At 41.7% G+C, this 51094-nt stretch overlaps 4 protein-coding genes across 8 annotated transcripts; 2 read left to right on the top strand and 2 right to left on the bottom strand.

Annotated features, from left to right (window-relative positions):
- Nucleotides 1-3370: 3370 nt before the first annotated feature.
- On the bottom strand, nucleotides 3371-5916 carry gcnt4a (glucosaminyl (N-acetyl) transferase 4a). The gene is made up of 2 exons (XM_083978666.1): nucleotides 5554-5916; nucleotides 3371-4955 (listed from the first exon to the last, which is right to left on the bottom strand). Exon 2 carries the CDS (start codon nucleotides 4952-4954, stop codon nucleotides 3665-3667), a length of 1290 nt encoding a protein of 429 aa, XP_083834792.1. The 5' UTR covers nucleotide 4955; nucleotides 5554-5916; the 3' UTR covers nucleotides 3371-3664.
- Nucleotides 5917-11448: 5532 nt separating this feature from the next.
- On the bottom strand, nucleotides 11449-21906 carry LOC310991109 (uncharacterized protein). Of its 5 annotated transcripts, none has more exons than XM_083978689.1 (7): nucleotides 21642-21906; nucleotides 21379-21540; nucleotides 21120-21262; nucleotides 19020-19194; nucleotides 14026-14189; nucleotides 13212-13308; nucleotides 11449-12959 (listed from the first exon to the last, which is right to left on the bottom strand). In XM_083978689.1, the coding sequence occupies exons 1-6, from the start codon at nucleotides 21895-21897 to the stop codon at nucleotides 13288-13290; spliced, it is 921 nt and encodes a 306-aa protein (XP_083834815.1). In that variant the 5' UTR covers nucleotides 21898-21906; the 3' UTR covers nucleotides 11449-12959; nucleotides 13212-13287. The 5 variants fall into 5 exon arrangements, with proteins under 5 accessions (XP_083834815.1, XP_083834814.1, XP_083834813.1 ...); XM_083978688.1 differs by lacking the exon at nucleotides 13212-13308 and having other exon boundaries at nucleotides 11449-11789; nucleotides 12410-12959; XM_083978686.1 differs by having other exon boundaries at nucleotides 12940-12959; nucleotides 13717-14189.
- A 3202-nt stretch (nucleotides 21907-25108) lies between these two features.
- LOC310990906 (3-hydroxy-3-methylglutaryl-coenzyme A reductase-like) lies at nucleotides 25109-36853 on the top strand. The gene is made up of 20 exons (XM_083978454.1): nucleotides 25109-25242; nucleotides 26111-26287; nucleotides 27276-27387; nucleotides 27490-27577; nucleotides 27660-27744; nucleotides 27842-27947; nucleotides 28149-28255; nucleotides 28339-28455; nucleotides 28539-28699; nucleotides 29815-30065; nucleotides 30164-30330; nucleotides 30829-31023; nucleotides 31690-31848; nucleotides 32200-32357; nucleotides 32452-32557; nucleotides 32643-32813; nucleotides 33018-33158; nucleotides 33249-33407; nucleotides 33939-34093; nucleotides 35178-36853. Exons 2-20 carry the CDS (start codon nucleotides 26123-26125, stop codon nucleotides 35230-35232), a joined length of 2658 nt encoding a protein of 885 aa, XP_083834580.1. The 5' UTR covers nucleotides 25109-25242; nucleotides 26111-26122; the 3' UTR covers nucleotides 35233-36853.
- A 1512-nt stretch (nucleotides 36854-38365) lies between these two features.
- On the top strand, nucleotides 38366-47439 carry fxn (frataxin; the record flags this gene model as incomplete). Its single annotated transcript, XM_083978621.1, has 7 exons — nucleotides 38366-38379; nucleotides 40435-40648; nucleotides 41557-41646; nucleotides 42719-42810; nucleotides 44053-44173; nucleotides 45256-45353; nucleotides 46685-47439. The coding sequence occupies 7 exons, from the start codon at nucleotides 38366-38368 to the stop codon at nucleotides 46821-46823; spliced, it is 768 nt and encodes a 255-aa protein (XP_083834747.1). The 3' UTR covers nucleotides 46824-47439.
- Between the last annotated feature and the right edge of the window lie 3655 nt (nucleotides 47440-51094).

Genomic DNA, 51094 nt, shown 5'->3' with positions numbered 1-51094 from the left:
ACTGTGCTATGTGCACAGTGACACAGTTCATCACAGAGAAGAAGTAGGAACATTAGAAAATGTGTCTATCACCAAAGAGGTGACAAACACTCATCATGAGGTCTATTCTCAACTGCACAGGAGCCTCGGTTCAGATGAAGAGCTCTTTTTTAAATGAAGAGATAAAGTCAGTTAAATAGTATTGATAATGATTTTTAAGGTGATTCCTAGATAAAAACAAAGAACATAAAATATAAAAATAAAACAACCCAGCAATAAAACAATAAAACAGTCCTATGATTAAAATAAAAAAATCAAGCAGAAATGAACACTTTGTGAAAAAGAAAGTTTTAATGTTAGATTTAAAAACAGTCTCAGAATCAGCAGAGCTACAGTAATCTAAACTGTTGTGTACCTGGGATGGATTGCAAGGGAACAAGCAGAGGACCACTGCCTGCTGATCTGAGGGGGCGGCCCGGCATGTAAAGCATTAAAAGGTCTCTAATGCAGCCTGGGGCTGGATCATGTAGTGCTTTAGAAGTTAGGAACAACATTTTTAAATCAACACACAGTAAAAGCAGCCTGTGTAGGGAGGCTAATGATTTGAACTGGTCCATCCAGAAATGATTGCAGTTTTTAAAGGGGCTCCTATGAGATGCCTGCATGAAGAACACTGCAATGTAGCCGAGAAAGAATAAGTGCAAGAATAGCTGAATCTGAGTTTACAAAAACAGCTAAAGTTCAAGTCCTGTTGGCCAGGTAGACCCTTTTAGTTTAACCCAGGTTTCAATGTGCTTAAGTGGATGGAGGGGTGGACTATATATGACACAGCAGTGAGGTCCAGTGGGACAAAAGTGGAGCTCCCACATCTCTGCAGCAAGCAATAGCTTATTAGTAACTAAGGCTGTCTCAGCACATCTGCATCGAGGGGAGGTTGGGAGGGAGACTGGCTGAAATTGTGTAAGTATGTGTTGTCTGTAGGTATGACACATGAGTCAGCCACAATTAGAACAAGAAGAGCCCTAATGTTCTCCACCAATGCCCAGAAAGGCCTCTGCTAATTCAGGGTTAGGATCAGTGTTAGGAGGGGTGGAGCCCCTCACCAGAGTCCATCACCGTCCTTAAATAAGGCTTTGGAGTTATTATGGAGAATCATCTGAACTAGATTTAAGGACTCTCACAGGAAATTACAACAGCAGCAAACATGGATGTTAAAATCACCAAGGATGAAACTCTGAGGTAGTGGAATAAGAAGGGACAGGATCTCTGTGTGAATATACAGCAGAGGCCCATTCAATAAAAACACAAAACTTCAAGTGTTAAAAGAGCCAAAAGACAAGGAACAAGAGTTTGAGAAGATACATGAAATCTTCAGACTGGTTATGTGGTTTGTACCGACATGACAATCTTACCTGGTCCACCACCTCTGATCGAATCCTCATTTCTGAGACTGAGAACAACTAAATAGTCTCTAGTTATAAATGCTGAAGCTTTTGTGTACAAATTTCCATCATAATAGAATCAGCTGAGAAGCTGGACATTTAAGACCTCTCCCATATTGTCCTTTACAAGATTCCCGTGAAAGGTAACAGCTGATTAAGTATTTACAGCCAGTCAAGCAGACAGAAACATGAGCTGATTCTATAGAGCCACCTGCTGTAGCTGCACCTCCTCCTCCTCCTGCTGCTGCTTTGTGTTGTAAAATGACCTGATCTTATTTCAGCCTGTCCAAGCGCTGGCTTGTAGATCAAGATTTACATATAGTAATATGACTATGGGGAAATATTGATTAGGTCTCTAAAACCAGTGCAGTCTACTCCAACAGGTAATCATTTCATCAGTGGCATAATGTTGGTGTTAATGTGTGTTTATGATCTAGAGAAAAGCTGAGTCAGCTGAAGGATGAGGTTTCACTGTAGGTGACTGTTGTTTTGTCAACCCTCATTGATATCAGTCCGTGTTGTGCTACCAGACAGGAGTCTGTCATTTTAACACATCATTATATCAATAAAAAAAATACTGCCAATACTGAAATAGCCTCACTCATTAAAGATCTTGGCATGACTCAAACAAAGTGCTTGTCATCTGATGGTGTGAGAACAGAGACTGTTGTTGTTTTCATAAGGTGAAGGATTCTCTCCAAAAACAGAACAGGTTAGGAGAAAGAAAAAGAATAATTTATGACCAGGAGAAAGACGGGAGAAGAAAAAGTTGAGTCTGATCCCTTCTGTGTGGGAAATTCCCATGATGCACTGAGGGCACTCTCTCTCTCCATCTGTATCGTCAGTTTCATATCACTAACTTTGTATGTTTCTGTCCTTCTCTCTGTCCTCTGTCTGCAGGTACCTGTTTTGGTGCAGGATACAGATCTAACCCTAGCCCACCAACCATTATCACTATAATAATATTATTATTATTAGTTGTGGTGGTAGCAGCTGTAATAGTAGTGGTAGTAGTAGTGTCTCTACTCTTTCATTCATGCATCTACTAGTGGGCTATTGGGGTTATAACAATAAATTACTTAACTGCACATATAACGTCACCATTACATATGGTACAGTTGTTATTTTTCACTGATACAATTAACAATCATCAGTATATTGGTGTTCATGGTCTCTCTCTCCTCCCACTCACCCTCTAATCCAGGCAGACACAGGGAAACTGGAAGAGTCACAGAAAAGCAGAAAAGTGAACGCCCTTTGGTCACATGACAACTTGACACATTGGCATTTTTTGTTGTGGTGTGTGACTGTTGTCAGCTTTTGTTTCAATACATTGTTTGAAATGAAGAAGTTACCATTACATACTTCTCCTTAAATGCCCTACTTTCATGATAAAATATCACTGTACCATCAACTTTTTACATTTTCCACAATTTTCCACAAAAGTCAAATATCCCTGACTATCCTATCCCACACAGCGGGAAGACCTTCCTCTTTCTCTTCCTGTATCCTGTAACCCCTCCCCCTCGACTAAACACTTACAACATGTCACTAACTTGTTTCACTAATGAGCTAATTTGTCCATTCCAACCAAAAGGGAGCGCTCAACAGTGAATCAACCCACCTACACTCTCATGGTAAAATGTCCAACTTTAGAAACATGTTCACAGCCTGATAGTAACAGTTTGGCCTCTACTGCTAACTTCTTCCTTGATGACATAATTCAATACCACTGATGCCAAATACTGCTATAAATAAATGAGTGTTCAGACATGTGACTTACTCAGAGCATTACTTCAGGACATGCAACCTCTAACAAGTGTACTTTTTTATTTGTTTTATTTAGAAATAAATAAATCATCATAGATGAGAAACATTTCACTCTGAACTCTTTTCAAACCAACTGCTTTCTTCAATCAACAAGAAAAACAGATTTTTTTTGTCAGACACACAGCAGTAACATGGCTTTTTGGTTTTTCTACTCTTACTGGAAGAACAGTGCTGTCAGTATGGACACTGATCACATGAGATGTGTATGAAGTTGCATTTCTTGGCTAGAAAGCACTTCCTTCATGTAAAAGGCACTTTTCACCTGTGTGTGCTGCTGGAGTGGTCACTGGAAGCAACAGCCTGAGAATGTTCTGGAATGGATGAAGACAAGTGATTGTCACTGAGTTGATGACCTTTTTTCATTTAGTCATCTCTCACTTTGTCCAATAACATGAAATACTGAAACCACTCTCTCATGTTTGCACAACATGACGTTTTTCCATTAGCTTCTCCTCCAAACACTTGATCAGGACAGGATCCACTTTGGGGTCAAATTTGTTAGCGAACCAGTGTCCATAATTAAGGAGCCAGCGAAGTTCTGCAGCTCCATAGATGCAAACACTCCGCATGTGTGTACCTGTGCATGCTGGATAAAGGTGTCCTTCTAAGTAGTTCCACTTCACCAGTCGTGTCTTGCTCCTCAGATCTGTAATATCAGCCTCAGACCTGGGAATGTGTCCTGGAACCCCGGGAACCCTGACGAGTGTGGCCCAGAAGTGTTCATCTGGAGAGTATGTGTCAGCAGACCATGTCAGGAAGTGCTTTGCCATCTCGCTGCTGCTGACGTAATTCACAAAATCCCTTGACAGAACGAAATATGCACTTCCAATGAACATCTCAATACCGTGAGGAGGAACATCTTTGGCCACCATGGTTTTGACCGGAATGCGACGGTATTCATAAGGAACATTCTTCAGCTCGTGCTGAAAGCCGAATCGCTGCTTCTTCAGTTCACTCGGCCGACTGGACTCCAGCATGTTACTGCCATTCAGCTGCTTAAGCTCCATCACCAGTTCATAGTTTGACTTGAGGGGAAAGTCCTGGCCACACAGGTTGATGGCATACTTCCACTTGACCTCTGACCTTAGCAAGTCAGAGAGGCAGTTGAGGTCGGCATTAAGCCTGCTGATGTGGGCGTATTCTACAGACTCCAGTTTTGAGGCAATAAACACATTAGGAGTACAGCGAGCCAGGTTCTTCATGGCCTTTATGAAGACTGGAGAGGCCTTCTGATCGTAGTGGATGCAGTAGATGTTATGTGGCGAGTAGATGGCGTGAAGAATGCGCTCCACCATGGGTGCATTCTTATGCACCACCAGAGAGTAAGCCAACGGGAAGTTCTGCTCTGCTTCTGACACTGGAACCTCATTGTAGGCCCTTGTCTTGATAAATGTTTGACAGTCTGAGGTCAGACTCACAGTGCTATCGTCATCCGCATCTAGAATAACCTTCTGTTTTATCTCCAGAGCTTTGCCGATCTCCACGGGGTCCAGCTCGTAAATGGCAGTGCAGTTGACATCATACCTGTGGTTGTGGATACTGGATATGCTGACGGTGATACCATAGGGCTCAATGTAGATGCCTTCCCTCACTGTCACTTTAATGTAGACCAGTTTGAGCAGGCAGACGACCAGCAGAGACAGTGAAAACAGGAAGCACCTGTGTCTCAATCTATGGAAGTGGTGAACACATCTTATTCTCATTCTGGGAACAAAGGGGATAAATACATGGAGATGAACATTTATAATACACACACATACAGACATATATACAGTGCTGGGAAAAAGTATTTCTTTCTTTCTGTCTTTTTTTTTTTGCACATTTGTCACACTAATGTTTAAATGATTTTTTCACTGATTAAGGGGGGAAAAAAAGCTATCCAAACCTACCTGGCCCTGGGCCCTATGTGAAAAACTAATTCAGCAGTGGTGGACGACTCCTCTCTCTTCACCACAGAGAGATACAGAAGATCCTTTGTACCTACAGCCATCAGGCTTTTTAATTCTTCTGCAAATGGTAGATGAGCTGACAGACAAACGGATTTCTCTTTGTGCATTAATAAAGTTATTCTTCTTATTTAAATGTGACAAATATGCAAAAACTTCAGTTGTGTTTACAGTTTTAAGGTGAACGGAACTTTTCAAGTAAATAATCATTTAAAAAAATATATCATTTTTTCCTTAAATAATCCCCCTCATAAACTCAATAGAAAACCAGCTGTTTTTCTGTTTAGAAAGCAAGCAAATTAAAATGCTGAGTCATAGAAAAGGTGGATAATAGAAGCTGTTTCTACTCTTATTACCTTGCTCGTTGAAGTTGTATCTGAGTGGCTCCATGTAAATCTCCCAGTTTCACAAGAACCTCAAAGTAATGGGCACTTTGTTCACTCAGTGTGGCATAAAAAAAAACTTGAAAAAAAAAAAACTAAAGAAAATAAATAAGTTATGAACACAGACACCGACCTGACTGAACAGATCGAGACAACCTTCTGTCTGTGTGAGTCACACTTTCTCAAGTCCCACTCCTCAGGTCTGACTCTCCATTAATCCCACAGCGACCCGAAAAGCTTCTTCTCCAACAGGAATCACATGCTGAGGCCGAATCCTGGACCACTCGCATCACACTTCACAGCTCTGGCTTTGTCTCCGGGGGAAACCGACACGACTAAAGACAGCGCACCTCCACAGAGCCGAGGTCAAAGTCCCGTGTGCTGAGTCCGGAGCTTCATCGCCGGAGAGGCTGAGAGGAGTGGCCGCTGGGAGCAGCGATCCGCCCAACGGCCACTCATCCACCAGCCACTCACTAACCCGCTCTAACAGCTCTGGATGAGCTGAATATATGGAAATAACTACATGTCGGTCTGAGTGTGCACATGTATTGTCCGAGTAAACACACGTATTTAACATTATACACATAAAAATAGCTACAATCTATGTACAGGATCTAGATTTCACGATGCAGCAATGAAGTTAAACTTGAAGCATGAAGTTAAACTTAACAGTTTATAAACTCCTTTATTGGTTTAATGCTGACAGCAGCTGGAATATCACATTTTTCGATGTTACAGGTAGAGTCTGCACATGGAAAACTGTTTAGAAATATAGTGGAGTATCCTTACAATGAAGAACTACAGTCTTCAGAACCATCGTTGGTTTGATCTCATATAAACAGTGGCAACATGACACTTAACATGGGCAGACACAATAAGAACGGTCAACTCTTTTAAAACATTTTTTCAAACCATAGTCTGTTCCCCAGAGCAGTGATCAGAAGCTGAGTAAAAGTCAAGATATCAAGGAGAAAATCCAGTTGTATTGTCAGCACAAACACAGTTATGAACAAAATGTTACAGTATTTCACTGTTCCAGTCTTCAGACTCTGAGCAATCGCTCTTCAGTAGCTTCTCCCAGTAGCAGTCCATCACAGCTGTGGGCAGGAACTCCTCATCGTTCACCAGATGGATGATTCGGATCTTCATCAGTCTGTCCAGGGCCGTTTCTGCACAAGATCAAAAGGAATTCATGCATTCATGACTTTGTTTTACATATCAAGTCCATCTTTAAACACCAGTTTGTGCTGCCCTCTTCCTCAACCTTTCAAAAATATTCATTACTGTTGATGATAAACACCTCATCCACAAACTGCATTATGTTGGTCTAGATCAGTTTCCTGTTAGGCTGCACAGATTTCCCACCACACAAAATGAGAGCACAAGAGGCCAGATTTCTAGTGTAAAAGGGCTGTCCAGAAATTACAACAATCTAATAAATGGCCTGCTCTGTTATTGGTACCATTAACTAAGAATGGTTAAATGAGGCAGGTCAAAAGTCACCACAGAAAGCTATCAATTTCCATTCATTTCTTTGTGATTAATCAATCTAAATGAATGTGTCATTTTGACGGTCTTAGGACTGATATATCATTCAGAGGAACATTCTGTCTACATTTCTTTTTTAAAGATATCTTTTGGGCTTTTTATTTTGCCTTTATTTGACAGGACAGTGTATAGAGACAGGGAAGCAGAGAGAGAGCCTGGGGAATGACATTTCTCAGTAATAGAGAAAAAAACCCAAATTACATGTGCATGCAGTCACTTTGTAAATAAGGTAATAAGATCATCCACCCATTAGACATACTGTTCATCTGTGCGGGGCTGGGGGGCTCGGAGCCCAACCATGATGAGATACGGCAGGGTGGGTTTCAGGTCGCCACCCTTTGCAGAGACGTCACAATTATCATGTGACATAGGAGGCGGCGCCATGGTGGACGGCAGAGAGTCGTAAGTGATACAGATTACAGATATAGAGATTCTACAGCGTACAACAAAAAACAAACACAATATTGTGACAGATAATTAGATATTCTATTTTATGACACAGCTCTATTGAATGCTGCTCTCTGATTGATCCATCCCTGTGTTCTACGGTCCGTTATTTCTCTATAATGACCGTATTAATTATTTTACTCGTAAACCCCAACAGGGTGTATGGAACCCCTCCTGTCATTATCCCTTACTTAAATTAACGTCCACTGTTCTTCTGCCGTCCGTCATGGCGTTCATATTTCGCCCGAGTGAAACGTGACGTCACGTGTAAAGGGTCAATACATCAGGGCTGATGTATAGTATGATAGTGAACTTTTGAAACTATACGATACTATTCGACATTCCCTACCCATAGAAAGAGGATCCATATAACCACCAGCAAGGGTCCCTATCACTACTGTGAAGGTTTAAACGCTAGCATTTTATCAACTATGACCCTTTGGGGATTTTAAAGCTTTATTATTTGATCAATTGTATGTTATTTTTTTGTTTCCTAGTTTTATTGTATTATTCTGTTGCTCTCAGGTCTCTCTTGGAAAAGAGATTTTAATCTCAACAAGACTGTCCGATTAAATAAAGATTAGATTGAAAACATGAACTAAATGAATTCACTTTATATGGTGTTTACAACAGTGCTCAGAGTCTAGTGGGTGATTCACTGTTGGCCGGACGTTTCAGTGGCTGTATGCCTGCTCTCTCTCTGTTTGAGGTGCTCAGGCGATGTGGATGTGTATGGTTAGACAAGTCAGGAACAACAGACCTGTGGTCAGTGCCTTCTGTGGAGCTGCAGCCCTGCAGTGCTGAACATTGTCCTCAGGATGTGTCTGTGTTGAGCTTCCTATAGCCCCCATGTTTAATAAATAATGAAACAGGGGTCGGCCTCCAAACATCACCTGGACAAATAGTGAAAGAGTTACTTACAAAAAGGACACCATCACCCCTGTATCCTGGGAAAACCATTTCTATCCCTGAATGACTTCTGAATATTTCCTGCTAGTTGCTTATTTTTGGCCTTGAATATTATTTGTCATGTTTGAAATTCCACAAGATCGATAGAACCAAAACCCGGCCGTCGCCAACAACGGGAGTCTCGAGAATTATGCTGCAATGAGTAGGAGGGCTGTGGTGAGCTGGGAAGCCGGTGCTAGCGGCGGATAGCGGTGTCAGATAAAGGTACTTTATTTGTCACATATACAGCTAGTACAGTGAAATTCTTTCTCTGCATTTAACCCATCCCTGAGGAGCAGTGGGCAGCCACGCTGCGGCGCCCGGGGACCAACTCCAGATTATGAGCCAGTGCCTTTGGTCAGGGGCACTGACTGGAGGATCAGGCTAGCTGGCATGTTTTTAGTGGTGGGGGAAACCGGAGCACCCGGAGGAAACCCACGCAGACGTTGATGAAAATGTATTTTCAGACACAAGCTAAAGACGTATGTATTTTCATCAACCCCTTCACTTCAGACTGTGATACCGTTTCTCTTCTGCCTTCAGGCAAAAGGTACTACAGCCTGAAGTGCAAAACTAAAAGTTACTAAAATAGCTTTTACCCGACCGCCATCTGAATGTTAAATACATACCGCTCTAACCTCTGTTTAAATTTGTACAATATAGTTTTTATATGGTGCAATATGTTTTTTATATGTGCAGTGTGTTTTATACAGTATGCCCTGTTTTTATTGTGTTTTTTGGCTGTGACTGTGCTTGTAATTTGTTCTGCAGTTCATCTATGGTGTACTGACTGAATGACAATAATAATTCTGATTCAATTTCAACTCCATCTATTTATATCTGCACATGTGTATTCATTTTACAGCTTCCAAATAGCATTATTTGAATAATTGTCTTAATAACATCATTTAAATACATATCTTGATAGCATTATTTAAATAAATATCTTAACATTATTTAAATAAATGCCTTCAACATCATGGAGAGGTAATTTCATATACATACTCATCAATGGGAAGATGGGACATGTGAAACCAGTGGGTGGGACACCTAGATGGCTAGGCTACTCTTCATCTTCTTGATGAGATGGCAGGTGGGTGAGGGGTCGGGGGAACACTCAATAATTTACAGCCGTAACAGAAGAGATACGGGGCTTGTTCCACAGCAACACCATGATGGAAGGAAGTGGCCATCAGCTGATTACTTCATCCTCCTAGAGTTATGAGCGACTGAAATTCTACCAACCACCTGCCTCTTCCTTAGATTACCATAACACTGTCACTGGCACTAGGAGTGTATTTTATTCTGCTGCCTGGTTTGTTAAAGCAGAAGTAAGTGGAATGTTTGTGTTAATATAAGTCTTAAATAGTTATATCTTCCGACGGCAATCACTTATATAGAGTGTTTGGTCTTAAACACGGGTCTGTCAGTCACTCTGCTCTGCTGTAAGCCGAGGAGAAAACTTTCCTTGTATCCTACAACCTTAATCCAATGAGGAGAGAGAACGGTATAAAGGGGCGGCCCTCTCTGTGTGTGCAGCCAAGGGATGCCGTGAATGTGGTGACGTACAAGGGCGGGGACTGCTAACTCCATCGGCTGACAAGAAGTTAGCCAAAACGACTGGATCGCTTACTTCTGCTTTAAGTGTGAGGACCATTTATTATATGTCACTCCTGTCCCCTCTCCTCCACACGTCTTGTCAAACTTTCCAAGTTCAATATATATTAATATTAAAGGCTAATAGTTAGAGGGTAAGAGTGGTGTTATAGTCTATTTCTCTTGTTGTATATGATGCTCAGACCACCTGCAGTGCGTTTTGACGTCTCTAGCCCTCAGCTCCAGATCCTCTGGTGGACAAGATCTGTACCAACTCACAATTTTGATCTCATGTTTAAAACCTGAGTCTCTTAACATACAGCACTTAACTCTAGCACTACTTTTTGAACCGCTTAACTACCATATTCCTACACACAAGTGCACCTATTTTGTTGTTGTCCTGCTTGTTGTTTCTATCAGACCAAAAACAAATTTCCACACCGTGGACAATAAATGAAACTAACTAACTAACTATGGAGCATACTGAAATAAACCATGTGAATCAGAAATTGGAGTAACAAAGTGAGCTTCTTCATAAGAATATGGTCTTTCCTATCCTCCCTGTTTTTCCCTCACTTCTCTACTGGCTACCAGGGAGTAATGCATATATGGAAGTCAAACATCTGACTGTGGGTACGCTGCTTCAGTCCAGCGGAAACAACTTATTTAACCCTAACTGATGTAGTCTCATTTCTTAAAGCAACATTGCGGAGTTTATCGGCCTTAAAATAATGTTTCTAGACTCATTGCAATGGTAGAAAAATGGTTAATAGGATGAATGGTGCTGCCGCTGCAGCCTGAGCCGGGTCGCGGCGGCTGAAGCTGCACTATGTAACTTCTCTGTGCGGGTCGGATCACCCCCCCCCCCCAAGATGATAGTGCTTCTCAACCAGATGGTGGAAGCACTGAGCTGAAACTCCGCAATGTTGCTTTAAACAACCATGTCAGAAGCAAATCCAGTGGTCGTGGAGAAGATGTTCATCTGTTTCAGAAGGGTCAAATTATTGGCATCAAGCAAATAAAACATCTAAGGAGTTAACTGAGACTACTATAATTGGGTTAAGAACTGTCCAACACATTATTACAAACTGGAAGAAGGAGAGTGGGGAACCATCATCTTCAAGGAAGAAATGTGGTCCAATGTGACCACAGTGTCCAGACCTGAACCCCACTGAGAATCTTTGAAAAATAAATGCAACTCTGGACGGAAATAAATGTTGTGAGTAAATGTTGCTTATTAAAACTATGCCACAACAAATGCATGTGGTAATCAGAGCTAAATGCAGTCCAAAAAATATTGGAGTGTGACTTTTTTTTTGGACGGGCAGTGTATTATGAGTCAGGACTAACAGGAACAAGTTTGGAAATGTCATATTTTTCTGCCTACCAGGATACACCTTTTTATTGAATATCCTGGACCACAGCAGAGGTCTGACAGGACAGCTGTGTTGCTGTCTGCCAACACAACAAAAAGACAATAGAATCGGTATTTCCTGTTTGTGCGGTGGTATGTAAGGGTGCTGTCTAACCTTGTCCCAGGCATACACTGAGCTCACTGGGATGTTGTTTCCAAGAATCGACCCCAGCCAGCGCTCTGGGGCCACATGCAGCTTCCCTTTTCTGTCTAATATCAAGCCATCTCTCAGCACATGAGCATGGTGCCAGTGACCCTGTAGAGGCAAGACAATAGGAATGATTTCCGTCACTGAACCCTGTGTTGCCAGTACCACAGTATAGAAGCACGAGAACTTGTGCTTTAGCAGTGTGTAGGGTGGCAAGTTTGCTGTTGTCACCAATCTAATGTCCTTTTAGCAAAGGTTTATCAGTGTACAGGGTGTGTCCTCTCACTATAGCATCAGACATACGTCATGGAGTTTGAGGAAAAGAGGTGTAGACTGTGCAATGTGTTGAAGAGAACAATTTGAAAACACAACATTTACCAACAACCTAGAAATAACTAAACCAAATATCTGATGAGAGAGCTCACTGTGTTTTTTTTCCTGATAGCCAATGATCATAAACCATTAACTAAAATGTACTATCTAAGTGTCTGCGTCCTATTAAGTTAAATTTCAGTGGGCTACAACCAACACTTTTGTTTTCATAAGGGTTTATCTCTCCTCTGTTTATCTCTTGTAAAGAAAACTTTTTTCCTTTTCTGTTCAGCAAACCAATGATAGCTAATGTTAACAAAATGTAAACTTATAGCTGCATTTGGTCCTTAAAATAATATATATATCACACACACACAGACAATAAAAAGAAAAAGAAAAAAAAAGAATGGCCTGACCTTCAGCAGCAGCTGAAGAGCACTTCCAGGGGGCAGGATTCCCCTCAGTACGAGCTGACGGAGGTCCCTGCCGTCGTCTTTAGCTTGTGTCTGTATCAGTGCATTCTTTGTTTGCATCTGGAAGCTGATACGTTGTTCAATATTTCTTGGTTGTGAGGTGCTGCTTTGACATTGGCTGGAGCTTTTCTCCAGAGAGGGAGTCTTCTTCCCCTGGGTGATGGGCACCACATGGGCCTTGGCCTTGTTCGGGGGTGGCAATCTTACCAGTGTCATAGCTTTGCAGCTTTTCCTTTCTTGCCTGTCTTGGTTACGGCTGTGTGCTTCTCCAGGTTCGAAGGAGGATGGTATGGCGAGCTGATGTGGCTGCTGTCTCTTTGCTACACTGCTTCCATGGTTCAGAGGCTGACGGGACAGCCTGGCCTTCACAGACACATACAATTCCACCAAATGTATTTGTTTCTGGAGAATTTCCACCAAAGTCTTCTGACAGGCAGCAAGAGAGATGAGCTGACTATTCAAGATATGCTGCTGAAGAGAGCCAGACACAGTCCTGTAGCAAGAATCAAAGAGAGACCACAGTTAACCAGAATGCACCACAACTAACCACACAGGGGTGTTTGTTTTATAAATAAATAATTCATATTATCAGGTGTAAAAATCATATCTGGAGCAAGTTCAAGTCTAAAGTCGTTGATACTGGTGACACTGTGTGGTTCTGATAACAAGTGTGTGAGCAGCAGTATCTGCTGCTGCTGGCTCACTAAGCTTGACATGGGTGAAGGAGAGATGCTTCTGAACTGACCGGTACATTCGGGAAATATGTTCCTTCTGGTGATGCTGTATGTTGAGCAGCTCAAACAGCACACTCTGGATCTGTGTTAGACCTGCACGATATCTGTCTGAAAACACACACCCACGTTAAATTATAAGCATTCCTTACAGTCTGAAATCAAGCTGTGTTATGATTACTGTGCGAAGTCTTGATTTATAGCTAAAATGTGTTTTGTGAGCACCAAATCGATTGAGCTCATCCTTGTGAGCAAGTGAATGTTCAAATTTCATCAAGGTGTTACAGAGATATTTTATTTTTAAGGCCTAAACCACATTTTGTGGGGTCACCATGACTTTGACCTTTAACCTCTTAAATGTAATCAGTTGATCCATGAGTCCAAGTGGAAATTTGTGCCAAATCTGAAGAAGTTCCATTGAGATGTTACTGAGATGCCACAACCTGAAATCAAAGTCCCTCCAGCATAATGAGTTTTACTGCTGCTGCCAGTGAAGCAGACTGTGTGCATCTGTTCTACCTGCATCCTGCAGATGTGCCAGAGGCCAGTTGAACATGTCTGCCTGGTACCTCGCCACATTCTCTAAAGCCACTCTTACAGCCTCTGAATGTCTGAGCTATGAAGAAATAAGCAGTGAAAAAGTATCTTTATCACATCAAGGTTGTAAAAGCAGTGTTGCTGCAGGTCTCCTGGGAGAAAAGCATTAGATGAGTGGACCTGTGCCATAAACAGATAAAAAGACCTTTCTTGTGTGTACATTTAATCCAGCCTCATCTGGCTCTAATGCAGACTAGAGTCTGAAGGTGTTTTAGTGTAAGGAGCTCTCACATTATCACTGGTGGTGTGTTCCCTCCTCAGCTGAATGTCACCAGGCTCTCTGGCTCCATCTCTGTTACCCGACTCTCTGGATTGTACATCGTCAGTGCAGCTGAGATGGAAGCTGCTCTGAGAGGAGAGCTGCTTGTGGCCCCGAGCCTCTGAAGATGTGGTGTCTGAAAGAGTTTAAACTCATTAAGAATCAATCATGCTGAGCACATCCAATGCCATATTTTGGTACTTACTGAACTAACTCACAACGTCTAACATTTAATATGCTGCTAAAACTCCTTAATGTAGGCTTCAACTGCTTTCACCAAATAGTTCAACTAAAGTTCTGTAAAACTATTTTCTACTATTGAGAACTGTTAACAGCAAAATCATGTTGCAGGTTCAGCAAGGTACCAGTCTCATTCATTCATTCATGACAGTAAAAAGTCACCAAACTCAGTTAGCCTACTAGTATAATTGCATAGGTTCTCAACAAAACAAGCAAAAACTTACTGAATACATATCATAATTACTATTGACAAATATCTTTACATCTCTGGTTATTTCAGCTTTGGGGTAATGTCGGTGCCAAATGGCACAACTGACTGCAGGTGGAGAGACCACAACTGACAACACAAGAGGTGTGTGCCCCTCCTTCTCATGGGACATTGTCTCAAACTCATGTCCAAGCTGCTGTCATACCCTGACGACGTCAAGACGGATCAAATGGATGTTATGACAGGTGTGTAATATGAAAATAGAAAAAGTATCAAAAAATGTAGTATCAAGATAATATGTCCAAAATGATCATGGTTATCAGTGTTATCCCAGCAGGTGTTATACGCACTGTTGCAAAATGCAAATGTTCAAGAAGTAATATAGCATACCAAATCATTTCAGGTGAATATCTGTATTTATACATTTAATAACCCTAACCCTGTAGGCAAGGAAATAGCAAGATTTCTATTCTCCATCTAACGCATATCAGACACAAACAGGAAAAACGGCAGCTTTACTCCACTCAGGGACGAAACAGTAGTTAATGAGTAGCCCTTATAATAACACACCAACTGAACCATTGCACATGTGACATCGCTCCCACTCATCTGACAGTCAACAAGGACTCAGTTGCCTTTTCAGTGGGTTTACTGGCTTTTAAAACCTGCTTATTATACCCATTCACTTTGGTGTATAAAAGAGTATTGGAGGACTGAGAAATCACTGTGGCAGTGCTGTCACTGCTTCTACAAATACATAGACAGTCACAGACATATTTGACATTTGTAGCACCACATCCCAAAGGTGCTCAATTGAATTGAGATCTGGTAACTGTGGAAGCCATGTGAGAGGAGTGAACTAATTTTCATGTTTAAGAAACCAGTTTGAAATTATTGGATATTTGTGACATGGTGAAGAAGAAGATGGGTACACAATGGGATGGACATTGTCTGCAACTTTACTCAGGTAGGCTGTGGCATTTAAAGGGTGCTCAAATAGTACCAAGAGCCCCAAAGTGTGCTAAGAAGATTTTCCCTATACACCATTAGACCACCACCATGTCACTGGCCTATTAGGTAGTAGTCAAACAACTGTACCCTATACTGTAAAATGGCCAGTGAATGTCAATGTACACACACACACACACACACACACACACACACACACACACACACACACACACACACACACACACACACACCACAACATCATAATTAACATATTCACTTAATGTGATGTGTTTGTGTGGCCACTAGATGGCAGCATACATCATACATTTAGTGAACGACCCCCATGAAGAACCAAAGTGCCACAGTAGCCAGACCTGTTCCCTTACTACCTGGAATCGATCCTTTACTGACTGATCCCTGGAACATGTGCACAGCATAAGGCATAGTCTTATATAAGGGTAGTGCAGTGGTCAGCAGTATGGGTGCAGGGTTTCAGGGCTTGTGTGGACTTTGCATGGGCTTCATCCCACAGTCCAAAGACATGTGCAGTATGTTGATTGAACTAAATCGCTTGTAGGTGTGAATGTGGTGACCTGACCAGGGTGTACCCTGCCCTCACCCTGTCAGCCAGGATTGGTCCCGATCGACATTTTAGACCTATCCACATCCCAAAGGTCTAGGTCAGGGGTCTGCAACCTTTAACACTAGAAGAGCCATTTGGGCCCATTCCCACCAAATTAAAACCCACTCGGAGCCACAAAACCTATTTCACCACTAAATTGACGATATTACATAGTTTCTTTAAACTTATGCTTTATGAGAGTGTTTATGAAATAAATAAAGAAAATGACGGTCTTTTATTTTTATTTCATTTTCCATTTTTAACAACACCAAACATCAAATTCTTTTGAATTCTTAAAGAAAAAAAGACACTGGCAATTATTTTTAATTAATAATTAATTAATTAATGACCTTTTAACTAAAATATCCAATGCAGGTCTGTTTGAGTCTGTTTTTAACTTAAAGAAATCTGCTTGCACCAACATTGTAAAATCTGAACATTTCAGGGCAAACAAAAGTTTTAGTTTTAGTCATGTGCCATCATTCTTTCCTCAGGTGATGTGCAGCAACCAACAGGGTCTGATAATATATATTTTCAAAATAGCTCACTCAATTATTTTTTCTCACCTGGTTAGTGAGACTGGACAGCATATCAATATCTGGGCCGTAAGATGTCACTTTTAGCTTCATGCAGGATTTCAGGCTCTCTTCCGTGAGCCGTGAACGATGTTTGCTTTTTATAAAGTTCATTATGGAAAAAACCTGCTCGCACAGGTATGTGGATCCAAAGATCGACAGGACTCCAAACGCATACTTTTTCATGTTCCCGCAAACGTTGGGTATGGCATTCCATGTGTCGAACACAAGTTTGTCCGGTTTGGGGAGGCTTTCAATGTCGCTCCATTTGTGCATCTGAGCAAGACCGGCCTTCTGACGACCAACATCTTCAAGGTCAGCTCTCAAGCTTTTGAACTTAGACACCCACATGTCTTTGTCAGCTATGTCGGCCAGTTCAAGCTCAAGATTGGGCTGACTTACAGCTGTAAATGCAGTCATATTTAACAGCGGTGGATCGACATTCAGAGGAGTGATGGGGAAGGATAATGTGTTTTTTTCCTCCCTGACCTCGGAGAATCTTCCCTGAAATGCTGTTTGCATGTTGGTGATGGCCCGCTGAAAGTACTGTACTCATTATTTATCTGATTGTGTTCTTCTTTGAACTTTCTCAAAGTGGGGAAGTGAAGCAGCGTACCTCTCTGTACATCTCTGGCAAACACGGTCATCTTGCGCTCAAACGCCAAAACCTCCTCCAGCATCTGCAGTGCTGTGCTTCCTTCCCCCTGCAGACCTTTGTTCAGCATGTTAAGATGCGCTGTCATATCCACCATGAAGTGCAGCTTCTCCAACCACTCTGGCTGATCCAGCTCAGGAAAGGTGAACCCTTTGCTTTCCAGACAAGTTTTTATGTGTGGCAGACACGCTGCAAACCGTTTCAGCACCTCCCCTCTGGACAGCCACCGGACTTTGTTGTGCAGCCGGAGATCGGAATATGTGCTCTCAACTTCATCTAATAATGAACGGAACTGTCGGTGGTTTAATCCTTGTGCCATTATTTTGTTCACGATGTGAATGACAAGATCCATAACTTTTGTGCACTCCGGAGGAAAAGTTTGAGCACATAATACCTCTTGATGTAGGATGCAGTGAAATGTCAGCAGCTTTCTATCCAGTGACTTCTGAAGCAAACTCACAAACCCGCGCTGTGCTCCTGTCATACTTGGTGCCCCATCAGTAGCCACTGACACCAGCTGGGTTGTGTTTATTTCTTTGGTTTTTAAACAATCCAACACAGCCTCACAGACGTCCTCCCCCCGTGTCTGGCCTTTAAGCGGTATCATCTCTATGATTTCTTCCTGTGGCCCAGCAGAGTTCACATATCTGCACAACAGCGCTATTTGCTCAATATCGCTGATATCTTTTGACTCATCACAGGCGATTGAGTATGCTGGAGCCGAATTAATGTCCGTAATTTGTTGACTGGTGATGTTTGCTGCCATTTTAATTGTCCTGTCCTTGACGGTTTTTGCAGAGAGAGGCATATCCTTAATTTTCTGAATAATTTCACTTTTGTTTTTGAAGTCTGAGAAGAGATGTTCTGATATTTAAATTAAAGATTCTTTTATATACTCTCCATCTGTGAACGGCTTCCCGTGCCGGGTTATCTCTTGAGCTGCCACAAAACTAGCAGAGGTATCTGAGTTAGTAGAGTTCATCCACTTCTTGAAAACAGTTTTGCTCTGATCAGCTTTACGCAGCAGTTCCGAAACTGCTTTTTTCCGCTCATCTCCAGCTGGGTATTTTGCAGCAAAGGCAGTGTGTTTGTTCTGGAAATGTCTTTCAAGATTCGTTTTTTTGTTGTTAGCTGATTTCTCACCAAATATCAAGCATGCTGGTAAACCAGTTTTGTCTGCAGTGAAAGCAAATGAATCTGTCCATGATGCATTAAAAATTCTATTTTCCTCAGAAACCTTTCTCTTCTTGGATTTATTCATTGCTAGCTTACCAGGGGGTGGTTGATGGACAAAATAATAACAAAATGTATTTAAAGTCACAAGAGCATCTCAATCTCCAAAGAAATAACTATCACAACGAAAGAAAAACAAGATAAAATCAATTAATTGGCCATTAATTGTTCACTTTTTTGTTTTTCCTTCCCCAAAATGAGCTTGGTCTCTCTAAACCACGGAGCCACAGCAGGGGGCTGAAAGAGCCGCAGGTTACCGACCTCTGGTCTAGGTCATCTGCCATTCAACACTCACCACCCTGAGGCAGCATAAGGTTTCACAGGTTTCAAAGCCCCTGAATCAATGCTTAACTCAAGTGCTGTTTGTATTTGTTGTATTTGACCTCTGGAATCAGCTGCCCTGCTTGGAGTGGTGACTGCTGTTCTCCAGAGGGAACAGACTTCTCTCTGTAGTCCTGTGTGGAACATGGAGGGTAGCTCACCTGGTTGTCTATGCTGTAGTGGTGCACCCTCAGGCTGCTTGTGTACAACAGGTGACGTTTGGAAAGTTGAGAGCAGCTCTTTGATATCCTCCTCTTCTGCCAGGTCCACTGCACTGAAGCCATCAACAGTCTTGTCACTGACATTGGACCCATACAGGAGGAGAAGTTTCACCACCTAGACAACACATTGACAGCAGCTTGGTAAGTGGTGGAGCCTTCACCTGCCTTAGAGAGTTTAAGACATGAACGTCCTTTTGTCCATTCAAACTGAGTGTGCTACTGTGTGTATGCAGGGTTCCTACACATTTGAAAATTCAAAATCTCATACGTTTTCCAGACCCTAATTTCCAGACTTCTCGGTTAAAAAATTCGAATAATTTGTTAAATTTGAGTAATTAGATGTGTTTCATGTAAATAAATTATGCAATGAATTTTATTTTATTTATTGATTTTCATTATTCTGAATTTGTATGCCATTATGTCACCAAATAATTCCCAGGAGATCGTAGCTTTACAATAGCACTTGCAGATAATTAATCCAAATAACTTCACATAAGACCAAAACCAGATAAGTATATATTTCCATACAATAGTTTCCATTTTCCATACTTTTCAGTACTTGCATAGGAACCCTGTGTATGATACCACAACACTGAAGTCACGTGATGGTTGCCTGGATAACAAGCCAGCAGCTGTGGCTCAGGAGGTAGAGCAGGTCGAGGGTTAGTAAAGGTTTGATTCCCGGCTCCTTCAGTCCGCATGCCAAGGTGTCCTTGGGCACCCTCCGATGTGTCATCAGATGTGTGAATGTGTGTGAATGATTAGCTCCCAAAAAGCCTGTCTGCGAACAGAGCTGTATGGATGTGTGTGAAAAGGTGAATGTGACAACACAGTGTAAAGTGCTTTGGTGCCTAGAAAAGCTCTTTATAAGTGCAAGTCCTTTACCATTTGATCAGGATAACACAAGTATCATGAGATTAGCTGTAAACTACTTCATTGTGTAACATGTTTACATGACATCTTCATTAACAGCTGATGTAAACAGAATATGGAGAGCATAAAGGCTAATGACTGAGGGTAAAATCAACTAAGCTGAGCTCTGTTTTCAAGGGGAACGAGAGCTATTTTGATAAGTTGTGAACCTGCCGGGCTGCATAGCAGACTTAGTACGTATAGGTCGCTGCAATGTTGACTCCCCCCCCCCCCCCCCCCCACCCTTGCACCTCTGGAGCTCCCTAATGCTATTTCCCAGGTATTGATTTTATTTCATTGATCTGGCTGCACAGCCCCTGATCCATGTATAATGTCTAAACTGTAAACTTTCTTAAAACGATCCATGTAAGGTCCATTATACTAACTATAACTATACTATACTAACTACTAGCTAAATCTGGTGCAACCATCTTTTCATTTTTTTCCTTTAAATGATTAATGTAATAGCACACTGTCCCTTATTAGACTAATAAACTAAATATTATAGTATTATAACATTTTTGTTTGTTTTCCTTCTTTTATGCCATTCTGTTTATGTGATATGTTTATACGTACCATTGCTGTCATGTGTGTTCACTGTTCTGTGTCTGCTTTAAAATGTAATAAAATATTGGATTAAAAAAAAAAAAAAAAAAATCAACTATGCCGGACGGTGTGTGTGGCTGTGAAAGGACTGTGCAGCCCAGATGGGAGTTAGTTAGTTTCATTTATTGTCCACGGTGTGGAAATTAGTTTTTGGTCTCATAAAAACAACAAGCAGGACAACAAGTAGGAAGGGTCATGGTCCTGCAGAAAACAAAACTGTCAAAGCTCAGCCTGTCTCCTCACTACATCACATGCTGTCCTCCAGTCTTCTGTTGTGACTCATCTGGACTCTGGACAGCGTGCCTTGAGTTACTTGGAGTGAACAGCAGGGACAAGAACTTATACTTCAGAACCAAGCTGAGGCTAGAAGTCTGAAAACAGGACTGTATGTTTTCTACAGAACCTAAATGTTGCAGGTAGTGGGGATTGGTTCATCCATGACTGAAGGCAGACCCAGTAACCACAACACAACAGTTTCAGTGACACCCGTAAGAAAACCTGATGTGGGGGTTCCTCCATTACCTGATAGTGTCCGGAAGCAACGGCATCATGTAGGGGGGTGACGCCATCACAGCTCCTGGCATTAACATCAGCTCCTGCCTTCAGCAGCTCCTCTACCACCGTCTCGTCACCCACAGATGAAGCCTCGTGCAGAGCTGTCCAGCCTGTCAATTAAACACTTGCTGTCACCAGTGGCCTAATGTTTAACAGGTAAGCTAAGTTTCATAAGGAAAAGGAAGTCAGCAGATGTTCATAAAAATAGAAAACAGCTGTGGCAAACCTGCATGATCCTCCGCGTTGACGCTGATCCCAGCCTGAATTAGCCCTTTGACCAGTTCCAGTTCTTTCCTCATACATGCTATGTGCAGCCGAGTCTCGCCTTTTGCATTTCTCTTGTGAAGATATTTCTTGTTTGGGATTTTCACACGTTTTGAGACATTCGCTTTGAAGATGAAAAAATAAAATGAAATCAAAGTTTATGAGATGAAGTAAATTCATTATGAAGTTCACTTTCAGTTGCAGTGGCCATACACATCTTGTTACCTGACTGAGGTGTAGACTCAGCTTGGCCTGAGGCAGAGTGGACACAGCTGAGCGTCGCTCCCTTAGGCGGGTTCACTCTGTTTATCTTCATCGCCACTTCCTGCTCTTTGTTTCCAACCGAATCATTTATCTCCATGATCTCTTCTGTCCATCTGCTCTCACAGACAGCAAGATCATGCAGCAGGCTCAAAGAGTCATCATCTGATTCTGATACACCTCCTTGCCCCTCGTGCTCCTGATTATATTTATCAGTCATCTCCAGAGTGTCTCTGAAAGAGATAGACACTTGAGGTTATTCACTCAGATCTGAACCAAACAAGGCCTGAAACAACAAAACCCTACGTCAAATCGAACAGAAATGACAACGTTGTTTGTTCTTTGCCTTCCAAACAAGTGAATGATGACTTGCTTCTGCTTTTACTTGTCTCTGCTCTTAAGAACAGAGCCAAAACCAGTTCCAAACTGAAAAACACAAGTGTCACCAAAAGTCTTTAAATACAAAAAAAAAAAAACTTTTTAAAAACATGACTGTCTTTCTAACTTAGGTTCTATCTGACATGTTTTGTGTTGTCAAATAAATAAATAACATTTCTCCTCAAAACATTGACATGTCAACACTGTGACATCATTCAGTCACCATCATTTTGTCCATCGATGTGGACTCGTGATTCGGTGCTACAGACAGAACCAGATAATTAACTTCTAATCTTGACTAAAGTCACCCCACAAAGGGAAGCCTGGATCTGAGCCATGTGCACCATCATCACCAACACCAGCATCAGCATCATCAGACCTACCTGATGGTCAGACTCCAACCAATAGATATGAACTAAGAGGGACTGACACAAAAGCAAAGGTAGAACAAATGTGAAACAAAGATGTATATCAATTAAAGGAGTCAATCAATGGAATAATCTAGAATTAGAAATCAAACTGTGTAACACACTTAACAGATTCAAAAACTTATAAAAAAAATTATTATTAATAAGTATAAAACTGAATTATAAATACCAGTGTGCTCATAAACTGCTGTATGTAGAATATGGGTTATCAATGCTGATTCAATTCCCCCACTAGACAGTGAAATGGGTAGGCTATATCCAGAGCAGACTAGTTTATAATCTTCATTCCTGTTCTCATCAGAGAAATCTGCAACTTTTAATGCTGTATTATTGATGAACCTGTTGTTTTCTTGATAAATAATATGCCCCTTAAAACATAGGCAAGTCTTATCTCAAAGATACTGACTTAGCCTACAGTCAAGAGAAAATATGGAAAGTCCACTGTCCACCATATGGGCTGATCTGATGGTTGGTAATGTCACAGAACTACCTGGCGCCATGTTGTTCAGTCTCTTCATTACTTTTCTGCGCTCACTCTGTTAATTCAGCTAAGTCTATTGTAGCTGTAACGACGGTGGCTAGCTGCTAACTTTAGCCTAACGTTTACGTTAACTTAATATTATGTGAAATGAGCTACAGCGGCTAACACAGTATGTGGCCTTTAACATAACTAAGAGAGTGAATAGTCTACTCTCTGCTGGATAACTTTAGGTAACACGTCAAAGACAGGGTTTAACATTACTGACTTCATCACCTATTCTGTTTTGTAGTTGCTTTTCTCAAACCGCCTCTTCAGTGGAGAATCAGTCCATTTCCCTAACCTCTGGGTGATGAACGGTGCAAAGCTGAGGGGGGGCGTTGATTCCCGCCTCTTTTGGATGTCATTGGTTCAACGGACGTTTAGCCCCGCCCACGTATGATTTCAGTGGTTTAGCCCATTGGCTGTATGGAAACCATAGATGCAAACCGAAACGCCATTGGGCCAAACCCTCCAGCTTCAAACCCGCCCGCCTCTGGTGCAGGTGCTGAGGACAGAGGCCACAACAGCGCCTCGCCTCCTCTCTTATCTCTCCTCGCCCTCCTCTCCTCCTCTCCACAGCTCCACGGGACAGTACGTCCTCTCTCTTGGCCAGCCCTCACATCTTATGGACAGAGCAATGGAGGAGTCACACCACTTCTGTGTGATTAACAGTACATTTACTGTGCAATTTGTGTCACATGTAGCTAGCAGTTTTAAAACTTAGTGGGCTAATGAGTTTCCGACAATGTATTACTTTCCACCACCACTATTCACTTGACAGAAACCTAACATCTAACTTAAATATCACTTTTACTACACTTTTTTTATCCAGAAAAATAGTTCCTCAGTTTTCATGATCTAGAATCCAACATCTATGCTTATTATTGGCATTAAAATGTAGAAAACCTGATTTTGTTTGACCATCGAAGTTTCAGTTTCATCTGTTATTTTTTGTGTGCATTATATCTGAAACAGGCCCAGGTGGTGCTACAGGTCTTCATGAGGTCTTTGTGGCCTGGTTACTACAGCTGCAATCTGCAGGTGCAGGACAGAGGCAGCACATTTAGCCTCTGGACTTTGATGATGGGTCAGTTGGTTCAGCCTTGAACCATATGCTCTCAAATTTGTTCACCCTCATACAGTACAAAAAAACAATAAAGCCATGACACTATGACAACTAACACAGAAATGATAATACATGCTGATGTACTGTAGAATTTACACATTAGCCTACTAAATCTGATATAGCATAGTCGGCTATATCAAGTCCTGGGGATGGAGACCAGTCCTTCACACAGAGGAGACACGGTACCACTCAGAAGGACACATGTGAGGGAGAACCACAGGACTATCATTGGATGTTGCTCAGATAAATCAAACTACAGGACATGTTGATTTTTCAGAATAAAAAGGGACAAGCTATTCTTTGACTGCTGAATGATTAGAGCACTATTATAGTGCTGATAAATTATAAGACAGAAAAAATAACTGAATATTTCTAAAACTCTAATCTGTTCTGAATGAATGTCTTTTTTTTATAGCCACAACACAACATAGCCTACTAGCCCTGAACCAACACAACTGGTGTTAGACCTGATTCGACATCAAAGTCTCTAAAAAGAATTTAAAAAAAGAAATGTGTCACTGATACTCTTAGCAACAATGTGAAACTCTGTGGTGAGCTAATGTAAATCCCCCAGATGAGTTAATGCACCTAGGAATCGAATGTTTGAGGCATAAGAGAGCAGGATTAAAACATTTGAATTAAGAGGTTTCAGAGTCTTCTTCATTATAATTATACTTTGTCACTGAGGTCAGTACAAATTGCAGTAGTTTATTTGTTATCTTCCCCCCCCCCCCCCCCCCCCCTCAATTTTAATGCAGTATACAAGGTAAAAAAAACAAACAAAAAAAACAAAACAATAAATCATAAGTCACAGTATAGGGTCCTGTCAGCGCCGTGGGCCGGGACCGCTCCCTGAGCAGATCGCTGTCATTTATGGTGAGATCAGGCGTTCTCCTCCTGGCCACGCCCCCTCACTGCGTCGCCAGGGAAACGGGGCGTGGATAAAGCGCTCGTGAAGCAGGTGGCCGCCGTGATTGGCTGAAGCGTCTGGTGATGTAGAAGCGTGCCATCGCTTCATCGGTCTTCCATAAGCTGCTGAGCGGCCGAGAGCGTCGCTGAGCATCCGCCTACAGACAGCTTCCACTCTCCACCGACCACCGGCACCGACACACGGTAAGTCTGTCTTCACTTCAGCTTACTGTGTTGTCTGTAAACACACGAAGGCCTGAATGTATAGCACACTGACGACCCAGGCCGGTAAAGTTTAATGTCTGATCAGTACACCGGGAGCGACGCCGCATCTCAGCCGCTCCGGTAACGCGTCCAGCGCACGCGACAGGCCGGCGGCTGCAGATCTCTCCCAAAACCGTGTCAATGTATTAACGTGCACAGCTGCTTTGATTTTGGACCAGTCAGTCTAAACGGAAAAAATAATACACATAGACTGTTCCAGTAAGGTGTGTGAGATTTGATGTTTTACAGTATGAAACTGAATGATCAGACCTGAGGCCAGGGAGTTGATGATAGATGGTCGGATTTCAGACTGTTGATGCTCCCGGAGTTAGTGCTATAGTTTGTCTGATCATGCCCATCTGTTGAAATACTCACAGTAATCAGTATGGTTTTTCCTTGTTTCTGCCTAAACATGATAAAAATGAAAAAATCTTGATAATAAACATTTAAGATATCACATCAACTTCTCATGAACCGATATAGACAATAATACTGTAAATACAAGGTTCTCTGAAGTGTTCTCTGCTGTGTAAAGCCCTTTGAGATAAACTGTTGTTCAGCTACAGTATTAAACATGGGCTATACAAATCAACCTGCCTTGTTCCAGGTCCTGGAGTAGTTATGTGAAAGTACCAGAGTTGATTATCTGTGTAGCCTAATTAAATTAAATTTGGACACATAATTGTTTTCCTTCCTTATAGGCCTTATGATTGATGATTGATTTTGGCTGTGGCTGTACTGACGGCTGTGTAATCCTGGTTACAGGTTATTCTCACAGTTTACTCATACTTCTCTTCTTGTTTGGCAGCTCTGCTCCACCATGCTGACCCGTCTGTTCCGTATGCATGGCCTCCTGGTGGCCTCCCACCCATGGGAGGTGATTGTTGGCACAGTCACTCTCACCATCTGTATGATGTCAATGAATATGTTCACCGGCAACGACCAGATCTGTGGCTGGAACTTTGATTGCCCCAAATCAGAGGAGGTGAGACAATGAGATAAGACTAGCGCCTCGTGGCTGTCTCTGCACCTACACCTCAGACTACATGTCTCACTGACAGCATATGGATCATTTGACCAATTACACAGTTCTGATGTAATAATACCAAAAATACTTAATTAATCCCTTTTGAGAAATAGTTTGTTAGGTAGGTGTGTTAATATAGTGTATTCCAGGGTGTAACCCTACCATAAGTGGTCACCTGTCTTCATCACTTCCTGGTGTCTTCACTCTTCTGTTGCCAAACTCAGTGACTCCACTGAATCAAAGTCACTTTATTGAAACAAACAAGTTTATTTAGTTTATTTATTTAGCACACATTTAAATTCAATGGTGCACGGAGGGAACAAAGCCGGTTTTAACAAGATAAAACATGTGCACTAGAAAACACATTTCCTCATCCCATCTGACAGAAGAGCATCCAGAGAGTTGAAGGCTGAACATAAAAGCTGGCGTATGCATTATAATAATCACCGTTTGAGTGCGCACATTAGAGATCCACAGAGCGTTGTCCTGACTGGACAGGCTTCACTGATGTCTTCTACATTTTCAGATCTGTTATCACAGTTAGTTGATCACAGTAGTTTTTTATTTCCAGAAGAAAGCTGTAAAACTGTTTTATTGGAAGAAAAGCAGTGTTCTACTTAATTGAAATACTGATTAGCAAGCAGTTCAATAGTAATATAGTTTTACACAATATGATGCAATATTCTCTTTTTGACAATCATACCTCACAGTCCCTGTAAGAAGCTCCATGTGGTGTTCAGCATTCCAGCTTTACATGCTGATAGAGTGATAGGCTGGCTGTCTCTTCCTCTTTTGATTCATTGTGCTACAGTAAGCTTAAACAGCTGCTGGCGACAGCCTTGTATCCCACCTTGTAGATTTGAAGATGCTGTCAGGAGGATATCCAATCTCTCATTGAGTTGTGGTCTGATTTCTAACACGAGTCTCTGATCTTCTTGTCTCATAGCAAATACTGAGCAGCGACATCATCATCCTCACCATCACGCGTTGCATCGCCATTGTCTATATTTACTTCCAGTTCCAGAACTTGAGACAGCTAGGATCCAAGTATATTTTAGGTAAGTTGATGATGATCACATGTTGATGTCACAGTGTTGCATGTTTTCACATCCCCTGACTTGACCAGATATAAGTAAAAACAACTCATCCTCTCTTTCCAGGCATTGCTGGGCTCTTCACCATCTTCTCCAGCTTTGTGTTCAGCACGGTGGTCATTCACTTTCTTGACAAAGAGCTCACCGGTCTCAAGTAAGGACTTACTCCTCATACTGCCCTGTCTTTAGTGTCTTTGTCAACATGCTCCTGCTGATTGTCCTTCTCTGTCCTTCAGTGAGGCTCTGCCCTTCTTCCTGCTTCTTATCGACCTCTCAAAAGCCTGCGCTCTTGCCAAGTTTGCTTTGAGCTCCAGTTCTCAGGTTTGTAGAAAATAAATATTCACTCATCAAATGTATATATGAGGCCGAGAGTTTTGACAGCGTGTCCTGACTGGCTTATTTCTCTGTAACCTTTCAGGATGAAGTGAGGGACAACATTGCTCGTGGCATGGCGGTGCTGGGACCGACCTTCACTCTGGATGCCCTGGTGGAGTGCCTAGTGATTGGGGTTGGGACCATGTCAGGTACTTTTTGCCCCATCTAGCTCCATTTATCCTTTCACTGACATCTACGTTTCAACACAACTTTATCTGATGAAATTAAAAAAGCATGTTGAAATACTTGTGAATGTGGTGAATTTGTCTGTTGCCACAGATGTTGAATCATGGATCTCTGAGCTACTCTTGACCCCCCCCCCCCTGTGGTTTCTGCCTTTTGTCTTTCAGGTGTGCGGCAGCTGGAAATCATGTGCTGCTTCGGCTGCATGTCTGTCTTGGCCAACTACTTTGTGTTCATGACCTTCTTCCCTGCATGTGTGTCACTGGTGCTGGAGGTAAGGCTGCAGTCAATGGTTGTATGTGTGCACACATGTATTCAAGTCTGCCTTACTGACAGTGTTGTGTTGTGTTCCTGTAGCTGTCTCGTGAGAGTCAGGAGGGCCATCCCATCTGGCAGCTGAGCCACTTTTCCAGAGTGATGGAGGAGGAGGACAACAAACCCAACCCTGTGACCCAGAGAGTCAAGATGATCATGGTAGCTAACACCTTCCGTTCTTCTCCCGTTTCTCCATCTTCATTCCAACACCATGTGATTCCCTCTCAATGCTTTCTGTGCAGTCTCTGGGCCTGGTGATGGTTCATGCTCACAGCCGCTGGATCGCTGAACCCCTTTCCATCAACACCACAGCGGGCATCCCACAGGTGGGCATGGAGCTGGACCACATGTCTCCCAGGAGGGTCGAGCCAGAGAAACCACTCTGGCAATTCTACCTCACCAGGTGAAGGCCGTGGATTTGCTTAGTTGCACGTTTGTGTGCGTCTGATAGCTGCACTGTATATTTGTGTGAAATTAAGATGCAGTTCATTCACAGTGGTTTTTGTAAACGTGTTCTGGAGGGAGGGCCTTGGTTTTAAAGGGATACGCCAACATTTTTTTCATGACAAGCAGATAGACACCATCCTTTCTACTGTGCGTGCAGTAACAAGGGAGATAGAGCCCGTATCGCCCGTAATTAGCTTAGCTCAAACGCTGGAAGTACATAGGAAGTGTCTGACTCCTACCCCAGCCGAAATTAGCAGTCAGAAGCTGATTTCATTTTAGCTCTAAATTCTGTAAATATATCACTTTATCGACATTTCAAAAAATTTTAGGCGAGAAAGTAGCCGTTTAGATCAGTAGTATGTCGTTAATTTGTCTAAATACCAGCTGTTTTGTACAGACAAATTTGACGCTACTCAAGCTAGCCGTTGTGACCAATGCACTTCTGGTTACTTTCACAAAATAAAACACCCGTTGCCCTTTACATACAGAAAACCATGACGAAAGAATTTGTGCTTTTACTTTGAAATAGGAAGCTAACCTACCCTCGATGTAGCTAGCTTGAACCAAATTAAACCATCTTTGCTTGAACCCTCCGTTTTGACCGATCTCGTCCCGTTACCGGCATTTGACCATTCAAGATGCCTTACCGGAGAGTTTTATCAGCTCTGAGATGAAGATCGGCCCGTCGGTTTCCGTTTAGAGTTGCTGAAGAGTTTCTCTGATGACTTTAGGTGGAGCAGGCTACCATTACCGATACACTTCCAGCGTTTGAGCTAAGCTAATTACGGGCGATACGGGCTCTATCTCCCTTGTTACTGCACGCACAGTCGAATGGATGGTGTCCATCTGCTTGTCATGGACTCGGGAGTGAGGCAAGACATGAAAAAAAAAATGCTGGCATATCGCTTTAACATGGGGATGGATCTAGTGAACCTGGATGACTGGAGTGTACTGATGTCATACTGGGATGAGAAATAACAGTGCTGCCAGTGTCTTCTTATGATTTAACTGTTTCTTCAATAGTGGTGTTTGTGTGAGACATAAAGGAATCTGTCCCCCTCCTCCCTGCAGGATGATCACCATGGACATAGAGCAGGTCATCTGTCTGGCCTTGGCCCTGCTGCTGGCTATCAAGTACATCTTCTTCGAGCAGGTTGAGATGGAGTCCACGCTGTCACTGAAGAACCCCATCACTATGTCTGCCCCGGTGCTGCCCCTGCGCCGGCCCACCGAGACCTGCTGCAGGAAGGAGCCGCCCACTTCTCGCCCCATTGCCCCCTCCCACAGCGTGGCTGCTGTCGTCTCCAGCAAGGCAGAGAAAGGTGCGTCTGCAGTGACAATGCTGAGGCAGAGTCTTGGAACTGAGACGACTTTAACATTAACTTTAACTTTAACTTCTAACCCCACCATGTTTCCTTAGATGAGGTCATTCGGCCTCTGTCCGCCCCGGTTGCTGACCCCCAGCCGAAGAGCCTCTTTGTCATGGGGGCTGAAGAGGAAGAGCTCAAGTCTGAGGCGGCTAAGTCGAGCCTCCCCTTAAAGCCCAGAGACCTGGACCAATGTGTGGCCATCCTCAACAACCCTGAGGTAAAACATTACCCATAATAAACACAGCTAATAAGTGGGTGTCTGCGTGGGCTGTGCTGTCACCTCCCTCCAATCAGCCTGCAGGGTTTTTAAGTTGTGTGATTGAACTGGGCCGTAATAAGATTAGTCAGAGTGGTATCTCTTTAAGGCTCAACCAATTAGTGCATGACACCAATAGAAAATACACTTGCAGGGCTTCTCCTGGCCCTCTTTGGCCACTGTGCACTCAGCTCACCTGAGTCTCCCGTTAATGGAGTATATACATGAACACAGCTCATGGAGGGCCAAACAGGTTTACACTAAATGGTTATAAACAAACAGCAGTCTCATTTTTAACCTTCCCTCCCATCCCTTTACCAGCGATGTCATTTCCTGCTTCCTGCTACAGTCTACAGTTCTGTCCTGTGTCAAACAACTGACTGAAATGTTTTAAAGCTAAATGACACTTGGGAAAGATCTGTCCTCAGTCAACATTAAATGGCCTTGTGTGTGTTGCAGCTGGGGCCTCGTTTCCTGAGCGACGCTGAGGTGATGCTGCTGGTCAACTCCAAACACATCCCAGCATACAAACTGGAGGCCACTATGGAGAGGCCGGAGAGAGGAGTGGCCATCCGAAGACAGATGATCTCCTCAAAGCTGCCCTCTCCTACCGCCTTGTCCTCTCTGCCATACACACACTATGACTACTCCAAGGTGAGGACACACTGGTTTTACACTCAGTCGGTTCGATTCACAGTCGATTTACCAGATGGTTAGTATTAACATTTAGATCTAGTATCACTATAACTATAGCTGATTACTGTGGTTCATTTAACTGTCACCCCGCAACAGTCTCTCAGAAACATGTGAGCAACCAATGGGGGTTTGTTGTCTGGCAGTCAAAGTATGGCACTGCTCTGGAGATTTTTCATCCTCCTCATTCTTTTTACATCAAGGACAGCATTTAGTATTTTTCCACAGTTGAGTTTTCCTGTCTTTTTGAAGTGAGGGTGCACAACGATGGTGTCAAATACTGTTCTGATGGCTGCTGATAGCAGACTGGTAGACCAGCTGGGTGGGTGTTCCTGTTGGAGCCTCAGTCTGTGATTGAAAACCTATTTCAGGGCTGCAACTCACTCTTTTGTCCTAAACGCAGTTTAACTGCCTAATAAAATAGATATTTCATAAGTTGGTCTATGTAATATAGGAAAGCTGTTTGCAAACAAACAAAAAAGATGGTAAACGTATTATTCAATAATCCCACAGTAACAGCCGACTGATTACCATTCATACCGTCATTTTGCTCATTTTTGTATATCTATATTCTAGAACACACACACACACTGCATTCCTTTCTGTAACACACTTCCTGTTTCCCAGGTTATGGGCACCTGCTGTGAGAATGTGATTGGCTATGTTCCTGTGCCAGTGGGCGTGGCTGGACCACTACATTTGGATGGGAAGCAGTTCCAGGTTCCCATGGCAACTACAGAGGGCTGCTTGGTTGCCAGCACCAACCGTGGTTGTCGAGCAATCGCTGTGAGTCAAGCAACCATTTTCCCTCACGACGCTCAGTCCTCTATTTACCATGTGACCCACACACACACTGACAAGTTGAGTCAGTGAGCTACTTGTTATTACAGTCGTTGAAGTAAAGTTGTGCATTTTCAAAATGTTTAGTCTAGACTTTAAATATGAGATGTGGTTCATTCATATGGGCCATGAGCAGTGACATGTTGACTACTTGTGATTCCTCCTGTTTGATTAGCTGCATGATGAAACCGTCCAGACTACTTCTTTCTGATTCGGTTTAGTAGTTGTTTCGTCGTGCAAAGACTCTTGTGATAGCAGCATCCTGTGTTAATACATTAACATGTTAATACATTGCAGCTGGGAGGCGGAGCCAACAGTCGTATTCTGGCTGACGGCATGACACGAGGACCAGTGGTGAGGCTGCCCTCTGCCTGCCAGGCAGCAGAGGTCAAGGCTTGGTTGGATAGCACAGATGGTTTTCAAATCATGAAAGAAGCCTTTGACAACACAAGCAGGTAAAACAGGAACCTAACATGGATAGGACAATATTAAAAGTATTTCTCAGTGTCTGTATCTACATTTGGGCTTTGTGTGTGATTGTTGTTGCAGGTTTGCACGTCTGCAGAAGCTGCTGGTTGCCCTGGCTGGAAGAAATCTGTACATCCGCTTCTGTTCCAGGACTGGAGATGCTATGGGGATGAACATGATCTCTAAGGTAACTATTGTACATGCATATGTGATTTCAGGGTTTCCTGTGTAATGGTAATGGCTCTCACACACCACACCTGTCCTCCCTGCAGGGTACAGAGCAGGCTCTCGGCAGGCTTAAGCAAGAATTCCCAGACTTGCAGGTCATAGCTGTTAGTGGAAACTACTGCACTGACAAGAAGCCAGCCGCCATCAACTGGATCGAAGGCCGGGGCAAGTCTGCTGTCTGTGAAGCTACCATCCCAGCTAAAGTAGTCAGAGAGGTAAGAGGAGTTAGGACTTCTAAAAGGTTGTAGATGAGGTGTCACAGATTAAAGGGTCCTGCTGTCAGCCCTTCAGGTGATCTCACCTGTAACAGAAAGGTCCTTTAAAAGTAATTTTACTGCGCTTTCCATCAAATACAAAATATTTCTGTATATATTTTATAATTTTATCCCAGCAGACTAATGCTCTTTTCTTCACTGCAGGTGTTGAAGACAACAACAGAAGCTCTGGTGGAAGTGAACATCAGTAAGAATCTGGTGGGCTCAGCCATGGCTGGGAGCATCGGTGGATTCAACGCTCACTCAGCCAACCTGGTGGCAGCCATCTACATCGCTTGTGGACAGGTGGAATAGTTTTCACAAAATCTATCGCTTCATTTTACTTTATTGGGGTTTCCTGTGCTTATGTCTTATGTGTATGCTTGTGTCCTGCAGGATCCAGCCCAGTCAGTTGGCAGCAGTAACTGCATCACCCTCATGGAAGCATCCGGCCCAACAGGAGAGGACCTGTACATCAGCTGCACCATGCCCTCCATAGAGTTGGGCACTGTGGGTGGAGGCACCAACCTGCCCCCCCAGCAAGCCTGCCTCCAGGTACACATACACACATTTCAGTGACTACTGTGGAAAAAATTGCGGATTTGAAACTTTAAAGGGATAGTTCCAACATTTTGGCAAATTGTTCCATTGCCATAATCCCTATAGTCTTAGGAGTAGGTTTGTTACCTTTAATTATTGGTGCAAGCTATTTTTAGAGTGGTGGAGCAGGGCCGCGAGCTGCTCAGAGCTACGCTATGGAGGCTAATGGAATTTCTTGGTTTCCCTCATCAAACTCATCAAATACACAATCCAACAACTCCACAACGCTCTGGTGGACAAGTTGTGACCTGCACATTCACCACGCTATGGGATAATAACGGAACGTTACGAGACCCAGTTGTTTCTGAGGCAACCTACTGCTATGACTATAGGGATTATGGCAATGGGCCAATTTGCCGAAATGTTGAACTATCCCTTTAAATCTGATCATATGTCAATAGCAAGCTCTTTCTGCTGGAAACGAAAAGACACCATTAACAGCAGCTTTAACGGGTGTGTATATGTGTTTTGTTTGTGTGTGTGAAGATGCTGGGCGTACAGGGAGCCTGTCAGGAATGTCCCGGAGAGAACGCTCGGCAGTTGGCCAGGGTGGTATGTGCCACCGTCCTGGCTGGAGAGCTTTCACTGATGGCTGCTCTGGCTGCTGGACACCTGGTCAAGAGTCACATGACGCACAACAGGTAAGAGCCAGGAATTGTTATTGATATGATTCAGTGTTGTATCTGAAGGAGACAGTAGCAGAGTCACAGGCTCTGTTCAGACCTGGTATTAATGTGTTCATCCAACAACAAGTAGTCAGGGTTGACCACAGATATATGTTTTTGTTTTTAGCCAATTAAAAGACGGGTCTGTCGTCAGTGTGCTTGTGAGTGGGAGTGGGAGTGAGAGTGAGAGTGAAAGGGAGTGCAAGCAAGTGGAAGACAGTGAGTGAATTAATGCACTGCATAGCTCTTAGAATGGAGTTAGGTTTTATCCATTTGAAGTACTAGATATTTTGGGTTCATGGTTAAACAGTGGTGAGACTAATAGACTGTGGTAAAGGACATCAGGGGATGTGGTCAGCATGCTTTGAATTCATAGCATCTAATGAATGTGACCAGACCTCCTCTGAACGTTGTCTGAGTAATTGGATCTCGGATGCGTCCTCTGTATTCACTCCTGTATTTAGAGCTGAATGTTAATACCAGGTCTGAACAGGGCCACATACACAGTTCATAGTGACTTTTCCCAACACCCAGCAATGTGCACAGAGCAAATGTTTTGCAATGTAAAAAGTCAACACTGATCCCTTTATATGTACAGTATCACTGGTACTTTCACAACTGTATCACAGCATCTCAAGCTGGAAGGTTCTGTAATACCAGTGATAAGGTGATATGACTTGTGATAGGTATATTGAAGTGTGTGTATACATTCCTGTGTCATCATGCCAGTTAACCTCACACACACCATCAAATTAAGCTCTAAGTTTCTGCATGTTAGTGTTGAGGAAGCAGAAGATTCCTCCTCAGGGGAGTGTGCAGTTTGTCCAGATTTTTATTGACTTGTGTTGGTTGTTATTATTATTTTCAAAAAGCATAACATTCTCAAAAGGATTATAATGTAAAAAAAAAAAGAAAAAAAAGAAGCAACAATTAAGTTTATTCACAGAGTCACTGTATAAACTGTTATTTAGGGACATATCCAGTTACAAACCATTTAAAGCCTCAACTAATTTCTTTACAACCCTGATGGTCTAAAACAATGTTACTGTCCTGTCTCTAGGTCCAAGGCGAATCTACAGGAGACCCCAGGAACCTGCACCAAGACAGCATCCTGAGAGCAGTGTTGTCTCCTGCAGGAACACAATTTCAGGAAACCATGGACAATATAAAAGAGACTAATTATTCATCGAAAAAAAGTAGACCTCAGACGTTCTCAGGAGTATCATGACCAATCTCTATGCCGGCTATACGAAGGATCCATTCAAGCTAAAGGGAGTGTTCTTGGTTGTGTATTCATGCTATGGTGCTAAAAGCAGCTAATTACTCATTTCCATGGTTCAGAATGTTGTTAGGTGTTTGGGTGCTGCCGAAGCAGCTCTCCTGTCTCCAAACCAACAATGTGAACACAGAAACACTGGGACCTAAAGGAGCCTGCAGACTGTACACAGACTAAACTTATACTTCAGGTCATTCTGTGCAATGATGTTCTAATAAACATGGCTATGAGGATGATTATCAGACTATAGGCTTAACACCCTCACTACGGTGGGACACAATGAAGCTAAGCTCAAATTTTTATTGTCCAAAATCCAAAGAAGAAGGGTGATGAATCTGGATGATGGATGGTGTAGTGAGGTTCAAAGAGGCCAACATGGGAGCTAGAGCTGGGGTCAGGGCAAAGGTTCTGGAGTTAGCTGAAGAGGAGTATTTTCAGCAGACACAAACACACATAATCATGCTGCTAATTGAGTTAGGGTTAGAAGCCTTGGTCTTTACTGCATCTTAAACATCTCATGCTGGACCACTAACAAACATATCAACATCACCTTTTGTCATGGATGGCCCAAAGATGCTCAATGCATGCCTGCATAAAAAAGTGCACATATCTTGTATGGGTGTGAAGACCAGACTTCTTCATCTGAGTTGCTGATGATTGTAGTGTCATGGAGCAGTATTCAAGTCCTGGTTCAGGAGGACAAAAAAGAATAACCACGACCAACATCAGGAACTGATAATTATGTGAATGAGTGGATGATAATCACTTTAAAATTGTGACTGCAAGTCATAGGTTGAGTTAATTTGTAGGGACAGAACAGATGAGATTAACTCAGGACTTTGTCCTTCAGAGAGGAAGGAGGATGGATCGTGTGTGTGAATTGTTGAGCTTGTATCCCGACTGTTTGACACTGGACAATACAACATTTAGAAATGAGAAGAACATTGAATTAGGCCAACACTCAACCTTCAATAGAAAACATGTCATAATTATTGCAATCAAGTTATTCCAGTTTGTCTGCAGTCATTTTGAGTCTTCATACATTAACAGCTTCCTGACTGCCACTGCTCCATTTCCCCCAACAAATTATAAGAAACAGGTCAGGTCAGTAATGTACATCCGTGACTTTGTTTTATTTTTCTAAATTAAAATATTTAATCATGGATGTTGTATAGTCATACATTTCAGGTGTGTGTCTATGGAAATGGAGTAACTCAATGTCTGCTTGAGCTGAGCCTGTAATTTATCGATGTCTGCTTCAAATTAACAAGTTACATTGCCACTGTGTGTTTGACAGTGACAGTGGAATCAGTCAGTCTGTTGTACGTTGCATTAGCGCAGTGTTGATGCTTCACGTGTGATACGCTGTTGATGAAGTCACTGGCAGTGAGTGTGGCTGTTCAACAGGAAGAGGCAGAAGTTCTGGGTACTTTTTATAATAAAGACAAAAAGACTTGAGAGTGACAGCTTATTCACTTCATTGTGTCGGTTGATGTCAATAAAACTTTATACTTTTTTTCTTGTTATTTAAACATTTTGACACAAATTTTTTTTAAATGTTAATACAGTTTTTCCCCCTCATCCCAATCCACAGCACACTGCATACATAACATAGAAGGAGGAGCAACAGTATAGTTGTTACGGATCATGATGTGCATATGTCTACATTGTCAAATATCTCTACACATATGCACCTACATACACATACACAGCCATGCACATATGTACAAACATATTAATAAACAGGCTTTTCATGTTATAATTTAAATTTATTTTATATTATGTTAGTAATACTAATGAAAACCAGTGCCTGGATGTGGATGTGGATGTGACAGATATAGAGAAAATCTAAAACACTTTGTTTTGCAAAACAATCACTATCTCCAAATAATATGTATAACATAATATGTTCATACAGAGTAATGGTGCACAACATACAAGACTGACTCAGACCTAGCATTAAGAGATTAAACAGCAGTCCTGGAGTCACCCTGTGAACGCAGCTTCACTGTTCAGCAATGTCCAGTCAATGTGTGACGGCCATAGGTTGGTGAAAGTTACACTTCTAATCAGATTATCCAGCTTTAACTTTCTCTCCCCACGTTGCTCAGCAGAGGTCTCAGTCAGAAATCCTCCACTGATCTCTCAGTGCACAGGCCTCACCAGAGAGGCTGCCATCCAATCAGAAGAGGGCCCAGCACATCTCACCAGTTGTGAGCGCACTGATTGGCTGAGCACTGGTAGGACGCTGCAGAGCAGATTCATGAATAGTTGTGAATGAGCCAGTCTGAAGTTTGGCAGGAGTTAAATGACACACCTCCGCTCCCCTTTTTAACACTGCAGGTACAGGAGAGCGTCATGTAAACACGTGACCTGAGTGAATGGCTTCAGGTCAGAATGTTGGAGTTTCAGGGTCTGTTCAAAGAACACAGTTAAACAAACTCTGAATGCTGAAAGTGTATAGTGTGTTCCCCCCTGTCCCTCACTGTCCAAATGATCCAGACTAAGTAATCCTACTGCTAAAGTAGATTTTTTTGAGTATCTATTCTGTACTTAACTTGAGTATTGTTATCATTATTTTTTGAAACACTTACCCCATAATTACAGACAAATGTACTTTTCACTCCTACATGCTCTCTTTACCTGGAGTAGGCTAATGTTAGAAAAAGATGAATAAGAAGATTCTTCATCAGAGACCATGGTATTAATTCCATGTTTGAAATTTTGGACACAAAGAAAGAATCATTTTGTTTATTATTTCATTACAGCCAAAATGAATTGCAGTGTAAAACGTGTTGATTTACTTGGTTATCTATAGTTTTTGTGGCATATTCTACAAGTTTTTAAGTTCTAAGTTTAAGCAGTTTAAAGAGATGATTAAGTAAAAGGCTGAGGTCTGGTTGTGAAAAAATCTAACATGCCAGAGTAAGAAATCAAACACACTTTTCAGGTGTCGTAATTGGGAAGTAAACATGCGCATGCACAGGTACACATACTTGGTATGAGTTGCAGACCTCTCTCAGGAGGAGCCTGACTGTGGAAATAATGTAAGAGGGGACGGACAACTTCTAGTGAGAGTAGTATGAACATTGAGCTTACGTTATCGAAACGAATTAAAAGTTGCAACGCTTGATGAATAAGGATATAATGTTAAATTAATCATATTTGTCTAATCCCTGGCAAGGCATTTTCACATTCCAGCAGGCAATGGCCTAACACTGTTAAACAGGATATCTGTTACAACTGGACATAACATTGTACCACAGAGCATTTATATTTTAACAGAGAGGACTCATGGCAGAGACAGTTTATGCTTTTGTTATCATTTATCCTTGTTATACTATTGGACAGTTAACAGAAGAGGCTGTAAATCACCTCAGTGTCTGGAACTCACCAAGAGTGTGCAGCTCACCTGCCCGTGTGTATCTAATCTGCCTTTGTGTCTGTGACATAAGAGGTAACCTAGGAGCCTGAAGCTCACCTGTCATCACAGTCAATGTGTTGGTCAGGTTATAAACTGACACAGCCTACAGTACTTCAAGCTCATATTTCTGTGTCATTGTGTAGCTGTAGTTAAATATCTAAAAAAAAAAAAATATATATATATATATATATATATATATATATATATATATATATATATATATATATATATATATATATATATATATATATCTGGAGAATATTATCACAAAAAATAATTTTCATTTTACCCATATTTATTTATTTAGTCTAATATTTTACATTCTTTATATACAATCTGTGTGTATATCTTTTTGGTTCTACCACTAGTTATTTATTTTTAGTGGTATCTGTGACTATGCCCACAAACTGTGCAATATTTTTCCAACCTTGTGTACATGTACATAGGCCCATATATGTTTATATGTTCTATATTCCCAATAGTTTCATAGCTGTATATAGTTCCTATATATTTTCGTACAAACTGTAGGCCTACAGAATAAATAAAACAATATAAAACCATCAGCCAAACTGTAGTCACTGCAGGGCTCCAGACCGCTCCTAAATGGGGGCATTTTGCCCCTAAAATTTGAGACAGTACAAGTAAATCTGTCATCTACTTTTGCATGTACAACCAGTAAATTTGCCTATCTTTTTTTTTTCTTTCTTTTTTTACACTAGTGAAACTTGGAAGGGATTGGCAGTTCTGAGATGAACAACTAAAATGCTCAAAACATAACACACAAATTAAATTAAATTAATTTCTCAAGGCAATTGCTTCTGTTTCTATAAAACATTAATCTCTCTCTCTCTCTCTCTCTCTCTCTCTCTCTCTCTCTCTCTCTCTCTCTCTCTCTCTCTCTCAAAAAAAATCTTTAATTATGGCTTGCATTTATTAGTTAATCAGTAACAGTTTTCTCTGATTGTTTTTGTCCTGCAGTCAGTGAATGTGGTTTTGGGCTGTGTAGGCTACCTACTTTAACAGAGAAACACATAAAGTGGGGTCCTCCATGATCTTCTAGCAACAACGGTAGAACAAGTTGACTTGCAATAAAAAAAAAAAAGTCTCATTTTTGCTCTGTCATTTGAGCTTTGCGCCACTCTTTGGATTTTTGGTGGAACTACACGTGTAATCTTTAAAATCCACAACTGTCCGTAATAATCTCATTTAGGTAGCTAACACCTGGAGTGGGTTTGTAAAATTAAGGTGATATTTTTGTGAGTATTATCTTTTCATGTATTTATGGCTGAGCTCTTTTTAAGAACTTTAAACTTGATCTATTTTCTTTTATTTTACTTTTTTATTATTATTCTTCTTTACTCCTGTTTTTAACTCTGTCTTTTTGTTTTTATGCAGTTTATGCTGTTTTTTTTTTTTTTTTTTTTTTTTTTTTAATGTTTTGTCTCTATGTAAAGCACATTGAGTCGCCTTTGTATGAAATAGTGAAATGCGCTATAGCCTATAAATAAAGATGCCTTGCCTTGCCTATTACAATGTCTAACCATAGTTACTAACTTACTGTGTAGAAGTTCAGGCGGCCTGAGGAGAGCAGCTCCTCCAGGCGGTCTGCCCCACCAGGGGGCGCAGCGCAGGAGCCAGCGCGGTCTCACCAGCAAAGCGGCCGAAGAAGAGAAGCAGGAAGCGGCCACCGGAGGCAGAGCAGCCCGCCACCGTCAGCTCCGTCATGTCCGTCCTCCGCAGAGCTCCGTGTGGCTCCTCTTACATCAGTCTGCTCCTGAGGCCGCAGCTCAGCGCACTGATGGCGCTTCACTTCAGGACCGTCTGTTCCCAGGTAGGACGACCCGTCACTGACCAGCAGGGAGGGAACAGGTTCGACCCCGGCTCTGACTGCGCCACACAAACAGGAACAAGTTAACAACAACAAGTTAGGAAGCAGCTGATTCACCTCGAACGTGCTCAGTGTCGTTTCTAATTCACATACGTAGCAGCCTGCGACACACGCAGAAGGAAACACCTTGACGTGTCTGTCAGTATCTACTGTCTGCTTCATGTTAACTCTCTCTGTGCTAATGTTAATGTTTCAGCTGTTAGCAGTTAGCCTTAGCTCAGGGCTGCTGAAGTCTGGGGAAGTTGCAGCAACGACACCCACATAGACACAAGTCAAGACGTTCAGTTGTTGAAGCTGCTCAACTGGTTGTTCAGTTTCATGACATGTTCAGCTGTCTCATTGCTGGTCTGTTATTATGAAGAGCTGATCACAGTCTGTATGTCATGATGTCATGTCTCACTACAGGATGTGTTGCAATGAACCTGCATCATCTGGTGAATTTTAACACCCAAGATTCAAAGTGTTGTCATTTGCACAGCAGGAAGCATGTTTCCCTGACAGTTCTTTCTTTGTTGACCACACACAGATGCCAGCATGAGAGATATAAAACTAAGTAGAAAAATAGAAAGACAATCAAAGAGCATCAATATAATCATAATAATACAAAAAATACAAAACTAAAAGCTAAACACAGATGGAGGCAACTGTTGTAAATGGTAGTAGAGCATATAGCCTAAAATGTACAAATTGTGCATGTGCAAACTGAAGGTGCTGTTACAATGCAGCTGTAAAGGATCTTTGGTGACACCCCAAACCTCCTCAGCCTCCAGAGGAAGCACAGCCACTGTTGGGCCTTCTTGACCAGCTGTGTGGTATTGAATGTCCAAGTGTCTGTCTTATTTATGTTTCAGCTCAGGAGTATTTCTCACCTCACGAGGCTTCATCCAGTCACCAGACACACGCTGCCGTGCCGTGCTGCCTCCTGTCTCCGGCCACACACAGTGAGTCCTCCTGCCACACTACAAGTCTGACAATCAATAGGTTAAACATGATTAATGCTGATTTACAAAGTTTTATTAACATAGCCTGTGCTAATGTGTCATTATGTTGCTGTAATCATTACAGCAACATCCATGGTATGAAATGGTATAGGCCAATGGTTGTCAAAGTGGGGTCCAGGGACCCCCAGGGGTCCTTGAGAGGGTTCAAGGGGGTCCCCAACTTTTTCTTGAAATTTTCCAATTTTTTTCTAGAAGTTTTTTTTTGTTGAGAAATTATTATTATTATTATTATTTTTTTTTTTTCTAGAAATGTTACCACTTTTTCAAGAATTTCTTTAAAACGTTTTTATTTTTGAAACCTTACCATTTTTTTCTAGAAATATTTTAACGTTTTTGAAAAAATTGTACCACCTTTTTTTCCGGAAATTCCTCGACAATATTTCCAAAAATTGGATAAGTTGAATGTACATTGACTAAAAAAGTAACGTTCTTCAGTCTCAGAACAAATATTTGTGTATTTCTGGTGTTTGCTTCAAAATTTTGTCCAATGGGGGTCTGTGGTCTGATTTGTTTCAATTTAGGGGTCCTTGATGTAAAAAAAAATCAAGAACCACTGGTATAGGCTACACTTCCTGTGTCCTATGGTGGTTGTGGTCATGATTGCTTCTTGATGTCAACAACCATGACTGATCGTAGTGTGCGTTTTTATCTCCATATCAGTTTATACATATTGATTTTCCTCAAAAAACAATTTGATGATAGTACAAATATAATTACACAAAGAAATACAGGGATTATTTCAGTTTGAACCTCATATTCATATTCGCATGTAGGCCCCTCTAAGCTCCTGTAGTTGGAAGGTGACAGCAGCGGATCCACCAGAACCTATAGAAAAGAGATCTGTGTTTCTGAATGTATGTAGAATGTGATGTACAATTATTTAGCTAATAATGAGGTAAATTAATCATGAATTCTGGTCACGTTCATTTCACCTATTGGAGTGAACTCCAAAGACACAGAGAGACAGAGGATGTGTGTTGTTCACTGTTTGACCTCAGGTTTTGTTTGTTAGTGGTTTGATAGCAGAGTTGATGGAGCCAGCTGGAGGAAGAACATCCACCTGACCCCGTCACGGCTGGAGAGCCCCACCACCGTGCAGACAAGGTAACTGACGGCGCTCCCCCTCCTCGAGCATCACTACAGTTGTGAATGTTTGGAGTGTAACTGTCTGTGTCTTTTGGTGTGTAGCAACCATAGACTGTAAAAAAAAGGTAGCAACCAAAAACGTAATAACAGCCAATAACGTAATAACAGCCAATAACGTAATAATTTTGGTCATTTTAAATGTAATAAAGCCAAAGCTTTTTGCCAATAATGTAACAAGTTATTACATTATTGGCTGGTTATTACGTTATTGGCCTAGTATTAAAAAACCTTTGAAAATGTAATAATTGGTGCCAATCATGTTATAATACATAAATATGACTGCAGTTCTTGGAAATAAAAGGCTTTTTTGCAGTTTTGTGCAGTTTGCTAATCAAAAATAGGTATATTGGATGACATAGTCGTCATATTTATTCATCCAAGATATGTACCATCATTCACCTCTCTCTCTCTCTCTCTCTCTCTCTCTCACTTCTACCGTGCTTAATGATATGTTTGCAGTAAGTAAGCATTGTAGGCTATCAACAACCTCCAAAACATAACCAAACTTGTGTATTGAATGGTGTCTGCCAGCCAGTTTATGTTTCAGTCATGTATAACTTCCTGCCTCAGACAAACCATTGGAAATAGGCAATGTGAAATGTTCCAGCATGGCCCGGAGGAGCCAGGAGGAAATTAACATTTAGCCATCATTTTTCCAACTTGAGTGAGTGAGTGAGTGAGTGAGTGAGTGAGTGAGTGAGTGAGTGAGTGAGTGAGTGAGTGAGTGAGTGAGTGAGTGAAGATAGTACATATCTTGGATGAATAAATATGACGACTATGTCATCCACACCTATTTTTAATTAGCAAACTGCACAAAAATTGTAAAAAAGCCTTTTATTTCCAAGAACTGCAGTCATATTTATGTATTATTACATTATCGGCACCAGTTATTACCAGCCAATAATGTAATAACTTATTACATTATTGGCAAAAAAGTTATTACGTTATTGGCTCAAAAGTTTTATTACATTATTGGCACATTATTACATTATTGGCTTTATTACATTTAAAATGGCCAAAATTATTACGTTATTGGCTGTTATTACGTTATTGGCTGTTATTACGTTTTTGGTTGCTACAATGGTGTTTGTTTTTTTTACGGCTATTGGTTTACTTTTCCTACCTGACAGTTGTTTGGACTGCTGTATCTGCAGTCCTCTTCACATGTGTCACGTGATGTTGTCTGTGTCTTTGTTGAAGTGAGCTGACTGAACCTGCCTATGAGAAGCTGGCAGATGAGACTCTGGATGCTCTGGCTGATTATTTTGAAGACCTGACAGATGAAGCGTTCACTGGATCAGAATATGACGTCATCTTCTCTGTGAGTGTGTCTCTGTGCAGGATATTGATACTTACTTGTGATAGGCTAATGGCCATTCACCACCAGAGGTGCTTTATCGTAGTTCCTCCTATTTTTACATTTTGGTAGTGAGTAGTGTGAAGAACTGCAAAAAACAACAGAAAAAGAAACCTTGTCATTGTAAAGCCACATATATATGCAGCAGATGAATGAATGCAAATGAATCCGTCAGACGCAAGGTGGCTGGGTGGGTGCAGAGCAGCGCAGTCTCGGCCCACCACTCAGAGGCGCATTGCTAATGAGCTGTTGGTGCTGTGCAGAGGGAGAGCACTGGGAAATGGCACAGGTTTTGTGATTTTGGCAAAAAACTTCATAATCATAATTTAAAGACCACAGAGAATGCTTTAAAATAACCAAAAAAGGTCGTTGGAGGCGGACTTTAAGAAAACACATGCACAAGCTAATTTAATTGCTCACTTAAATGAGCATTTCAGATTCCAGACTGGGAGGAGAATCTCTAATGATGTTTACTATTTCACCCCCGACTGGTCTAACACCTTCCTCCTCATTGTCTGCTGTGACACTGATGGCCAGGTGCTCCCATCTTGGCAACTGACCTCGTTTTTCAAACGTCTGCAATAGCACATGGGCCCGTACACACACACACTCTCACACACACACACTGACTGCATAAAGCAGAGAGCTGTGACACTGTACGTGAATCTTTTTGGAGTTATGGGCTGTCAGCTTGTGCCCTTGTTTCAAACGTTTCAGTTATCCTGCAACACAGGTTTTAATGATAATGATATTGATGGAACAATCTGTTCATCACTGAGCTGTAGAGGTGTTGCCAGCTACAGTATTTAGCTGATCCCATTCTTTTTGTGAAGCTAAGCTAACGTGCTCACTCCTGACACCATCTGACAGCGAAGGGAAGAAATTATATAATCAATCAAAGTGTAAAACTGATGACACTTAAATCAGAGCAGTGTGAAGCTCATTGCTGTTAATGTTCATGGGATTTTTGAACATGTCTGTTTGGTTTCACTTGTTGTTGAACTGGTTTATTAAATATGTGTGTTCTGTCTTTGGTGCGTGTCTAGAGTGGGGTGTTGACAGTTAAGGTGAGCGGGGACCATGGCACCTATGTCATCAACAAACAGACACCAAATAAACAGATCTGGCTTTCTTCCCCCACAAGGTAAGACTGACACACTTTTAGATTTGCCTCAGAAACTAAATCTAATCTACATACCTCAACAACTACATACACCGGTGCATGTCATTGTAACAGGAAGTTGTTTAGCAGTTGCATTTGTTTTGTTGTGAAAATACTATGAACAAGGAAGAGCAAAGAGAGCTGCTGTGATTTATACAGAGCTGAACTAAACACCTACAGGCTTTTGTCCTCAGTGCCATCAGACTTTTCAACATCTTTCAACAAAGCGAGTGAAAATATGAACTAATTTTAAAAAGGATCAATAAAGCTTCCATCCAGGTCCGTTACACTGTTGGGCTGTATTCATCACTGGTAGTTAGGGGTGTAACGATTCATCTACTCTACTGCATCGATGTATCCATTTATATTCCTATGATCCAACTACATCGATCTGTGCTCAGCAAGTTGGCCTTCTGGGCGACATATATTGATCTAACATCGTTTTAAATGGTAAACAATCGATTATTTCCATACTAGGAAATTGCGCATTGGATTTAAGCACGGAAAACTTTATATGGATGTGTTTTTTTTTTTTTTTTTGCAATTTTAATGACAAAGACACATTAAACCAGCCATCCCCATTAGGCGGTCCAATTAGGAGCCAAATGTCTGACCCGCGATGATCCACTGGCACTGACGCACCTGTTTTAATATGAAACTAAGTGAGAAACGTAAGAGGTATAAGCGCACTGCTCTACGTTATTTCGATCTCACCCCACACTGTACATCGACTTACACTTGTGTAGAGAGCGCGTAAAGGTGAAGACGTACAGTACCAAGAGAGAGAGAGAGAGAGAGACTCACACACCAGCTGATCCACTGGTCCTGAAGTAAGTCAGATGTAATAACAGGGCCCGCACCATAAGGAGGCAAAGTGGACCAGGAAAAACTGTCAGTGACTGGACTGATGAGTTTTGTTTTATTTTACCGGACCAGGGGCGTCATTAGGTTTTAAGGACGGGGGGGGGGGACTTAGCCCCCAGGAGATGCACATGATGTGAGCGAACATAGCGCGTGAGCACAAAATTTCACAAATGGCTAACAAAGACTGAGAAATTGCTTTTCAACTTTTTTGGACAGTTGAAACAAAGATACAGTAGCCTACTATGTGAAAAATATTAGGCAACCATTAGATTTGTAGTTTTATTTCAGTCAGTTTTTTTAAAAGGAAAGCTAAGACCTGTGAGATTACTACAGACATGAATGCAGGTGAAAATAAATATTAATAATATAAAATAATAATATCAAGTCGTCGTCTGGGGATTCTGAAACATCAACCTGTCAGTGAATTTCCTCTGGTTTCTTGTTTGCAGTGGACCAAAGCGCTACGACTGGACAGGTGAATCCTGGGTGTACTCTCATGACGGCAGGAGCCTCCACCAGCTGCTCTCCACAGAGTTCTCCAGGATCTTCAAGAGGAACATGGACCTCTCTGAGCTGCCCTACTCCTGAGAGCCCGGCCTGTATTCACCCGTCTGTACTAGAGTCACTGGGACTCACTGAATAACTGTTGAGTCGTATGAAAGCCAAAGTATGAAGTGTAGCACTTTGAGAGTATCAGCCCAAAATGACACTCGTCTGTGTACATACATGCCACTCTTTGTGTCGTAGTTTCATGAAGCCGATCATCCACATTCAGTCTCCATGTAAACTCTTCAACGTCCCTCACTGTTTCCATGGCAATTAGTGGTTTTGTCTCAACAACAGAACCCAACAACACTCCAGTATCTCAACAGTGCTGGAGATCTGTCAGTTTGTGATTTGTATTCATTTCATTTATTCAACTATATGAATAGCATTCATCTGCAGTGACACAATAACACTTCACTCACTTCATACACATTCACACATTTCACATGTGTGCTAATCAAATTATTATCAGGAGTATTTACACAAGGAGTGTACTTGGAGCAGATGACAAAGCACAGAGAATCCAGAGATCGACAGAGTAGTATTGTGATCCCCTTTAGTAATCTGTGTCCCACTTTGTCAGATTATTATTATTATTTATTGATATTTATCACAGGTTTTTCCCAGTCCACTGTATGACTGTTCAATAAAAGATTTCAGACCACCACTGGGTTTAGTTATTCATTCTGGTTGATCAATAAATATCTAGTTTGTACTGAATGTACTGATTCTAGTCTTTGTCTGTTATATATATTCTTACGTAATTAAAACGTATGTATCTATCTACAGTACATGATTGATGGGTAGATGCTGTAGTTCTGCTCCATTTTCTGATCCTGGCAAATTCATGAAAACAAGACATTTTGAGGGCCCCTTTTTAACGGTGCCTCCATTTGATGGGACAATGGAGAGTGACAGGATGTGCAGGGATAGTGTCGAGGGAAATGATGTACTGAGCCTGGAGTTGCTGAGGGACTCTGTGCTTAGGTAGCCGGTGTTTACAATTAAGTAATGTACTGTATGCAAAAACGAATAATAATACAATAAAACCTGTTTATCTATAGTGGTCACTACAGTGGACAATTCTTCAAAAACGGCCTTATTATATATGCATGGGATGTGTTGCTAAAGATGCACATTGGCCAACATATTGCAGGCTTGTGCATCATCTCACATGCTGCCACCCACTGGCCAGTTGTTGTAACTGTCATTTTCCCCCCATCAGGCCAGAAACTCCAAACAGCCGAGCCACATCATGTCAATTCTGATTTTGCAGGTAGAAAAAAAACATTAAGTAACAACTAAGGAGGAGTAAGATAACTGTTAACATTACCAAGTATTGATTTTATTATCATCTGTCAACTACACTGGACATCATACATCACTACATTTCAGCTACAATTCGTACTGTTGCTGCGAGTTTGTTTCTCTTGGAAATAGTAGGTACATTTGGAGTAGCATTTTTTACATGTACATTGATTTTTTTTTGTAACAATGTAACAAGCAGTATTTGAAACAAAAACAGTATTGCTGTTGCAATATGAAGGAAAAAAAGAATGCATTTTCAGCAAATGTGGAGTGATCTACGCTTCAGATTATACCGTGATATAAATCTTAGACCAGCCAACCTAACCCCCAATGAGAAAACTGTCACCAGCACAGGAGAGAACTGTGAAGATTATCACAGTCATCAGTGCATCCACGTCAGATGCATCAGAACCACATTGTCATTAACAACAAGGGCACTCATCAGCAATGTTGGTTTACAAACTTCACAGCAGCCGGTACAAAGGACTGGACAGAACACTGTCCGCAGCTTGCAGAAACATTGTTCACTGGATGGTCCTCAAGTCCTACCTATTATCTTCTGCGTATGGGGTCACGCGTATGATAGATCTTGCCCTCCTTATTAGTTTATTGATCTGGTTTCTGAAACCCCCACACCCTAAAGAGGAATCCTTCCGAGAAGAGATGAATCTATCATGAGGCATTTTTCAAGATAGACAGCAGACAGCATTCAGCTTACTTCACCAGCGACTAAACCACAGACCAAGGAGTCTGGATACAGTACTCAGTATACTACATGTACTCATCAGTCAGACAACACCCACCTTCAAAACTCTTCATTTGGATCTTAAGTAGACACCTGCATGTTATGTTTGTCATTTTATCTTCGGTCAGGTAGATGTAAACACAAAGGCCAACAATCCATTACAACAGAACAATTCGTTGATCTCACACACACACACACACAAGGTTAAAACCCTGCTGTTGTGGCTCGTAAAAAAAAAGGAGGATGTAGCACGTTAAGCACCCAGGGGCTTAGCGCCACTATTATCCTCCTGTCATGGGATTTTCTGCGTGAATTATATAACAGTGATACTTGCACACAAATCTGACCTGGGCTGTTTTGTCTTTTGGCTTTTTTCCATCATTGCTCCATCTCCTCTGTTCAGTGCTCGGCTTCCAGGCGATGAGCTCGTCCCCTCAACACTGCACAAACTCCTAGTGACAGAGGAGCAGGCGAGTGGCCAAGGAGTTGTTATGGCAACTGATTGACTGACATGTGTGGTTATGATACTGGAGCTTTGCTGAGCAGCAACATGAAGTATAAGAAGTTTATAACCATCCTGCAGGCAGCCCTAGGAGTCACGCTCCTCAACAAGAGGGAGTTGATCCCTGCACCCCGTAAACTGTGGAAACCTGCACGGTGAGTTGTTGTGTGTGTGTGTGTGCCTGTCTTCACATTTCCATGTTTTGCATATTCAATCTGTGCCATAAAACTGTTTTCTTGTCTGTATACAACATCTATGTCACGTCTGCCCGTCCTGGGTGAGGGATCCCTCCTATGTCTCTCACCCTGAGCTTTCTCCAGTTTTTCCCTGTTAAAAGGGTTTTCCATGGAGTTTTTCCTCAGTGGATGTGAGGGTCTAAGAGCAGAGGATGTTGTTATGATGCTGTGTAAAGACCTTTGAGACAAACTGTTTGTAAAAATGGGCTATACAAATACAAATGCCTTGCCTTGCCTTCACATTATGTCCTTGTGTAAATGTATTTTGATTAAGTTGGTGGTAAAAAAGGTATCAAGAATCTATTTATGTAAATAATGATGTCTCCGCTCCTTTCAACAGCCTCACCAACAGTTCACCCTCACAGGTTCTGGCTGCTTCATGCCTTATTTACTGGTTCATATAACTGCAAGTTGTACTATTAACAATACTAACAATATATTGTGTGTCATCTTAATGTGGCCCTGAGGACCTCTGTCTGTCTGTCTGTCTGTCTGTCTGCAATCTAATCACAATTTCTTTTTTTGCTGAAAAATGCTTAATATAACACTGTGGTAGGAAAGTAGAATGCTTAATTGAAAACGTCCTGTATTACTTTAAGAACAAGTAAAAGACAGACTGCCCTTTATGTGAACACTGGGAACCTGAAAACAGAACTGCTGCATAAAGATTAAATGCAGTTATAGCAGCAGATACGTAAAAGGAACATGAAAAGTGTATTCAGTGTTGTTGTTGTTTTTTGCTAACAATATATTTTCACATTATAACAATGTAGTGAATTTTTTTTTTTTTTAAGTCAAACATTTCATTTGTTGTTTCATGTTTTTACAATATAAATCATTACATTGTTATAATGTGAAAAGAATATTTACAGAAAAAATATCCATGTTCTATCTGCTCAGATTTAAGATATGAACATGAAATGTATTTGATGAACTACAAATGAATAGGAAACCGCATGTAAACAGAGTAAATAGGTTTAAAATGACTTTTGACACACAGACCCTCAGTAAAATAGGATCAGATATCAAAGAAGCAGCATCTTTAAAACTGGTGTCTAATAAAGACTCACATATATCTGTGAATAATGATTACTACAAAGTGACTGACACAATAAACAAGGCTTTCAGGGCCTTGCAGAGACTATTCATTCAACACTTAAAATCTCATTCATATGTCATATATCTTTGTGTAAACCACATGTGATCTTTCACAAATTTTGTTTCTGTTTTCTGTCTCTAAAGTTAGCTTTACATTACACTGAAGAAGGATGACAGAGACATTGCCACTGTTGTGTTTACTAAAGCAGAGTAACATAAGCCAACTTTGGTTCCACTTAAACTGGTGTGAACATGGGCTGGTTTAACAGGAAGCACCGAGGTTCTGAGACTCCAGAACGGAACCAGAGCCAGAACCGGGTCTGTCTGACAGCATGCATCAAAGACCTACAGTGCAGACTCCCTCACCTGCCTACAGCTGTCTCTGTCCCTTTAAAGGTGTAATGTGTAAAATCTTACGTCCATA

This window comes from Trachurus trachurus (assembly GCF_905171665.1).
Source record: "Trachurus trachurus genome assembly, chromosome: 9".
NCBI lineage: Eukaryota > Metazoa > Chordata > Actinopteri > Carangiformes > Carangidae > Trachurus > Trachurus trachurus.
This window is presented reverse-complemented; position numbering and strand designations above follow the sequence as displayed.

Coding starts and splice junctions, on each gene's coding strand:
- LOC310991109 (XM_083978686.1), bottom strand. CDS start 21,897: ATGACTGATAAATATAATCAGGAGCACGAGGGGCAAGGAGGTGTATCA. Junction 21,263..21,378: donor CAACGCGGAGGATCATGCAG/GTTTGCCACAGC, acceptor TTTAATTGACAG/GCTGGACAGCTCTGCACGAG. Junction 19,195..21,119: donor TTGCTTCCGGACACTATCAG/GTAATGGAGGAA, acceptor TGTGTTGTCTAG/GTGGTGAAACTTCTCCTCCT.
- LOC310990906 (XM_083978454.1), top strand. CDS start 26,123: ATGCTGACCCGTCTGTTCCGTATGCATGGCCTCCTGGTGGCCTCCCAC. Junction 26,288..27,275: donor ATTGCCCCAAATCAGAGGAG/GTGAGACAATGA, acceptor CTTGTCTCATAG/CAAATACTGAGCAGCGACAT. Junction 31,024..31,689: donor CACACTATGACTACTCCAAG/GTGAGGACACAC, acceptor CCTGTTTCCCAG/GTTATGGGCACCTGCTGTGA.
- gcnt4a (XM_083978666.1), bottom strand. CDS start 4,954: ATGAGAATAAGATGTGTTCACCACTTCCATAGATTGAGACACAGGTGC.